We start from the raw sequence: 72,089 nt of genomic DNA, 5'->3' as shown, positions 1-72,089 counted from the left end.
TATATCTCCATTGAACCCTTTGATGATACTAAAGCATTTAGAATGGAAACATTCCTATTATTTTGACATGGACCCATTGATTTATTGGTGTTAATACATTTATAGATTGGTCATTCCTTCTATGCATCATTCCAAATTTAAAAAGATGTGAAGGTCAATATAACATGTTTTCTCTTTGGGCAGGAATATCATGTACCAAATATTACTAATAATTATGAATGTTGAGAATGGCCATCCCATCGATTTCTGATGGTCTTTTTATATGTATAGAAATCAAGCAAGGAGTGAAAATTCTTAAAATTCTTCTTGTATAGTAGGAGGGATGCTTCTATCTAAGTTTCATCAAGATCAAGATGGATCATGAGCCATCAGTTCAAAAACAGCAGCTTTAGTTTTAGAAGGATTTTTTTTCGGTTGGTTTAAAAAAAAATCATTTTACTGTATGAAAAAGGTCACTGATAATAATCCTTCCCTGGAGGTCTCAGTACCAGAAATAGAAGATTTTGTTTTATACTTTAGTCCTTGAGTTTGACTCATTGGATGACTTTGATGTTCGATGACAAATCTGATTATTCTAATTGAACATCTTCTCACTTACCATTCTAAGACTGGATTACAAATAAGTGTACTTGGAAGCTTCCCTATGTTAAAACAATATTGCCTTTGTCCTACCACAGCTCGCAAAGTGAAACACAAAGATCAAGAAAATAAAATCCTGTCCTGTCTTTGTTGAACATGGAATAAACCACGTTACCATGTTAAACAGGATTACATCCTCCATGTTCCCATAAAGAGTAGAGGTGGGCAACTATAGCATCTTTATGATCTGTGGATTTCAACTTCCAGAATGTTGGCTTGCTCAGGAGTTGAAGTCCACAGGTTATAAAGCAGCGGTTCTCAACCTATGGGTCACGACCCTTTTGGGGGTTGAACTACCCTTTCACAGGGGTCGCCTAAGACCATCAGGAAAAACATATTTCTGATGGTCTTAGGAACCGAGACACCGCTCTACATCCGTCTCCGCATGGCCTCCTCCACCATTTGCAGAGAGAGAGAGAGAGAGAGAGAGAGAAAGGGGGGCACTTTTGCTTCCCTTCTCTCTCTCTCTCAGGCGGACTTACCTCCTGCAGGGCTCCTGATTGGCCCTGCATCTGGGTGCCCCACCCCCTAGGAGAAGCGCGGCCAGGGCCTTGTGGCCTTGGAGCCGCCTGGGAAAGCCCCGGGATCCCTGTTGGAAGCGGCCCACTGGAGGCTCCACTGAGCAGGCCAGCCCTCCCACAAGCCGCGGCCCAAGGGAGACCTAGCCAGCCCATTGGACCCGCTGCAATCCCTAGCCAGCCCATTGGACCCGCTGGCCAGGAAGGCCCGCCAGAGTCCAGGCTGCCGCGAAGGAAGGAGATTCAGCAAAGGTAGGAGAGCTGCCTCCTGGGGCCCAGTGCTGGCAGCGGCTTCCTTGCCATCCTCTTCCTCCTCCTTCTTCCTCCTACTGCCCCAAGGCGGCTCAGGCGGGCACTGAGGCAAGAGGGGTGACTGGGGGGAGCAGCCGGGCTGGCGGAGGGGCTGGCAGGCCGCATGGCACCAGCCCCCATCGTGGCTCCATCGGATGGGCGGAGGGCGAGGCTAGGCAGCGCGGGGGCGGCGGGGACAGTGGCAGCAGTTTTCTCACCCTTCTCCTCTCCTTCCTCCTGCTGCCCCCAAAGTGGCTCAGGCGGATGCCGGGAGGAAGAGGGGTACCTGGGGGGGAGCAGACAGGCTGGCGGGCCACGCAGCACCAGTCCCCATTGCGGCTCCATCGATGGACGGAGGACGAGGCAGGGCAGCGTGGGGGCGGCGGGGACCCCCAACGATGCAGCAGCAGCCGCCACTGCCGCTGCCTCCCATCCTGCTCCCCCTCCCCACCCATTCAGCTGAGGACCCGGCAGAGGCCGGGGCGGGGCGGCAGGGACTCCCAACGATGCTGCCATAAGAGAGAGAAAGAGAGAGAAACAGAGGAAAAGAGAGAGAGAAATAGAAAGAGAAGGGAAAGAGAAAGAAAGGGAGGAAACAGAGAAAGAGAGAGAGAGAGGAAAGAGAGAGGAAAGAGAGAGAAACGGGGAAAGAAAAAGAGGAAAGAGGGAAAGAGAGAGGAAAGAGGGAGAGAGAGAAGAGAGGAAAGAGAAAGAGGAAAGAGAAAGAGAGGAAAGAGAGAAAAAGAAAGAGGAAAGAGAGAAAGAAAGAGGAAAAGAGAGGAAAGAGAGAGAAGAGAGAGAGGAAAGAGAAAGAGAGGAAAGAGAGAAAGAGAAAGGAAAGAAAGAGGGAGAGGAATGGCGCTTCTCCAACCAGGCTGGGCAGAGCCAGCGGAGCGACCTTCCTGCCCCCCTCCCCAGCCAGCTGGATGGGGGGTTGGGTGTCAACACAACATGAGGAACTGTATTAAAGGGTCACGGCATTAGGAAGGTTGATAACCACTGTTTTAAAGGAATCAGTTACCTACCCTTGCCATAGAAGAGTATCCGCTGCAGTCATCTCCTTCTTTTTCTTCCTTTTTTAAAAAAAATTCTGTGTAAATCTTTCCATTTACAGGGCTTGTTTTATTTTTATTTTGCATCATCTCAACTACTTTAAAATCTCATAAGGATTTTTTAAAAACAAAACACCCCCTGGAAATCTTGTTTGCACATTATAGCAAAATATGTCTATTACTAAACATCCAAAACAAGGATTAGGAATTTGTGGTCTCCTGGAGATTATTGGACTCCATCTCCTATCAACCTCATCTACTTTGACCAATCATCAGAAATGTCTGAACTTAGAACTCAATATCGGGAAAATCATGGCTTATTTGGTGTTGATGTAAATCCAACTGGAGAACTGTAAATATAAGGGTTAATATACACATATTAGCATGGTATAATGATGAACAAACGAAGAGATGGTAAAATGGGGAAAGGGTTTTTTGCTATATCAAAGTAACAAACAAGTCTCTGTTCAAGATTGTTTTTCTGTATGTGTCTATTAATAGTTTCATCATTAAAAGAAATATTAATAAGGAACAGAAAGTAGAAACTTGGTATCAAATTATAGCATCAGCTAGCATGAATCAAATAACTTAACCATATGGGTAGAAGAATCACTGCAAATTTAATTAAATGCAATAAGCTTACATATTTTTTAAAAATCAACTTCAAACCCATGAGTCTTTTTCCATGGGCCCACATTCTACCTGAATTTTTGTCCTAAATGGATTACTGCTTCCATGGTTTGCATCTGAAAACAAATTTCCAGAACTGAGATAGATAATGTTAGAAGTAATTTGAGAGGCTTCAGAAATAAGTAAGTCCTTTGGAGAACTGATTCATGTTTATGAGTTGCAATGGATTAAATGGAGTAGGCCTTAAAAATAATAGCAAAGTGAATCATAAAACTGAAACATGATTCAGCTGCTACCACATGATTAATTAAGCTACCAGAAACATGGATTCTTTTTCCCCATATTTGTTTAAAAAACAATAAACAAATAGGCCTAAATAGAAAAATTTCCAGCCTGATTAGGCTGAGTGCAATTTTTAAAAGCCAAATTTGAAAGAACTGAGTTTATTTAACCTACTGTTTGTCAATTCCATCAGTTTTTATATGCTACAACAATTTTATACTTTTTCTATAGTGCTTGAGTTTGGATATTTTTGAAATAATGAAAGAACAAGACAAAAAAAATAGAGGAAACACTGTTTAAATATAATTATTTAATAACCCTGGTTTTCATACTCGTACTACTCAGAATGTAATAGGATCAATAAGATTGTTAATTTTCTATGAATGGATTTTTTTATCAAAAAAGGGGAACCCAATGCAAACGTGGCTAATATGGTACCTAGTTTAGGATTATTTTATTTTATTTTATTTGAAATAGCCACCCATTTTCAGCCAACTCTGGGCGGCTCCCAACCAAAAATAAATTAAAAAAAACATTTAAAATTCAGATACAGACCCTCGCCACCAAAGGTCTGTTAATCCAGGGTGAGCAGTCCTTTTTCATCATAATGATGGGATATAAATGTTTTGGTAGAATATGTAAAGATACGCTCTTGTAGAGCAGAAAAATGTTTATCTTCTTTCCATTATATCCCTATAAAATGTTTTTTTTTTCACATGTCAATAAATTCCTTACACAAAATGCAGACTTTCCTTACTAAAACTATAAAAGAACTGAATCTCTTTAAGTCTTAAAAATATGATGGTCTAGATAGAATAGAAACAAACTATATGCAACATGGGCAAGATTTTATTAAGACTATATAAAATTAAAACAATGAGGAGAACATATTAATATGATGATTAATAATTAAACTTTTTTTTAAAGAGAGAGAGGGACATAATCTACTTTTTATCCAAATGAAACACAACTGTTCTAATATTAAATAATTAATGCCAGGGAATATTACTAGAAGATTGACAGAAACTACAAGAGAACTGAAAACTTTTTTATAATAATTAGAGGAAGATTTTTTCTGAGCAATACATACCAAGTTACAGTTCTTCCCTGCTGAAAGAGCTAATGGGCAAGGCAGAGAGAGGGAACTAAGTCAATTGACATTGGCTGATGCTGCAGCCAGAAGGCTATAATGGTTCCAAGCATTATTCACATATTAACAAATATTTTTGAGTAATTATGTACTATTTTGAATAATTATGTATAAATTCATTCTCTTTTGTCAGATTTTTCAAGTAAAAATAATACGTATGAGAAAAAAATACAATCAGCAGAAAGAACAAAACACTAACTCAGCCATAAAAGACTATATTCATAACCAATTATAATAAAAGGAGGTCTACTACCCCATTCCCAAGGCCTGGGTGAATTATATCTTCATTTGAGAAATGTGGGTGTTGACTGGGCGCTGCTATAAACAGAAAAGCAGACTGGACTTTCTGTGATTCATTTTGCAGCTAAAAAAATGAAGAGTCAATGTGACAAATCTTCGAACCAATCTTCTCCAATTGGATGTGTTGGACCATAAATTTTATGGTGGCTGCAAAATGGAATTGCAAACCAATGTCGCTGAAGGATATTATATAGGACAAGGCTACATCAACTGGCTCTATATTTTCCCCTGGTTTTTATATTGTATTTTTTTATGTTTTATGCACTGTTAGGCACAGACAGACAGTAAATTGAGATGGGTGAGTTATGTAAGTTCTTTAAATAAATAAAAGTAAACCTGAGTCTGCTGCAGCACAAAGCATAATTAGCAAATGCTCCTGCTTTGTAGCTTATGACAATTCCTGCAGCACAGGCTTAACTATATTATCTTATGTATGGTTTATTCAGCCCAATTGACAAGTTTGTTTAGGATATTAAACTATCGCAAACTACAAACTAGGTTAAAATGGGACTGGCTAATTTGTGGTTCTGGGAGCTGTGTATATCACATTGAAAACTAAAACGGTTGGAAGCTTGTCAATTCTTCCTCTAAAGCAGGGGTGTCAAACTCTCCACGTCACGTGACGTGTCACGATGTATCACAACTTTTTCCCCATTGCCGGAGCTGGGGTGGGCACAAGAACAAGCATGTGAATATTTAGCATATTCTCACACTAGTAACCCTTGATTTAACTTAGTTTGCCACTGGATTTAAATATTGTGCTAAGCCAAAACAAACAAAACAATAAATGACAGTACAACACATAACTGCAGAATGGTATGTAAAGTCTGGTTTAAACGTAACATATATGAAGAAGGCCACTATAATTTGTGCTAGAAAGAATGATTAAAACAAAGAATAATTTAGCACAATGTGTAAAAACAACTGTCTAAAAATAGAGAGAAAAATATTTAAGATAAATTATACTGCTGTCTTTAATAGCTGCTAAGATTTTTTCTCCCCCTTGCCTGATAAGTCACGTTTCTCATAATTCGGTCTTCTACTCAATTTATTTTAGCATCCTACCTTTCATTTACAAAGTCCAGAGAGCTAAACTGGTTTAAAAATAATTCAAATCCTATTTGGCTATCTGCAGCTTTGTAAATATTTAGTATTTTTATTTGTTCAGGATCAGCACTTTTATGCAACTGAGGTGATAATGCTACTGAGGCATAGATGATACGTTATAATTATTGCTTACTATGTTTTCTATGGTAGAAGTCCCCAACCTTTTGGGCACCAGGGACCAGTTCTGTGGATGGAGGTTTTTCTGCGGACCGGAGGGGCCATGGTTTCATGTACTGCCTGCATCCCGTGGATGGGGCTTTGCTTATTTACGCGCACCGGTATCTGGCATGCTGCGGCCCAGTGCCGGTCCACAAACCAGGGGTTGGGGACCCCTGCTCTATGGGATTGTATTAAGTGCAAAGGGTACATTATATGTTTATTATAACACAGGTCATTTTTGGAATCTGGATTCCTTACATTTTCAGTTGCAAATGTATTAATCAGCAGAGTTTAGGCAGACATTTGATAATAAAATATAGAATGCACTTATAAGCTGTTGTATAGCTGCATAAAATGAATTTGCTATCATATATTGGTGCAGCATTTTATTGTTCGAATTCTACTGGCATAGAATTACTTTACAGAAAATAAGTTTATTTTTAACAATAGATTACTACAGATTTTTGGATAGCAAAATTGAGAGAAAATGCTTATTCATTGTAAATCAAATTTTATCACTAGAGTAAAATGGAGCAATTCAAGAACCATAGCACACAATGTCTAAGCCATAATGTACTAAGCAATATACTAAGCCATAATGTAGTTATTGGTGCTTTCTGAACTTGGTGGTTTTCTTGCATACATTTTATTACCAAACAAGACAACATCAGTGCACATCAGAGCATTAATGTTAATTAGTTTGATAATGAAACATCTTCAAGAAAACCATCAATCTCAGAGAGTACCAAGGACCTCACAATTCAGCCATGAGCTAAAAATATTCTCTTTTATACATGATGAAGTTAATTGGCTAGTAGGATGTTGTGTGAACTGAGCCATGATTCAGAAACTGTAGTCTATAAATTAGTTTATAGATTATGGATTAATCTGGTAATTAATTAATTAGGTAAGCTAAAACAGACTATTACAATATCAGGTGTTCAATGCCAGCTGAAGCAAGTTAAAAAAAGAATAAAAGATTCTGGAATACCAAATTTCCCTTTTTCCCCCTCCCCCAACAATTAAATCCACTAAATTCGCCGTTTTGGAAAATCAAGCTTGGGCAATTAACAGTTAGAAAGCCAATAGATAAGACACTAAAAACTCACTTAATTTTAATCATTCACATAAAATCTTGCCAGTGTAGAATTACCGCATACTGTATTTACATATACAACAAAGTATTTACATATAACATGGAATACTTGAGAACAAAGTTTCTTTCCTATAAATATATATTCGAAGGACCACCATAAATAATACAAATAATCTACAGTAGTCAGAGAACTAGTTAAGTTGTATCTGTAAGCATTTATTTTTTGCTCCAAGTATATGCAAGCATTAGATATAGTACCCTCTAATCGTAGTGGTTTACTCAGTATACTCCTGTTGTGATTTGCTCATTCATATTAGTATTTGTATAAGAGGAAATATGTTGCAAATTGAAGAAAATATAAAAATTCAGCAGTATTGCAGGTTTAAGATTATTTATTCCACTTGTATCATGCACTTGACCACAGAATGGTATCTGACTGGTTTGCAGTGGGCATGGTTGATGCTTGTGCAAAATGGAACATGCAAAATCCAACAGCCCTTAAGTAAATATTCAGATGAGCCAACCCACATTTACTACTAACATCTTAAAAGATATACTTAGCCTCTGAAAACCTCTATATTCAGAATTTTCTCTGAATAGATGTTCTGCAAAATCAAGACTACGCTCTTATTTTAGCCACAGCAGGCATCACATCACAGAACATTTGCTTCTCAGTTTATCCCTCTTTCGCTGCTGCTTCGATTTCTTGCCATCCACCTGCAGACTTACATTCCTTCTCTTTTCCAAATTAAGGAGCTCTTCAAAGAGCTCCTGCACGTTGTAGTTCATTTTGGCTGAGGTCTCCATGAAGGAGCACTTCCATTTTGTGGCGAGGACTTCTCCTTCACCAGTGTCCACTTTTCTCTGAGGGTCATCGCTCTTGTTTCCTACCAGTATAATTGGGACTTTCTGAACGTCTCCTTTGATCTGACAGATCTGCTCATAGATTGCTTGGAGCTCCTCTACGGATTGCCTGCTGGTCACAGAGTACACCAACACGAAGGCATGGCCTTTAGAGATGGAGAGTCTCTGCATGGCAGGGAACTGGTGGCTTCCAGTGGTGTCTGTGATCTGAAGAGTACAGATGCTCTTGTCACAGCTGATCACCTGGCAATACGTATCTTCAACAGTGGGGATGTATGTCTCCCGGAAGGTCCCCTGTATGAAACGAAGTACCAAAGAACTCTTACCAACGCCACCAGCTCCAAACACAACCACTCGGTAATCATTACTTTGCTCCGGCATCTTGCTTGTTCAGCTGGGAAACCAAGGATGAACCCTGAATTTACATGCTCCTTTGGTGAAGAGGCCTGTCAAGGGAAAACAAGTTAGATATCAGCAGCTGAAGTTCCAACTTGTATTTAAACTCAGCAACACCCTCCCCCCCCAAAAAAAAAACATAGCTTCAAGATTTTAAGCAAGGAGTATGGTGCACAGAGATGAGCTTGCCATTAGACAAAAAGAAATGGCAGCTAAAGGGAAGAATCAACAAAATATGAGAGAAAGAAAAAAATCTATTGGTTTAGCCCAGGGGTCTTCAAACTTGGCCCTTTTATGACTTGTGGACTTCAACTCCCAGAATTCCTCAGCTAGGCATGCTGGCTGAGGAATTCTGGGAGTTGACCCCTGGTTTAGCCTTCCACAAAGTTCCAGTTTCTCAGGTGGCCCCCTGGGAAAATTAATTGCCCAACCCTGGTCTAAACTACAGTTTAGCCAGTCTTCACCATCTTGAACATTTGCTGCATGTATTGAATGTAATTTCCAGCTACTGATTCCCAGTTAACATAATTAGAGTAGAGGATTCTAGTAGCCAAAGTCAATGCATTTGGGGGGAGGGGCAACCAAATAGGGAAAGTTTGCAGTTCACAGAGAACTGCCCTGTACTTGTTCAGATTATTTGTTATTCTAGCCCAATTTTTCAATGGGTTTCCAAAGTTTCAGGCACAACGCCTTCCTATAACCAGCTCTGCAGTTACAAAAATAATAATAAAAATTGGACAAACCAGAGATCAAACGTGGAAACTACTGCATGTTCTTAACTTCTTAAGGATATTTGGGCTACAGAGGTTGAGACAACCAAGAATAGCAAAGACTTAGTTTTCCGTCCTTCATTACTGCCTACTAATGGGAGATCCAATTTTTTGCAGGCCTGGATGTTCTTAATGCTAAGCCAAAAGCTGATCTGCAACATCCCAGTTAAAGAATTGCCTACCGGTATATTGTGATATAACAAGAGGACTACTTCACGGCTAGGTAATGTTAAGCAAACCACAATGTGGCTACTTAGTTTAATGTTTCATATGCAAGCCTATCTCCAAACCACATGGTGTCTTTTTCCATGAGCACAGTCTGTGAATGTTCATACCTACCCAGAACTGAGAATTCCCAAATTCCATTCCATTAGCATTACATGAAAATCAGATCTATAAAAGGTAAACCGCATCTTAGAGTCAGTCCAGACTCCGGATGACTCCTTGGATACAATGATGCAGTGATCTTAGTAATATGATCGGGTGTTTTGCTACTCTCACCTTGGGGGACACTAGAGTTGTACGATTCACTTCCTGAAGCTCACTCATCCAAATACTAACTACTTATTACTAACGTAGCCACGTTTAGCTACGTTATCTGATAAACCACCTTTAAAATAAAAAAAAGCATCACGGATCAATTTTTCCAGAAAGTGGTGGAGGAGCCAAAACAACCTCTCATATATGAACACCCCGAATGGGGGGCCAACAACCCCCATTCTCAACCCTCCAGTGCTGAATGTTTATAAGAGTACGTTTCTCAAGATAAAGGGGAATACCCTCCCAAGCAACGGTTAAGTTAGCTCGAGATCAACGGTGTTTATAGACACGTGTGCGTGCCAAGCGTGGATTCCGACCGTGGAAACCCGATCAGATCCCGAGCTCTCTTCCACCCCCACCCCCCCTCCAGCCCAGAAGAAAGGGCACGTGTTCTCAGTCCCAACACCGGGAGAGCCGAGCAGGCCTGCCAACAGTCGGGGGCCCAAAAAGCGAGAGCCCGGCCAAACGCGCACCTCACGGGCAGTCAGGAGAAGGCCGAGCAGCCTCTCGGGCCGAGGAAATCCGGTCCGGCATTGGCTGCCTCCGCGCCTTCCAGAGGCTGGGGAGGCCGGGCGCTCTGCTCACGACCGGACGACACCAGGAGAGCCGGTAGCCCTGAAAACGAGCTACCTCCAAGCCCCGGCCGTGGAGTCGCTTCCCGCCCCGGGAGAGAGTAGCCCTTCCCTGCTCTTTATCTGCCTCCCTGGCGGCGGCTGCAACAGTCTCGCATCTCCCCGCTGGCCCGCCTTTTCCCTGTCTCGGCTCGGTTGGAAAGCGGAGCGAGCGGCCAGGAGAGAGACCAATCTCCAGCGCTGCCGCCGCCTTCCCGTTCGTTCATTCATTCATTCCCCCCACCGGGAACGTCCCACTAGCATGCAGCCAGAGTACGGCGATTGTCATAAACAGCAATAGCAGCATTGGAATTAGCCGTTAAAAGAATCCAAACCTGGAGAGACGAGAATGAAAACCAAAGCGAAACCCAGCTTAGAGAGAGAGAGAGAGAGCGCTTCGGGGGGGAAGCTTTGTTCCGTCCAAAGGGGCCGCGGGTGGTGGTGGTGGTGGGGAAGATGCCTGCCCTTCTTCAGGTGAAGTTCTCAGGGTTGCCGAAGGACGAAGCGGCGGCTGAGCCGGTGGGATGGAGGGAAACGATCCCCGCGGGATCTCGCAGCAGGCGACGCCCCGCTTCCCTTCTCTGTGGAAGCGGGCAGTGTCTCTGGTGCGCCAAGATCAGACTGTGGGAAGTGCTGCACCTGTTGAATTATCTGCTTGGTCATTCTCGGTGACACGTGGTAGTACAATCAGAGGGAATGAAAGGGCAGCAGCCTTATATTATTATTATTTTGAAGCGTTCTTTTTAAATAATAAAAAGGGGGATCTAGAATACTTTCCCCTTCTGAATTCTTGCAGCAGCTGTCCCAGCTGTCCATTATAACACGAAATGCTAATAAATCTAGGAGGTCCTATAGTAAAGCAGCGATAAGCTTGAACCAACAGTATAGTATAGGTCAGGGGTCTTCAAACTTGCCCCTTTTAGGACTCATGGACTTCAACTCCCAGAATTCCTCAGCCAGGCATGCTGGCTGAGGAATTCTGGGAATTGAAGGCCATGAGTCCTAAAAGGGGCAAGTTTGAAGACCCTTGGTATAGGTAATCCTTGACATACAACAGATTCTTTAGTGACTGGAGTCACAACAGTGCTGAAAAAAGTGACTTGTGACTGTTTTTCACACTTAGGATCATTGAAACATTCCCCAAGGTCATATGATCAAAATTCAGGCATTTGGCAACTGGCATGTATTTAGGACAATTGCAGTGTCCCAGGGTCATGTGATCCCCTTTTGTGATCTTCTGACAAGCAAAGTCAATGGGGAAACCAGATTCACTTAACAACCGTGTTACTAACTTAACAACTGCAGTGATTCAATTAATACTGTGGCAAGAAAGGTCATAAAATGGGGCAAGATTCACTTAACTGGCTTGGTAGTCTTTGACTTACGACCACAGCTGAGCCCAGAATTTCTATTGCTATGCAAGACATAGGATGTGACTTTGCTAAACTGATACACTTCTGATTTTTGGCTACCATAGACCAACATAGCTCTCATCTGCAATGGGTGATTATTAACCAAATTTCAGAACTACCCCTATTCCCCATCATGCACCAGCTGGGAATTCTGAAAGTTGTAGGCACAATATATTGGAAAGACACCAGGCTGGAGAAGGGAGAACTTTAGACCTTTCTTTTCTGTCTCCCTTTGTTCTTCACCTATTATTTGCAAATACCAGAATGTCTGTAGCACTTATATTTTGGGGGTCTTTTGAGCAGGAGAGGGAAGGGAAAACCACAGCAGAGTGATAAATGTGGGCAAATGCAGACATGTATATAGAAAGTTTTGAGTATACCTAGAGATAAATTAAAGGCTGGTCAGAAATAATCAGCATGAAGGAATAAGTTCAGTCGCAGGATTGATTGATACATATAACCAGTTGAAATAGCAGCTCTGTTTTCTCAGTGAGAATAAATAATAAAGATTAAAATCGGAGACAATCAATATCTGTAAAAGTGAACAAATATTTGAGGTTCAGCTTTTCCTAGCATGAAGGCGTATGTATTGACCAGAAGAGAAGTATCTGTAGATTTTCTGCTTGTTATGTTGCAAGCAAGCCTATATAGCAGGACCCTCCAGACTTGGCAACTTTAAGACTTGTAGACTTCAACTCCCAGAATTCACAGTCAGCAAGTCTAAAAATCTTAAAAGTTGCCATGTTTGGAGACCCTTGCTTTATATATCATAAACAACCATCTATCTCTCTTCCTCTGAGCGGCTAGGGGAGGACTGCTATTACTAAACAGCATATTTCCCTTTGATTTTTACTCATGGGTTATTTATTTGCATTTAAAAAGCAGACAGATTAATTACAGATCTGTAGCTTGGCTTGATTTTCAAAGGTTTTCTATTATTCAGGGCAGCTGCACTTCATCAGCTACTAAAAGCAACACGTTGTTGAATTTCCCCAGAGTAAAGATGTGCTATATTGTACTGTATACATATTAACCATGCCCAGGCCGGAGAGAGAAAATGTATAATTTCTGACTCTGCTTCCCTTTATGCATTGCAAAACATATACCCAGCTCTAAGCTCTTCATTTAAAGACAGAGGTTAGTAATTTTCTTTATAGGGCACAGCCATTTCTTTTTTTCTAAAAAAAAGGTATTAATCATGCTGCAAGTTGAAATTGCTTGCCTTTCTAACTGGCCCATCTAATCTTCTATGCCTTTAACAGCTGCCTGACGTGCAAACATTATTATACAAGGGAAGAATTGCAGGTTCATATAGGTTGGAAATGATGGGGAGGAATTCTAAACCCAGTTTGTCCTTATGTGCATATCTGCTTGTTAAATTCACAAAAAAAAATGGTTGCCATTATACTAGTACAGGTAGTCTTGACTTATGACCACAATTCAGCTCAAAATTTCCATTGCTGAGTAAGAGAGTTGTTCAGTAGGTTTTGCCCCATTTTGCAACCCTTCTTGCCACTCGTTGTTAAATGAGTCAATGCCGTTTAGCTACACAGTTGTTAAGTGAATCTGGCTTCCCCATTGACTTTGTTTGTTAGAAGGTTGCAAAAGAGGATCACAAATAAATACATGCCAGGTGCCAGGTGTCTGAATTTTGACTACATGACCATGGGGATGCTGCAATAGTCATAAATGAAAAATGGTCATCAGTCACTTTTTTCAGTGCCACTGCAACTTTGAATGGTCACTAAACAAATGGATGTAAGTCAAGGACTACCCATGCATAAAGTTGTTGAGGACTAAGATGGGCTCTCTGGGATATAATCGGAGGGATGCAGTAGCATCTACAGGGAAAATTGAGGAAGCTCTCAGCATAAACAGTAGTGTGAAGGATTCAAATCCAGCACAGGAAAAGTGCATTAGATCAGAATATCCACATCATCTTTACATAGGTTCCCCAATATTTGGGTTGTGGGCATATTTGAGATTTTGAGACATGCCATGGACACTCTGCTAAAGAAGGTTAATTCTGGGCTCAAATCTGTTTCGTAGTTTCCTAATGTTTTCGTCCCCTTTCTATTTTTCTACATGATTTCCCAGGATGAGACTTCCTTTAGATTGGCTGCTTTGTTACAATACAGGTAGTCCTCGACTCACCAACGCAACTGGGCCCAAAATTTCGGTTGCTGAGACATTTGTTAAGTGAGCCTTGCCCCATTTTACAACTTTTCTTGTCACAGTTGTTAAGTGAATCGCTGCAGTTGTTAAATTAGTAACATGGTTTGTAAGACGCTAAGAAAAAGACATAGGCATGTCTTGAGCAGAGATTTGAAGCTGCTGCAGAGTTGCTTGTCACAGCTTGAGACAGCTTGAGAATCTCTGTGTGTTTATTGGTTTTTATATACTTTTTACATACACCAGCTTAACCATTAGATGCTGACATTTGATATACATAAGTTTAACCATTAGATGCTGACAAAAGTTTCTTCAATGGAAAATTCCTTCATATAAGCAACTATTTCCTAGTAACACATTACATGATCAAAGACCAGGTAAAGAACAAATACAGGCAGAACAAACACAGGCAGATCAAAGAAGAAGGAACTAACAAAGACAGGAAAAGATTGGAAGGAACTAAGCATATTATTATTTTTTTAGTAGGTGAGGCATTAAGTCAAAAGGGGATGACCTTCTGGCTGCTTCATTGGGAAAAAGGCTATCAAGAGGTTATGAGGTTTGTGGGAGGGAAAGCACGGCAGTTTGCTGCCCACGCATTTTTCCCCACAACGGTTGTTAAGTGAATCTGGCTTCCCCATTGGCTTTGCTTGTCAGAAGTTTGCAGTCTCCTCGGTTCTTCCGTTTCCTAATCTGAAAAGAACCAAAGGAAAGAAATTCTTGGTTATGTCTTCTTTGGGACTGAATAGAAGCACAACCATCCAGGGAGGCTAAGACTGCTGGAGAGAGGATGGTACAAAGAAACACTTATTTCTTTTTCCTCATCCAATTAAGGAGAATGGAGGGAAACTCTGATAAAATAATGGATACAGCACTGTTGTAGACCTTTCACTTTAGCTCGGAGAGCTATAGATCCCCAGCGTACCTGACTTCAGGATATTTTCGATTGAAGTTTTTTTCTTGCTGCCTTAGAAAGGTTCTTACTGTTACCGAATGAATTTTTTTTTTTTTGCTCCATCCTCATTATCCTATGTTTCTAGTGAGCCTGCATCCACAAACACTGAACCTTTAATACTGTAATAGCCCACCCTTTTTCTATAGGAGGGATTTTTTCAGCTACAGTTTTCAGCTGGCTTGTGCTGGAGGGAAAACACTAACCTTCAATTAACGTTCAGAAAGACAGCACAAATGTTTAGTAAGAAACTGAAAATGGAGACCACTTTAAGTCGATGGGGGAAAAAAATGGAAACTATAATGGGAATTTAACTGGCATTTTAGTTGGAATTCAAAGCCCGTTCAGCCCAATTAAATTCTTGAACTATGCAAAGATAGTACAAAACAATTAAAGGTTCCTAAACAGAATTATTTTTCTTTTGTATACTATAGTCTTTAAAACACCCAAGAGCCGGCAGCATTTACTGAAGGTTGCCTCTTTCTCTGCATGCTCCAACTGCTACTTAATTGGCCTTGGGTGGCTGCATTATCATTAATTTTAAAAGCTAACTTACTTTAAACATTAACCTTTTCAGGGTACTTTATGGAGCTGCAAGACTATGGTTTGAGATGGGAAGACATGATAATGAAAAGTACTGGCTTGGAAACCAGGAGACTGTGAGTTGTAGTCTTGTCTCAGGCATGAAAGCCAGCTGGGTGATCTTGGGCCAGTCACTCTTTCTCAGCCCATCCATCTCACACCTCATCCCTTAAACCAATTTTCACAAAGTTGTTGTTAGGGGAGGGAACAGAAGGAGGAGGAAGTATTAGGTATGTTTGCCGCCTTGTGTTAGTTATAAAAAATAATAAAGGTAGGATAAAAAAAAATCTAATAGAAACACACACTTTGGCAAAAAAGAAAAAGAAAAGACCAAACCAAAACACTGTATACACTCATGCAATACCCAGCCATGGTTTACTTAATCACAATTTATTGATAGACTATACATTAGTTTTCACAAACCATACTAAGCCAGAAATCACAATGGCTGACTTTAATAAACCACTTAGCTAAAACCAAACAAAGCTTTGCGGCCTTGTCTTGGTTCTTGGCATTTTTACTGCCCTTAAGGTACCGTATTTTCCGGCGTATAGGACGACTTGGTGTATAAGACGACCCCCGACTTCGGAGCCGATTTGCATGCTTTAGAAAGTCGTCTTATGCGCCGGAAAATACGGTACTTCTATGACAGCTCTGGAATGCTGGGAGTTGAAGTCTACAGGTTGTAAAATTGCCATAGCTGCCCACCCTTTCTAGAGGCAGCCTTTCACAACCCCCCCCTTTTTTTTGAGAGGAAACCTTAAACCAGTTTTCAGATGTGAGGGAACTCTTGCCTAAAAATAATTATATATCCACAGCTCAGGGTACATTAGCATGATCAATAAGATGAGTTGCAGTGTTCTCAACATAGCATACCACAGTGTGCAAAGATTTTTTTAAAGATTTTTTTAAATTATAATCTCTCATGGAAATTGTAGTGACCTCTTGCAAAACCTGAGGCTCTATGAAACACCACTTGAGAAAGACCTTGCCTTTTCTGGATAAAATCTGAAGCATTTGGAAGTCATTGGACTGCTTCCACTACTAGTAAATGAATTTTATGCCCTGCTTGTAGGATGGAGACCCCATGCCCCCCTTCATCCACACTGGTAGTTTGATACAGATAGTCCTTGACTTATGACTGGTTGTTTATCGACTGTTCAAAGTTATGACAGACCCCAAAAAAGGAACTTGAAGTTCTGATGGTCATCCCTTTTGGGTCACATGACCACATTTTGGGCACTTGGCAACCAAACTGCATTTATGGACATTTGCAGCACCCTGTAGCCATGTGATTGTGATTTATGACTTTTTTTGCCAGCCACTGCCATTTACTCCCAGCAAAAAGCAACCCACGGCGAACAATGTTTAACAGCTGCAATATACACTTTACAATCGCTATGTTCACCTAATGACTGCTGTGAAAAAAGGTGAAATCGGGCATGCTCACTGCTTTATTATACCCTCGCGGCTTATGACTGAAATTGTGAGCTTGATTCTAGTTGTAACTCAAGGACTACCTGTACTTGCTGTCAGCTCCTATGATCCAGCTTGTTTCAGTAGTGTGTGGGCTGAGTGAAGATGGTCACGATAGATGCTGATTAATCTCGCTGCCGGCTTTCTCCCCAGAGAACAGGAGGACATAACCATGGTGACTGAAAGCCTGTCGTGCATGCCCTTTGAACAGAGAGCTTTTCTATGCATTGACTAAAAGCTGCAGGAAAACCTCCTTCCCTCCCCACCAATGCATATAAGCAATCTCTCCCTTATGGCATTACTGATATGCTGCCGTACACACACACACACACACACACACACACACGCGCAATACCACCTTGCTACTTGAATAAGAAAAAAGTCCTCCCTTTTTCGTTAAGTAGAGAATAATAATCCCCCAGTGACATCACTTTTCAAGTGCCCATTATGTATGACATGAAGGTTGGAGTGTCTGCCTGCTGGAGAACAACGTGACAGGAATTTAACAGAGGCAGGGAGGATCATGTCATAAATCAGAAACGTTTCTTTACATTTGTTGGATTAAGTTTTTCCAATCAAGCTAGGATTGGCTTTTCCTGGAATGATTTAACAGTTGCTGCATTGAGAAAGTGCCTCAAGGTTTAGGCAGCTTTTAGCATACAAGCTCTGCCTGATCTCAACATTTCCTAATGGGGAGTATTTTTATCCCGCCGTGCACAGGAAGTGTCAATAAAGTTGGTGTGCCTATTGATTCCTTTTAGATTAGATATGTTAAGTCATACCCAGAAATGGAGGTTGATTAGCAGTTCCAACCAAATTGAGACATTGAATAGTTGCGGCTTTTCTTGTCCCTTTTCCTATTGATCCCTTCTTCTTCTTCCCCTGGCCTACAACTATTATTTCAGATCGGTTATAGACAACATGGAGAAAACAATTAAAAAGACCGGAGAGGGGATAGTTACTGAGTCCAATATTCACTTATAATGCTAACCCCAGTATTCCTTCTCTCTGAAGGCCTTTGGCAGGTAGACTTGAAGATTGGAATTGTCAGAAAGGATAGCACTGTGCAGAAAAGTCAGGGAGCTGAGGTTCTTAGGTTGGGGAACACTGTGATAAGATACCGAGTCACAATTTGTGAGTTCACCAATATAAGAAGACGCCTAACAAGTCACATCACATCTTAGTGTGATGTGTGAACTTAGTTATCACTTAGCTCAACAATTCTAAGGCAAAAATCAATTTCTAGTTTATAGGTTTCCCACTTTATCATGAGGTGTTGAAAATGATTTATTGTATTGTGTTCCCATTCCCACAACACATTTAATTGGATCAATAAGAGTGATGGTTTGTGGGTTGAGAGAACACCAGAAAGGAGTTAGTTGACTTAATTATCTACTTTCCAGGGAATAAATTAAATTCCAGGGGATTAGAACCAGTTATACACAGGATTACTCCTACTTCAACTAGGCAGCCATTTTCTGATAATGCTAAATCCAGTGCTCTCGTTTTGTGTATTTAGTCCTCCAAAAACAATGATAACAACAGCTCAAAAGAAAGTTTATCTGGAAATGCAAACCTCTGTAATGCAGAACTTGGTGCCAAAGTCTGGTAGTCCAGACTGTGCCTACATGATCAAATAAAAATTTGCTGGTCTTTTGGTGCAAAAACTCATGGCTAAAACCAGGCATTTTCTGAAGGACATAAGCAGGGCTTCTATTCCCCAATTGGTGACTTGATTCAATTGGTGTGACAGCATGCTGTCAGAAACCCTGTAAGGATTGACTGCCTGGATTAAGCATGCTGTAGGAACAGACCCTCTGTGACATCACTTTGACAATCCAGGGTGAGATAGCAGACATTGTTTTGACAAGAGGGCTACAAAGCTTGAATCCATGCTGAGTCCCAAAGCTCTCTGATTAGCCTTGTGATCATTCTAGTCTTCTACTTAAGCTATTTTATATCAGTAAAATATAAGCTACCTCCAGGCACATGTCTATCACCATGCTTACTATGGATTATTTGGAAGAGCTCTAGGCAGAGATACAGAATCACCAATCCTAAAATGGCCTGCGCAGTTGTTATCACCCTACTAAAAGGAATGAAGGTCGTTCTGATTAAACTCCTCTCTGTTTCAGATGTCTAGAAGAATTAGAGAAATAATTTATCTTCTGCTATTCTGCTAAGCAGGCCTTCTGCAAAAATTATGGGGAACTCAGTTGAGAGGAATTTAGATGGAGGAGAGCAATGAAGCATGTTTATCCTCTCCTGTAACATTAAAGCATTTTGGCAAAAAACTTGCTGGATCTTTGTTGTTGTTGGGTTTTTTTTTTTTTTTGCTAGTTCTAAAATTATGGTGTATGTGCTTGCTTAGGTTAATCCTAAAAATCAAGCTGAGAGCAGAACAAGGTAAATGAGTTCCTAAAGGAGAGAATGAGAAGACAAGAAAATTTTTAATGGACCTCAAAGGAAGCACATCATACTTTGACCTTCAGATTGCAAGGAAAGGCATCTTAATTTTTACAAGGACAAGCCAGATTTATTTAATCCTGGGGCATCAATGAAAGCATCTAACAGAAGTATTTTGGGGAAAGGTTAGAAAGTAGTTGTCTTGGGCACAAGTGCTATCACCACTGAAAATGGAAAGGAAGGGCTTTAAAATGGGTTTTCAGCACCATCACTATCACCACTATCTTACCCTAGGATCGATTAAATGTACTTTAAGATTATTTTTCCTCTAAGAAAAAGCAGTCTTTACAACTCTTGACAGCTTTTTTTCTATTGCTGTTCTATGTTATGCTCAGGCTGGCCTCCAGCATCAACACAGTTTCACAGAAATATGCCATATAAATGGAATTAAAAGCTTTGTGACAGGAAGATACAGCATTTGCTGCACTCTATTTGTCTCATAGCCCGAAAACCTGAAGATGTTGAGAATCATTCTATCCATCCTCAAAATGTATTGCCAACTTTTAAATAAAGAATTGAAATATCCTATGGGTTCTTCATGTTTTAAAGAAAGTTGGATTTGTGTCTTCCAATATTAAAATATTAATTCATCAAAAGCCTTCATGTTTATTAGCAAATGTTCCAAAAAAACTCCACACTACCTATTATTTAATAAAAATGCTGGTGATCTAATGCAGTGGTGGCGAACCTACGGCACGAGTGCCAGAGGCGGCACTCAGAACCCTCTCTGTGGGCACATGTGCCGTCGCCCCAGTCCTAGGCATTCAGCTGGGTTTTATAAAACCTTTTCGCTTTAAGCCTCCGCCGCCGTATACAAAAAAAAAAAGGTTCAATCAATTTCAACTTCTCGCGGGAAAAAAAAAGATCTTGCAAAGTTGGAATTGATTGATCAAACTTTTTAATCCCATCCAGTCTGCCATTACCACTGCAGCCACGCCCACCCAATGGGCCACACCCACCCAATAGGCCACGCCCACCTGACACTCGACGATGTATAAGTGGGTTTTTGGTTGCAGTTTGGGCACTCAGTCTCAAAAAGTTTTGCCATCACTAATGCATTTAAATAAACTTTAACCGGTATGTTTTGGAGCTGGTCTTTGGTTGTCCAGTGTTAGTTTAAGATTTGTATTTGTATCAAAAAGATTTTAAGATGAGAATAAAGTTTAAACGTGTGAACATAAAGCTCAATTATGTACCAAAATTTTTAAATATGTCAATTTGTAAAGAACTTTGGATATCAGATTTACATATCAGAATGTAGCAAACTAGATAATGTGCAGTTGGGGAAAAAAACTCTACTAGCCCAGATGTAAAACATTGGATTGAGGACAAGTTTTGTTGCTTTCAGCTTTCCAAATGGCCCTTTGTAAATGAAATATAAGTTCGTGTAATTGGCATTTGTTCTAAAAAGGAGTATTTATATTTTGATTTATTTTAGGATTTTTTTCCTCTTTAATTCTGGCAAAGTTTTTTTTTATATTTTGAAACACATGTAAATGCAGGGCCTCTAAGGGTTTTATAACTGTAGGAGAGAAGGTTTGGATCCCAACTTGACAGATCTAAGCGTAAACATACTGGATGCAGGAAGTAGTTTGAACTGATTCAAAGCCTACAGCTTTTAACAAGCAAAAATGACTCAACAGATTTTACAAGGAATCTGAGTTATTTATTCCATAATACTATAGTGTCAAAATTAAAAACCATTTTGAAGGTTCTAATAATCATTGCCCACAAGCAGGATGCTTATGCCCAGTTAATTGGTTCTTACCATAACTCTTCTATACATCCCCAAAGAATGACAATTGCAAATTATTTGCCTTGAAGGTGATGCATTAAAAAGAGAAAAGCATTTATTTAATGAGATTTAACAGGAATTGGATTAGGAATCAATAAAATAATTAAAACAGAGCTATCCCTTATCATACCTTTGCTTTCCAGAGCAAGAAAAAAAAAAACAGATGCCAGCCAATGAAGAAAAGGCAAGGGGGTCATATAATGCAATCAAGGGCCTAGTTAGTCCAGCCTTCTAGTCTGGATAGTCGCTCTGAATTTATAGAGATATCCTGCTTGATGTTCCTGAATGCATGTTATAATAGTGCCTTTATGTATTATATGGAATTTGTAAATAGGTATACAAAACACAGCCGTGGCCAAAGTATGGAAAAGATCAGTTTATGTTCCTCTAGCCTAGCATAAAAGAGCAATGCTCTTGTACAGGCTCTTACATTCTGGTTTTCTGTGCTCATTATCAGTTCCTGATTCAGAATGTTTTTAGAATAGAGATGGAAGAAATGTTCTTCTAGTCCAACCCCCTGCTCAAGTAGGAGACTCTTGTCTATACCATTTCAGACAAATGGCTGTCCAGTTCCTTTTTTAAAGCCTCCCTCCAGTGATTGAGTACCCACAACTTCTGAAGGCAAGCCATTCAATTGGTTTATTGTTGTTAGAGTTTACCCACTGGTTTATTGTTGTTATTGAACTTCAGGTACCTCTAGACCAGTGGTTCTCAACCTGTGGGTCGGGACCCCATTTGGGGTCGAACGACCATTTCACGGGGGTCGCCAAACAATGCAGTCCGCCATTTCCTCCCCCCCCTTTTCCTTAGCTGTGCTACTCCTTTATTCTATTGGCTTTTGAAAGCCAATAGAATAGACCCTCTTGAATAGAGTCTAATTCTATTGGCTTTCAAAAGCCAATAGGAATTGTCCAGGCTGTCTCTGCCCTGCTGAGCCCACCAAAAGTCCCATTCTGCAAACGGTGCTGCACCAGTTGAGTAGTCCTCGACTTACGACCGGTTGGGGGTCACGGCATTAAAAAGGTTGAGAACCACTGCTCTAGACTTCACTTGGTGCTCTTGAATGCCAGAGTAGTCTCTTATAAAACTCTCTCATCCTAGATTTAAGGTTCAGGACTGATTTAGTATATTACGGAGATGTGGCTGGGCCTAGGGAGGGTGCCTTCTGAAAGATACCCATACAGAAGCCACTATGTTTGGCAAAGGCTGGGATCCCACAGCTGGAAGAGGATTGCTGTTTTTCGGGGGGGGGGGGTTGTCAGATATCACTTGCTGGAGTGATATCTTACTTGCCTAGTTGAGCCTTAGGGATCAATTGGATTTGCTGCTAATTCCAGCCTCTGTGCCCATACTGCTTCATGTCATGTCTGGGCTGGTGTTGCAGGTTTACGGTCTTTGGGGTTTCAACTTGCTTTCCTTGGGTGCAGAGTCAGAGGCAGCCAGGAGCTCATGGCCACCACAGCCTTGACCTAGATAACAGGCCTGATCTACACGATGGCCATGTGCTAGATCTGGTCTTTTGTTTTGGAAGGATGAAATGCAGTCGGAGGGATATTACCATCAGTGCCTTGTCATGGACAGATCACTCCATTATCCTAAGAATTACCACACCATCCCCTCTTTGCAAGGAGGCACTTGATCTGCCCCAGGTGTTTAATGGATCCATTTGGATTTCAGGGGAAACTTGTAGCTGGCCCATGGTTTGGCTGACTGCTTGGAATGAGTTGGCAATGGCAGCTTTAGATTAGGCTGTGCCTGTGTAGATGCTTGCTGCCCACACCCTGAGCCCAACATTTGTGTTGCTAAGTGACATGATTGTAAAATGAATTTTGCCCCATTTTATTACCTTTCTCTCCAGTTATTAAGTCAATCATTGCAGTTAAGTTAGTAATATGCAAAGTGAATATGGCTTCCCCATTGACTTTGCTTGTAAGATCGCAAAAGATAATGACATGATGCTAGCACACTGAAACTCTCCTATTATATAAGTCAGTTGCCAAGCATCTGAATTTTGATCACATGACCATAGGGATGCTGCAATGGCTGTAAGTGTGAAAGTTGGTTATAAGTCACTGTTTTCAGTGTTGTTGTAACTTTGAAGAGTCATTAAATTAACTGCTGTAAGTCAAGGACTATTGGTTCCATTAGAGTAGTGGGGTCAAATGGCAAATCCTCCCTCTTTAAATTCTATTCAGTGTTTAGGACTGCTTAGCAACTGCATCACCTTATATTTTTCATTTACAGGTATAAACTATAATCCTAACAAGCATATTAACAGCAACAGGAAAAACTGAATTCTTGGCAATGAAAAAAAAATCTCATTTGTACTTTTAACACTGAACTGTCTTTCAGTAATCATCTGTAAAATACAAACTAAAACCTTAAAGCAGTGGTTCTCAACCTGTGGGTCGCGACCCCATTTGGGGTCAAACGACCATTTCACGGGTGTCGCCAAACAACGCAGTCCGCCATTTTTTCCCCCTTTTCCTTAGCTGTGCTACTCCCTTTTATTCTATTGGCTTTTGAAAGCCAATAGAATAGACTCTCTTGAATAGAGTCTAATTCTATTGGCTTTCAAAAGCCAAGAGGAATTGTCCAGGCTGTCTCTGCCCTGCTGAGTCCGCCAAAAGTCCCATTCTGCAAACGGTGCTGCACCAGTTGAGTAGTCCTCGACTTACGACCGGTTGAGTAGTCCTCGACTTACGACCGGTTGGGGGTCGCGGCATTAAAAAGGTTGAGAACCACTGCCTTAAAGGATTGAATCCTCAAGAAACTTTGGAGTAGATGTATTGTACTGCTGCTCGTTTCAGGGCTGCAGTTGGAAAGTTTAACTTCATGATGTGAATCCTCCTTAACACAACGTTACCTATACCAGGGTGATCAATCTGAAGCTTCTCTGATCTAACAGCTGAATGTTTATAGCAATTTCCCATAAGTTTGATAAGGGAAATGTACAAATACTATCATGCAAACTGTATACCGTATGAGATGGGTGGTCATATAGATTGAATTTAAATATAGAAAATATCACATACACAACTACTCCACATTCCCAGCCTAAAGTCTGAAAATTCAGGCTCCATCCATTTGCATAGAATGAATATATCCAAATCTCCAAAATAATATCAAATCTGGATTATTTCCCTGCCCTCTGCAATTTTGTTAAATGCATTTTTCAGCCAGCAGCTATGAGCCACGTTCTCCAAACTTGATGCCTATAGCTACTCAGCTAAAGATGATGGGGATATATTCCAACAAATCCAGAAGACACTGTGTGGCTCATGGAAGTTCCTAAGCATTATACTATTTTTCATAGATCCATTGATCTCCATGAGAAGACCTTTGCCCACTCAATTTCTATATCCAAGTTTGTTATTGAAGGAGGAACAATGAAAAAGCATCGATCCTCAGACCACTTCTTGAAATTGCTTAAAATGGAAAGCTTTGTGAATAGTTTATATGAAAGCTAGTATCTCTAAGCCAGTGTTTCTCAACCTTGACAATTTTAAGGCATGTGGACTTCAACTCCCAGAATTCCACAGCCAGCATTGCTGGCTGTGGAATTCTGGGAGTTGAAGTCCACGTGCCTTAAAATTGTCAAGGTTGAGAAACACTGCTCTAAGCATTATCTTCCACATGTTCATCATTACATAAACAAGAGCCACAACTACTAATATTGGTTTCCATGTTCCAAATAGAACCCCATTTTCTTTTGGGGCTGATTCTGTACTTGGGAAGCCCCATTTTTTCCAATCTACACAATTTCAACAGCATTGAATTAAGTCTTTGAAGAGGGCTACGTAAAACAGAGGAGAGGAATAGCATCTGTTCAGGCATTCCTTCTTGATTTTTTTCTCTAAATGATACTTATAGGCATGTCATATTTTATTTTGGTTGTTTGGAATATTTTACTACCTTTGTTTCTCAGATATAGATCTTATTCCATTCATTTGCTTATACTAGATTTTCAATGGTTAAGTTAGAGTAATTATGGTTCATGAGAGAGCATTTGATTTCCAATAGATGTCAGCATTATCCCAGTTATGTTTACTATTTCTAAAAAAGCACACTGATGACAGATTAAAATATAGCAGCAATATCTTGGTATTTTTTTTTTTACCAATTTCAGTCAACACAAAAATCATATTTTTATATTTTATTTGTAGTACAAAAAGATGAACTACAGTGGTCCCCAGGGCTACTTAAGAGCATTATAAAAAAAGAAAGAAAATAAGATTTTAAAACATACATACATGCTTGCACTCCCCATTCAGTTCTATGGAATTATATATATATAAGTAAACAAGAATTCTTAAAAGTATATAAAAAGATATCTACATCAAAAAGACTTGTTAAAGAGTTCAGGACACATATTCATACATCAACAGAGGTTTCTAAATGTCCTCTTTTTGTATCAAACTTTAAAAAAGGCAGTGTTACACTAGACTATAAAAAAAAAGTCATGAACACATTCATTAAAGTATGTAAATATTGAACTGGCTACATATGATGCAAGTAACTAAACTGGTTCCAGACATATGCACTGGGAATGATGTATAAAACCTCAACTTAGGAAGCACTTAATGTATTCCAATTAGTTTCCCAAGAACATCCATAGCAGCAGCAGCAGCAGCAGCAGCAGCAGCAGCCAGAGTGTTGATAGGTAGTGAAATGCACCCAAAGGTAAGGAGGAAATATTTATGGAGTAACCACTCCTCCCACCTCATTCCTGGTGCTAATACTCAAGACCAGTCTTTCCCAAACTGGTTAGTCAAGCTGGCTGTGGGAATTATGCACCCAACATATTTTGAGATTGGGGAAGATTGCTCAAGACGAAGAATTAAAAGAATTCAAACTTGACAGAAGATTCTCCCCAAGAAAGATACATGGATATAAGCATCCCATTAGTTCTTGGCAGATAGTCATCATTTTCACCATTTTCTGCAATGCACCCTTCAGACGATTCCAAACAAACCTTGCAGGAAAATACTACCATCATGCTGTGTAATTTGTATTTAGGCACAAGTAAAATTGTGCTGAAGTGATTATTCCTGGGCTTCCTTGCGAGCCAATTTGTAAACCTGGGTTGGTCCGTCCACATGAGTGATAGTAGTAGTGAGCTGAAGTTCTTCTCCAGAATTAACTCCCAAATCACCTGAAAACACAAAACTGCATTTGAGATGAATGCGTTTACCATGATGACAGTTTTATTGCAAAATTACCCCAGCATTTATAAAGAAGTAAGCAATGGGAGAAGTTTCATGAATGGACATGGTTTCCACTAATAAAATGGGGGAATGGGCTATTTCTCCACTTCGTGCATGCATCCATATATTTGTTCAGTAATAGTACCTTCTTTTTAACAACAAGCAGAGCTCTGTATGTGTTTGTGTGTGTGTAAGCACACAAATAGAAATGAAAATAAATATTGTGCAATAGGACCTTTTAAAATTAAAAATAAATATTGTGCAGTAGGACTTGCATTTAATAAGTGTGTATAAATCTCAGGATATAAAGAATCTGAGAATAATCTTTCAATTAATTCAGGATCTAGTACAAGATTTACTTTGATTCAGGATTGTGCAACAAGCTGTTACAGATCGGTTGTACTGTGTATAATCAAAATGGGAAAAAAAATCAATTCTCAGATCCAGAAATTTCTTTTCCATTCCTTCCTTAGTATATATTTTCAGAATCTAAATTTCCTTTAATTTTTTCAGAAAGCCCTTCTTACTGTTCTCTCAGGCCCAAAGGTCAGGAAATTAGCTGAACCTATGAAGTAATCTATGTTACTTTTTGCTTTTTTATGATTACATTTATTATTATATTGTTTGCTGCTCAGACCACGCAAATGGCTGGCTATATCAATCCAATCAAATTAATCACACTAACTTAGGGTATTTATTAGCGGTTAAAACCCATAATCAACAGAACTATGAGTACAAATTGACTGATTCGTTGTACTACAGTACAATTGAATCACAACTGCAGGAAACTGCATCTCACCATTTGACTCATCTTCACCGTACTTTTTATGGGAAGGTGCATACAGGAACATCAGGGCAAAGACATAAAGGTTCCACATTCCATAAATCCCTGTGAAAAAGGCACTGTTCCAATGAAATGTAAAGTCGCCCCATTTCCAGTGACCTTCAGTCACCTAAACAGGATGAAAAGTTGATATATAATCCAGCAATGAAGACATAAGTGTAAAGTTAGCACAGACAGACAATCAATAAAGTCAATGATTTTCATCTCCAATAGAGGGACTTCTTCATCCCCCAAAACATCTATTTCTGACCTTCACTCCACTGCATGGCTTTAACGGGCTGCTCTCCCTATCTGCAGTGAGCCGACAACAAGAAAAGCAGCTGGGTTTAATGTTAAATCAGGGAAAGATCTGATTTAACACTTTCTCTTTTCCCCGTTATGAAATAAAGCTAAGAAAAGATCCTTTGTTGACACATTGCTTCAAGATATAAAAAACAAAATAGCAGAACGCATTACTACTCGATAGTAATAATTGTAGAAATTTTAGATTTCTCACCTGACTGAAAATGAAAAATATTACTGTCATGGCAGCACAAGCTAATGTGATCAGCATCAAGAATTTGAACCGAAAAATCAGTCCCTGTGAGAGAAGCAAATATAATCAGGGGGAGAGAGAAACAACAAAAAATACTGAAATATTCCAAATAGAATATTCTGAAGAAGAAATCCTATATAGTAGGGAAGACGTCCCTGTGGGTTTTACTCTACTTTAGGGGTGGTGCTCATCTCTGTTTCTTTAAGTCACTGAGCCAGAGCTGTCTGGAGACATTTTCAGAGTCACGTGGCCAGCATCACATCATGCGTTACAGTGCAAAATGTATGATAAAACACTGAAAACTGTTACTTTCCCATTAAAGTGGTTCCTATTTATCTACTTGCATTTACATGCTTTCAAACTGTTTAGATTGGCAAGAGCTGGGGGAAGTGACAGGAGCTCACTCTGTCACATAGTGGTAGGACTCAAAACTGACAGAGTAAGGAAAAACAAACAAACCCATCTGCTACTATTCCCTTGGTTGGTTGTGCTATGCAGTTGCAGACATACAAGTGAAGGCCTTGAAATAAAAGGCACAATATTTCACAATATTGGTTATCGATTTGTTATGGAGGGGCCAGACAATCAGAAGGGAATCTGTTTGCTACCTGCTCTAGTCCTTGAGAAAAGCAACTCTCTCTACCCTTCCCTATAGAAAAAGGACTGCTTCTTTTTACACAGTCCTGGGGGTGGGGGAGGGGAATGTGCACAGCTCAAGGGAGGGCTTGAGGGGCAAATTTTCAGTTTACCAAAGCCCTCATTAACATAATGGCCTTGCTGGAATACCAACAGGAACTGGCCTTGTTTTAAAACACAATTACCCCAACATCCTATGGATTCCTTACCTCATAATGAAGCCTGCGGGCTTTATTCATTGCTGGTAGGCTGGATTGTTTGCCACTGATATTCCTGAACACTTGAAATACCATAAAACACAGGAACAAGAAGTAGAGGCAGAGGCAGATTCCGGCAACAATAATAAACGCCATCTTAAGTGGTAAAGTTAAGGGAATCAGTAAAGGCAGAAATAGAAATAGATAGTTCATTTGGCATCTTGTTTGCAGATTCCTCTTCTGCTCTTAAATATAAGCAGTTAAGAAATATTGCATTTGTCACACTTGATATTTGCTAAAATAAACTTGGAGGTTAGCCCGTAAGAAATATGCTGCTGTTCAGCTAGCTCATCATGTTATTAATGCTTCCAATCGTTTCTGCCCACCCAGGATATTCCAGCTGAGTGGGTATGCTCCAGGCCCCCTCCATGAAGCAATGTCTTTTAGGACTTAGCTAGTGCCTGGGACTGATGCTTGTTATTTGCTAAAGGCCATTATTTTGCACTGTGTAGTTTGTTGTTTATTGAGTCATTTTACTCTAGTCGGTTTATCCGATTTTATGTTTTCAGCTGTTTCTATGTTTTTCCCCCCTGATTTTCTACACCCCTCAGAGTTCAGTGGGGTTGGGCAGCCAATAAATTTAAGTAAATACATAGGCTAAAACAAGGAGCCTTAACATCTGCAGGCATCCATTTGTGTTCCATACAAAAACCCTGAGCAAGAAGCAACTCTCTTGAAACCTTAGAAAAAGCTTGTTAGAGGTTTGCGCTGCCATGGCCTTGTAACCTAACATTATTTCATCCCCTTCACATTGAGCATTAAAGGAAAAGAAACTCAGCAGAGGAGATGCGGAATGGAGATCTCAGTCTCTCCTTCACCAGGGTTGACAATGGAGGATTGTAAGAAAGGATCTGGCCAGTTGCAGTGGTAAGATTTGGGGAGGCACTGGTATTGGAAGGGAGAATGGCCAGCTAAGTCCTGATATGTGAGAGGATAGGTCAGACAGGAGGGCCTCCAGGGATGCCAGTGTCCTAACTGAAACAGTTGTATCACTTTGAGAATAAAATCTGTATTTGCATGTACCAGTATGTACCTGGCTTTGGATGGCATTCAGGGTAAAGAGGTGGGGAGCTTGAGGGTGGCCCTGGTTTAAAGTAAAAGAATAAGCCATGCTAGCTGGAGAAAATATTATTCTAAGACTGCAGGTAGTTCCTGTGATTGTTAAGCAGGACATTAAGTGAGACATCACACCACAACTTATGGTTTTTATTGCTGGTTTCTCTGTTGATTTGACCAGTTGTAAAGCATGCCCATGGTGATCACGTAACCATGGGGACATAACACTTGTAAATGCCTGCTGGTTGCAAAGTGCCTGAATGTCAAACACGTGACAATGGGGATGTTGAGACAGTTTTAAGTATGAGGACTTGTCGTAAAGTTACTTTTTCAGCACCATTCTAACTTCAAACGGTTGCTTTAACACGGCAGTTATTAAGCAAGGACTATCTATACCAGTGGTTCTCAACCTGTGGGTCGGGACCCCATTTGGGGTCGAACGACTATTTCACAGGTATCGCCAAACAATGCAGTCCGCCATTTCCCCCCCCTTTCCTTAGCTGTGCTACTCCCTTTTATTCTACTGGCTTTTGAAAGCCAATAGAATAGACTCTCCTGAATAGAGTCTAATTCTATTGGCTTTCAAAAGCCAATAGGAATTGTTCAGGCTGTCTCTGCCCTGCTGAGTCCGCCAAAAGTCCCATTCTGCAAACGGTGCTGCACCAGTTGAGTAGCCCTCGACTTACGACCGGTTGAATAGTCCTCAACGTACGACCGGTTGGGGGTCGCGGCATTAAAAAGGTTGAGAACCACTGATCTATAGTGAGAGAGTACTCAGGGATGGCTCCTGCCACTGTATGAATTTAGGAAACTGATAATGTGATGGATGTGGGAGATAGAAAAGGCTGGTGTGTGCACCTTTATCAGACTGCTGACCATCTGAGCAAGGAGGGGGATGTATTTAAGAGGATAAAAGGGGTTGGGGTTGAACCCGATATCCCATGTTATACTGATATTGATGGGGAAAGGGAGCTTATCAAGTAGTAAAGATCAGGGGATGTGAGGGAGGGCACTGATAAACCATTCCATTAGAAGGGGAAGTGGTAGTTTGGTACCAGTTTCTGCTTCTGCCCTGTGGTCTCATTCCTAATCTGGATCTCTGGTGGCCTCAGGTTGATACAAAAAATTCCAGGTTCATCTATGATAGGATCTTGTTCACTGATGACTTGAAAGTGGACAAAGAGGCAGACCTGGCAACTTACATTACTAAAACCTGGTTGCATAAGGGTGGCAATGTCACCCTCTTAGAATTCCATCCTTCTGGATTTTGTGACTTACAGCAACCTTGATGCCAAACCAGCAGGTGGAAGCACTGATCTATAGAATTGCCTGTGACCCTGACGTCTGCCTGTGAGATATTGGTCTTTAAATGTTTATGTGTTCAGTTGGATCATGGGAATCCTACCCAAGCACTGGAGTTTATCCCTCATTATTTGGTGTTGGGTGATTTCAGCTTCCATATCCTAATGTCTCAATCTAGGAAGGTTTTGGACTTCATGAACAAAAGGTATACCTGACTACGGACAAGTATAAACCCAAGGTTAATCCTATGCTATAGTGGTAAGGGAGGAAAAGTAATGCAGCCTTTGAATCAATGTTATACATACTTGCTCTAATGACATCCACAGAAAGTAAACTTTCAAAAAAGAACACCCCCATGGATATGGACTACTTTAAATTCATGAAACCATTTCAAAGGATGCTTAAACTCTCCACGAAGTTTAAATGAAAAAAAAAAAAAACCCTTCTCAGCTTATTAGCATCACCTTCCCAAATATCAGAGGCTTTGGGACAGAATAAAGAAGATAACCAATGGTTCTGAACGAAGTAAAATGCAAAGGATACAGCCAACTCTGTGCCAACATCTGTAGCCCAGATACTATAGAATGGATTTTTTAATTGTACTCCTCTGGAAAGAAAGTCAGGAGATCAAATTATACATGCAGCATGTGTATAAAAACAAAGCAAGTAAGTATTTGGGAAGTCTAGAGGAACAATGTCTAAAGAACCCTTGGAAGGGGAGGATTGACGCTTACTTAACTGCTTTAAAAAGTATTATTTCACTACACAGAACTAGAAATGCTCAACTGTCTGTTTCCATGCTATTCACATTGCAGATAAAAATAACAGAATAGTTTTATTATTAGCTTGATTCAAATTCTTTTTTTGTTTATATACTACCAGAAACAATGAACCAGAAAAATATAATAACTATAAGTCTCTACCCTTTTTCCTCTCTTCCCTAACTTGCAATAACAAAATGTGTGATGAGATATGATCCAATCATGTGCTTCTCTGCTCTTATTCAAAGCGTATTGGTGTTACATCAGAAGAGAAAGTTACTATGCTGTTTACCTTTACTTATGATAAGGAAAAGATTTTTAGGCTGGGTACTACTCTCTTAAGTACTATCCAACAAGTTTGAAAATATGTTTTCTTTTTTTACAAACATTTTCATTGTATGAAAGAAAAATGTATATTTTATGACTGTAATGGGCAGGCTCCATTATGGTCGTATGTTGAGGACTACAGTGATGGGGAAAAAGTATTTGATCCCCTGCTGCCCGCTGACAAAGAAATGATCTATAATTGTAATGGTTGGTTTAATTTAACAGTGAGAGACAGGATAACAACAACAATGACAACAAAATCCAGAAAAATGCATTTCAAAAAAGTTATAAATTGATTTGCATTTTAATGAGTGAAATAAGTATTTGACGCCTTCGCAAAACATGACTTAGTACTTGGTGGCAAAATCCTTGTTGGCAATCACAAAGGCCAGACATTTCTTGTAGTTAGCCACCAGGTTTGTACACATCTCAGGAGTTGTCCCACTCCTCTTTGCAGATCATTAAGTCATTAAGGTTTTGAGCAGCTCGAACCTTCAGCTCCCTCCACAGATTTTCTATGGGTTTAAGACTGGAGACTGATTAGGCCACTCCAGGACCTTAATGTGTTTCTTGAGCCACTCCTTTGTTGCCTTGGCCATGTGTTTTGGATCATTGTCATGCTAGAATACGCATCCACGACCCATTTCAATGCTCTGAGGGAAGGAGATCCTCACCCAAGATTTGATGGTACATGGCCCCGTCCATTGTCCCTTTAATTAATGCAATGAAGTTGTCCGGTCCCCTTAGCAGAAAAATACCCACAAAATATAAGGTTTCCACCTCCATGTTTGACAGTGGGGATGGTGTTCTTGGGTTCACAAGCAGCATTCCTCCTCCTCCAAACTTGGCAAGTTGAGTTGATGCCAAAGAGCTCGATTTTGGTCTCAGCTGACCACAAAACTTTCACCCAGTTCTCCCCTGAATTATTCAGATGTTCATTGGCAAACTTCAGACGGGCCTGTACATGTGCTTTCTTGAGCAGGCAGATCTTGAGGGCGCTGCAGGATTTCAGTCCTTCACAGCGTAGTGTGTTACCAATTATTTTCTATGGTCCCAGCTGCCTTGAGATCATTGACAAGATCCTCCCGTGTAGTTCTGGGCTGATTTCTCATCGTTCTCATGATCATTGAAACTCCACGAGGCGAGATCTTGCATGGAGCTCCAGACCGAGGAAGACTGACAGTTACAGTATTTTGTGTTTCTTCCATTTGGGAATAATTGCACCAACTGTTGTCCCCTTCTCACCAAGCTGCTTGGCGATCGTTTTGTAGCCCATTGCAGCCTTTTGTAGGTCTACAATCTTGTCCCTGACATCCTTGGACAGCTCTTTGGTTTTGGCCATGGGGGAGAATTTGGAATCTGATTGATTGCTTTATCTTTTATATAGGTAATAAGCTGAGATTAGGAGCACTCCCTTTAAGAGAGTGCTCCTAATCTCAGCTCATTACCTGTATAAAAGACACCTGGGAGCCAGAAATCTTGCTGATTGATAGGGAATCAAATACTTATTTCACTCATTAAAATGCAAATCAATTAATAACTTTTTGAAATGCGCTTTTCTGGAATTTTTTGTTGTTGTCCTGTCTCTCACTGTTAAAATAAACCTACCATTAAAATTATAGACTGATCATTTCTTTGTCAGTGGGCAAATGTACAAAATCAGCAGGAGATCAAATAATTTTTCCCCTCACTGTATCTGTGCAAGTTTTTTTTTTTAAAAATTAACAATATCCACAGTAAAACTAAGTGACAAAAGCTATGAAAAAGGAGGAATTCTAATTACCTCTCGCACATGTCGAAGGCAAATAAACAGAAAGCGCCTACAGCTATTGGCCCAACTTGTTTCCAGTAGGCTGCAAAACGATTTCGTTCATTCTGATCCTAAAACAGATTAAATAAGAAGAGAAGACAATACCCTTATTAGATGAGACAAAAAATAAAATATATTGATTTCGCAGGTATAATTAGAATGGTAGCTGTGGCAAAGGATTTGGTATATCTTATCAATGCTTTAGTAATTGATAAATAAATAAATAAGACTGTGGAGTAGCTTCCCACCCCACAACAACCCTGTACATGTTGATTCCCAAGAAGGAAGTGCAATGATGGAGCTTTTCCGTCAGCTTTAGCCAATTACAGCTCATGTTGATTCAAATAGTATAAAAATTATAGGATCTTGAATCTCATTTTCCAGCACTCTTTTACATAAAATCTTACCACTCATAAATCATTAATTTGGCATACATTTTGATAATAAAGCCCTTCCTATGTTCACAACTTTCGGTTGTAATAGACTACAGTTCTCATAATCTCCAACCGCTCAACTTATGGCTTATTTTCTGAGAGCGATGAGAACGCTAGAAAGTAGGGAATGGCTTTGCAGAATGAAAACAAACCCTAAAATATATAACAATGGACAATGGAGGGGAAATCCTGGAACAGTATATTCACGAACTCATATGAGAGCACCTACCATCATATGCTCTCCACAGAAGATGATCCAAAAAGACAAGAGCATAGCATAGAAGACCCCTTGACGAATATCTCCAAAAAGCAGCATCCAAGTCCAGTCAAAACCAATAGAAAACCACTCTACTGGAATGTTTATGAAAGTCATAGAGATTCCAAGAACAAAGATTATCCTGAAAAAAATAGTAATACTTTCAAAAACTCTTCCATTTTCCTCAGTTGCTCCAATAAGCTTTATGTAATATTCAGGTAAATGCCTCCTAAAATGATCCGTCTCCACCTACTTGACATGCCACAAAGCCCGATACAGACATTGCACTGACGGAAGCTGCACACCATCACCATATATAGAGGTACTAGGGATGGGACAGACGCACAAAATATTCTTCTTGACTCTATATGTTTGTCTGTCTGTCTATCTAGGACAATTCTAGCAATGATATCAAATTGACTCAGTTTTTAAAACATTTCTCTGAATTCACATGAAAAGTTCACTTTAAGTTTAGTTATTAAAGTCTACCTGAAAAAGAATACAGTATGTTGGAAAAACAAGGACGACTCACCAGATTGGGAGAAAGTTGTTTTAGCTGTTCTACGAGATGCAGATACAATAGTGTATCATTAAATTTAGGAAGTGAATACAGGGAGAATATGCTTCAGTACAGGGGTCTTCCAGATACCTTAAGATTACTAGCACCAGAATTTTTTAACATTTAGAATTTAAGACAGCTACAGTCCAAGATATCTAGAGAACACTAGACTATCCCTATCTACTTTATTATGTCAGTGGTTACGCTATAGATCAGACATGTCAAACTTGTGACGTCACGTGACGTATTGGAACTTTTCCCCCATTGCCAGCAATGGGGTGGGCGTGGTTTCCTCATGGCACATCCAACCCACGGGCCGGCAGTTAGACGCTCCCGCTGTAGATTAAGTAATCTTGACTAACAGAGCTGTAGAATAAACTTCTAGCCTGGGCTCCTCAAGGGAGAGCAATGACTGCCATGCGAATAACAAACCACACAAGATTTGGTTTCCTCTTTCAAGAAACAGACAGAACTTTGATGATCATTACTTACTTTTCCAGGAGCACAGGTTGCCGTGTCATCTGCATGATCCGTCTCCAATACCAAATCATGATGATGAAAATGCTGGGTGTAAGGAATGTTTTCATGGCAAACCAGACTTTTGTGAAGCCGCCATTTTGATGGATACCCTGAAAGTGAACTTAAGTTTCAGTGCTGCTTTTCTTCACATTGCTAACACAAATCCTAGTCTTCCAATGCTTCATTTGTTTAAACTACCATAGCCTTTCCATTTATCCTAAAGATCTTTAAAAAAAAAACACAGGTTAAAAGAGCAACAAAGATGATTAGGGGACTGGAGGCTAAAACATATAAGGAACGGTTGCTAGAATTGAGTATGTCTAGTTTAACGAAGAGAAGGACAAGGGGGGACATGATAGTAGTATTCCAATATCTCAGGGGCTGCCATAAAGAAGAGGGAATTAAGCTATTTTCCAAAGCACCTGAAGGCAGGACAAGAAGCAACGGGTGGAAACTAATCAAGGAGAGAAGCAACCTAGAACTCAGGAGAAACTTCCTGACAGTGAGAACAATTAATCAGTGGAACAGCCTGCCTCCAGAAGCAGTAAATGCTCCAGCACTGGAAGTTTTTAAGAAGAGACTGGACAGCCATTTGTCCGAAATGGTGTAGGGTTTCCTGCCTGAGCAGAGGGTTAGACTAGATGACCTTCAAGGTCCCTTCCAACTTTACTACTATTACTATTACTAAAGCCAAATAATATAAATACACAGTTTTAAAATATGCACTATACGATCACTGTAGCAGAGATGAGTTGTACTTGGGAAATATAAGACATGGTAAAGTTGTAAACAGAAGAGTTAAAAAAAAAATCAAACATTTATCTGGTGCCAAAAGCTGGTAATGTTGAAATGTTAAATGGGCCTCAAGGCAAAAGGTCCAACAGCAGGGTGTGAAATCAAGAAAGCTTTCGCCAGAGGTGGGATATTAAGAAGGGCACCCTTAGTGGCTTTTTTAAGTATTAAGCCTTAAGCTGCTAAGTTTGAAATTTGACTTATAATAAATAAATTTCAGTGCAATTCTTTTAGGACTGACATTATTTGGTTTCAGAAGAGTGCTAGTATTCTCCACTAGCTTCTGAATTGTCTTCAAAGAAAGATCCACATAAATTGCTATCTGGATTTAAGTGAGACTAGCTACTCCTAGTAATTTTGTGTAAAGAAAATAAATAAAAATGCAATCTAAGAATGCCCCTTTTATCATGTCCCATATTCTCCTAGTGTAGCTTCTTGGAAGATGAAGAAAAGCAGTATTGCTCAGTGTGCAAAATGTAATTCTTGCTCAGTGTGCAAAATGTAATTCAAAGTCAGGTGACACGATAGGTGCGGATAATCTAGCATAATGGCTGCTTGCTCCTGGAGGTATCAAGGAAGCGATTATCAGCAGAGCTAGTGAAAAAATAGTTAATTTCATGGGTGCAAAGAAGCATAATGGCCGAAGAGGCATCGAAGGGGGAAAATCTGCAAGGAACTGGAAACTGCAGAGAACCTGGAAGCTATATAGCAGGGGTTCTCAACCTTGACAACTTTAAGACTTGTGGACTTTAACTCCCAGAATTCCTCAGCCAGCTTTGCTTTGCTGGCTGAGGAATTCTGGGAGTTGAAGTCCACAAGTCTTAAAGTTGCCAAGGTTGAGAACCCCTGCTGTATAGGGACAACATTCTTTTTCTTTTCCCCCATCCTAAAGATTATGCACTTAATTCTATGCACTCTTATAACAAGTAGTAAGTACCGTATATTCCGGCGTATAAGACAACTTTTGAGAGCGTCGAAACAGCCTCTGAACTCAGGGGTCGTCTTATACGCCGGGTCGCCTTATACGCCGGAATATACAGTAGTAATTATAAGAGTTGGGAGACAACATTTATTTTTGTTTGATTTATAATTAGGACAGTGTTTCAGCTGCATAAGATCCTGTAATCAGTATGAAACATCCCAAATAATTACAAGCCAATTCTGTTCTGACTCTACTTCCCCAGCTACCAAATCTACTAGTCCAATTAGTTAAGAAGATGGAAATTGGATTTCCAAATGCTTCTTTTGAATGGTAAGGAGCAACATATGCTCATTTCCATGCTAACATTGAAACAAATTCTATGTTCATATCTTTAATCTAATTTCTAATGGAATCTAACCACAAAGAATTTAGAATAAAATAGCAAGCACAATTAATTCCATATTCAGAATGTTAGCATATCTCAACAAATATGTGAAATAACTACAGATGTTTGTATTCTGTTAGCCTTGTAGCTTATGTGTATGCTTATAGGGAAAAGGACATTAATATAAAAAAATATTAATGTATACTTACCACTAAACGGATATCCTTTATTTCACCAATTCCTACATTAATACCTGCCTTTTCATTAACAGGAAGACGAATGTTGAGAAGATAGAATTTGTGAGCTACAGTTCCAATCTCCATGAATGGGAGAAAGTCACAATCATAAAACTTCCCTTCATGCTCTACAGTCTATTGAAAAACCAGACAAGAAAACAGAACTATAAAAATTGAACATATCCACTCATAAAACTTGTTCCTTTATGATGTATGAGCATATACACTGTATTTTGGAAACTATAGCTGCTTTCTTGGGATAGGTTCATATTTCACCAAACTAAGGACAAATAAACCACAGTATAGATTATCTTTATGTGTCTTTCAGCTTAATGGATAAATTCATTTTAAAATGCCTACATTTTCTGAAATGGCAAACATTTTCTCCTTTAACCCTAACCCCAACTTACAGTTATATGTTCGCCCAGCAAAATTGGCTGTCAAAGCAGCTAAAGACTATATTTAGTTGTATCATTGTTTAAAGTAAATATAATTAAACATAGCAAAAATTAAAATAAAAAGAATATTGAAACTTATATCTTACTAAAGCCAAACTATAACAACATTTGTTCAGTCAAACCTGGAAGTATGAAATAATTCATAGTGTTAATGCTTTCCACTAGTTATGCCAGTGGTGGCGAACCTATGGCATGGTGTGCCAGAGGCGGCACTCAGAGCTCTCTCTGTGGGCATGCGCTCCATGCCCCGGAGATGGCAACCGTCCCTCTTCAATCAGCCACCCGCTAGCTCGCCGAGGTCCACATGGCTGGATGCATCCCAGCACCCATGCACTCATTGGCCTCTGTGTGCAGGGGCCGATGGTGTCAGGCAGCAGCTGCCCTGGCCCCTGCCTTGCGACAATGGCTTCACCGCCCTGCCTCACCCCGCAAGACAAGCCTCCTGCCCACTGCCCCACCTGCCAGAGACCCCCTGGATTTTCCCCAACTCTGCCCAGCCCTCACAGATGTCCCTCCCCACAAGCAACATCGAGGTGATCACGTCCACCTTGGCCACGTCCACCCAGTCTGCCATGAGCACCACGCCCACGCCCACCCAGTGGGCCACGCCCACCTGGCACCTGGTGATAAATAAGTGGGTTTTGAGTTGCAGTTTGGGCACTCGGTCTCTAAAAGGTTCGCCATCACTGAGCTATGCTATACTGTAGTCCACATACAGAAATACTTTTATAGGCAACGGAGAGGGGAATTTATGAACAAATAAATTGTGGCAAATAATTCTTGGTTGTGATTGTGAAAAACACTTGGTGGAGTAAAAGTTCTATTAGTTTTCCAATGCTGGATTATCAATGAAACCATTACTAATATAAACTTACTAGTCCTAATGGGTTAATAGTAAAGTATAAAGTTTCAGAAACAAACCTTACAATTTATTTACATTTCTGTATAAATTTATATTTATATTTCTTTATCATTTATAGTTCTTAAACTTCTCAAGACATTTTAATTAACATTGGAAATCTTAGGACAGTTATCCAGCTATGCTGTATCCTTGGCAGAATTAATTCAATGCATTTAAAAGCAAACTGTACAAAGGATTTTGCATTTTACTAGGACAAGTGTATTAAAAGCAGAACAGAACCACAAAGAACCTACTTTTGGAGCACCAAAACTACAGTTGAGTTTTCGGGTCTCTACTGCGTGTGCCATTTCTGTCCACTCACTGACTGTATCATCCCGATATCCTAAGTGCACATCAAGACTAACCTTTGCATTTTCTTCTGCGAAAACAACAGGATACAACATGTTAAATGTGTCAAATAATATTTTCATGGCAAAATGAGAACAATTACTTTTGACTGCCCCAAATACTGATTGACTGGTAACTTTCGGGCCATGGCAAAGAGCAGTGTGACGATTCCTTTTGTGCACTGTATTGTAGTTTACATCTTCCTTGGTGTAGCTAAAATCCTACCCCACTCTTTCCACTTACTTTTCAGGTTTTTTTTCCCCACTGGTGGCACATCTTGATGGACACCTGTACTTTGCTTAAAATTACAGTGGGTCACTGACAATGTATATAAAACCAACACTGCTTGGATTTAGGATAATAAAATACATTTTCAAGCAAGACCAATATTACTCCATACCATCAATAATGATCTACATACAATTGTTTTTTAAATGTATATCCTACAGTCTAATCACTCTCAGCGGCTTGCCATAAAGGTTTGACACAACATTTCTAATAGAAAAATCACAATAAATAAAAGAACCTATTGCTACAATTAGATGATTCCACATTACAAATGCCCTTTAACTTCCTATCTTTAACTTCTTCCAGAATGTGTATCATGCCAAGAGTCTATTGAACCTCCAAGAGGAGGGTGATTCTAAAGGCTTGGTTTCCAGGCTTCAACCTGCCCGATCTTCAGAAAATCAGGAATTAGCTGCTTTTTCTAATGTGACTGACTCTATAGGGCTGACTCCAGTGGAGAGATGTGGTCCTGAGGGTGACTTGGAGTAAAGCTATAAAGAGCTTTACAGGTTAAAAATAGAAACATAGAAAACTGAATGCATAAAATGCCTTTGAATTTTTGTTTGTTTGTTTTTTAATTATTTTTTATTTTAATTATGTTTAATATTCATTTTTATTATTTTATATTTTATTTAACTTTTATTTATTTTTTAATTTTTGTCGATGATAGACATTTGGTTATCCTGTGTTTAAACAACACTTTAGTTACAGGGAAAAAAAGTATTAGGCAGCCAACGTAGGGCTTGCAATTCAGATATAATACGATCCCACTGAGAAAACGGCTGCTGAGCACCTAGATCACAGCTATCTGCCCTTCTAGGTGGTCTTTAAACACAGCTCCACATTCAGCACATTGCAGTAAGCGGGGGCATGGGATTTAGTTAATAGTTTTATATCATGATTTTGGATGGAGCTGGAGATACTGTCAGTCTCCTATTGCCTGGAAGCCATGAGGATCTGAGTGGGACACAATAAGCTTCAACTGAATCCCAGCAAGGCAGAACATTAATTTGTACATCAGGGCTCTCCTACGATCCCAGTAATTCCTCTAAATGAAGTTTCATTACTCCCAACAGAAAAGGATGGAATAGGATTGTGGAGGAATTAGAGATGGACGCCAAAGTGCCATTTGCAAATTTATCTGGGATGTGAATACTTTGCTACAATATTCTTATTACCTGCCTAGACTACTGCAATGTCTAATTCCTGAGAGATTATAGGTAAAACAACAAAATTTTCAACAGTGTCCAGTTACTAAAGACACAAGTAGGAGTTGTGGTGGTGCTGTGGTTAGTCTGCAGTATTGCAGACTAATTCAGCTCATTGTCAGGAGGTCAATCCTCACTTGGCTCAAGGTTGGCTCAGTCTTTCATCCTTCCGAGGTTGTAAAATGAGGACTCAGATTGTTGTGGGCAATATACTGACTCTGTAAACTGATTAGAAAGTTTTGTGAAGCACTATGAAGTGGTATATAAGTTTAAATGCTACTGCTATTGCTAAGTAGAATCAAGATTCATGTTAAGTGGCTTTTATTGGCAAAATGTAGTACTACCATGTTTTCCAGAAAGTAAGAACTACCCTGAAAATAAGCCCTAGTTTTGGGGTGAGGCAACACACCTAAAAATCAAGCTAGGGTGGAGGTGGAGCTGCCCCACACGACCCACACCCACTTACCTGGCAGCCAGGCCTCTCCTTGCCAGCCCACTTCTTCTGCGGCGTCCACAGGCTTTCATTTTACAATCAGAGGCCTTTCCAGAAGGCCACTGCAGTCGAGAACTGAGTTATGATTCAATCCATAGCTCAGTTCTGCAAGGACTCTGCAGTGGAGAACCGAGTTATGGACTGAATCCATAGCTCGGTTCTTGGCTGCAGTGGCCTTCTGGAAAGGCCTTTGACTGCAAAATGCAGGCCGGAGCTCCATTCTCAGCTGCAGAATGAAGTTGCTTCTTTGGCTGCAGATGTGGGCTGGCTGGGCAGAATGTCAGTGCCAGAGGTGAATGGAAGACACCCCACCCCTTGAAAATAAGACCTGGTGCTTCTATTGGAGGCCAAAAAAAAAAAAAAAAGTCCGGGTCTTATTTTCGGGGAAACATGGTAACTGGTCACAGCAACCAGATGGTAATGCTACAGGATGGTTCTTCCCAAAAAAGGAATTAGTCACCCCACAGTAGTCTGCTGGGCAATTACTGTCAACATAGCAAGGGAAGAGAATGCTCCACCTTTTTTATTGACAGCAACAGTGCTTGAGCAAATTGTTCTGTAGATGATGGGGTGCTCAAGAATCTGATGTCATCTCCATGATCAAAGGCAAGGGTTAATGCCTCTCTAAATAAAGAATAAATTGATGTGAGCCCTTCAAGATAGGCTTGGACAGGAATTGGACACCACAAAAACCACTGGAACTCTATTGTTGAAGGGTGTAGTATCAGAGTTTGAAAGCCTGGTATTTTTTTTTCTCCCCCTCTTATATCAAAGAGAGTTTGATATAAGAGCTAGTTTCATTTTCATTCCCTTCTCTCTTCCAGGCTAAGCTTTATGGTGGATGAATTTCTTCAAGGTTATCTCTGTATTCCTCTGTACTTACTGAAAATCTCAGCTCCACTTAGGTACTTTTATGCACTAAACACAGCATAAAAAAAAGTGTCATATCATTCACAATGTTTACTTCCAGTCTGTATTTGAGTAAGAACTTCTCTGAAGCTCTTCTTTTCTACACATCTGTTACCGTTTCAGTTATAATTTTATTGGGATTACATGGAGAGACGTTCATCTAGAATGCTGGGAATGGGTGTGGAAGGGCTTTGTGGTTCAGGCCAGCTATTTATAAAGTACTTGAACGTGTTTCTTTTTTCTATGGGTGCACCACCCTTTTCCAGTTACTTTTCTATTTTGCAATAAGCACAAACTGAATATTTCAGGTTTAAATGTAAGTTTTTACATTGAAATCCATGCATTTTGTTTTATTTTGCACATTTTTAGTGGTGGGTAAAAGTATGTAAACCCTTTTGAATTTTCAATATAAATACAAGGAAAACTTACCAATCAGTACAGAACAAACAGATCTGGATGGTATCTGAAACATCACCTGATCATTCCCCTGCCCAGAAAATCTAACCCTCTTTCTGGGATGTAGCCATCCAGACACATCTTCAACCTGAGTTAAGAAGCTATCTCTTCTGTTAGAAGTGAAAATATTTGTGTTGTCAGGAATCTCTTCCTATATTTGCTTTTAAATGATTTTGCTGATAATTTGAACATCCTGACATCTTATCCTCTGATGTTACAAAATAAGTAATAGTCTCTAGAACACGTATGTATGTACAGTATATATATTTATATGTATCCATCAATATTCTTTTTTTAAAACTGGATGCCAGAACAGATTAGTCTTACAACAGAATAGATAGGTAACTAACACTTATCATTAGTTGAATACTCTGCTTTGGTAGAGAAGGCTACACGTCTTTCATAATTTGATTATTTATTTATTTATGAGACTTATATACCGCTTTAAGTGCAAGCACTCTCTAAGCGGTGTACACCAGTAAGCAATATATATATAATAATATATATATATTATATATATATATAATATATAATATATATATATATTATATATATATATATTTTTTTTTTTTCTTTTTTTTTATATATATATATATTTACATTGCCCCCAACAATCTGGGTCCTCATTTTACCTACCTCGGAAGGATGGAAGGCTGAGTCAACTTGAGCCGGTGAGATTTGAACCGCTGACCTGCTGAACACAGTCAGCTAAAGTGGCCTGCAGTACTGCACTTTAACTGCTGCGCCACCTCGGCTCATTATAATTTTCCAGTTCCCATCCCTTTGCTTCTTTTTTCAAAGAGTAAATGAAGGACATGAATGCGCAAGCCCTGTAGTGTGATTTTGTTGTTTTTGTTCTTAGCATCAACAGTATTTGCGAGAATGTAATAGAAATCTGGAATGCTAGATTAAATAAGCAACAGAAGGTAACTGCAATTGCAGACATGTAATCAGTACAGTCAATTCTCACAAAGCAATTGCCATGTTACTAAAGTAAAATAGCAAAGTGCCCTCTGAATTTAATCTAAATCAGAGATCTTCAAACTTGGCCCTTTTATGACTTGTGGACTTCAACTCCCAGAATTCCTCAGCAAGGCACAGCTGGCTGAGGAATTTTGGGAGTTGAAGTCCACAAGTCATAAAAGGGCCAGGTCTGAAGACCCCTGATCTAAATTATTGAAGCAAGTAAAATAGGAACTACTGAAAATATAATTACAGAAACAATGAATAAAAGAATGCTAAAGTCTTTATTCCTTAAAAAGATAACTTTCCAAACATTTTACAATCTTGTTTTGGAATTATTCTTTTTGAGCCATGCCCAAATAAGAAACTTCTTTTGTACAAAATTGGGATTCTCCCTTTAGTCTCTCCAGCACTTCTCACCACTTTAGTTCTGCTTCATGGTCCCACTAGTCAAATGTCAGGTTCCTGCATACAAGTGTTTCCTTTCAGAATCCCATCCACTGCCTGGATGACTAAGCTCTTTCAGCAGCTGTGTTATTGCTGGAAGAGAGTCAATATTTTTCACACAGACTATTTTGTTTCATGGGACTTGTGCAAAATGTGACTTGGTGCTGCATCAGAACAAAAACTGAAATCAATTTGGCAATCTCAAAATAAGAAAATAAAAGAGGCCCCAAATGGTCAACCGTTACCACTATTTAAAATTAGATGTTAGTCACTTCTATCCATATTTTTTTTAAAAAAGTATTGTATTGACAAAAAAAACTGCAAAGAGATAATGAAGTATGACAAGGAATATAATTTTTCCCTATGCAGAAATTCCATCTGTACTTTCTTCAGACAATGAAAGATTGAATCCAAATATTTTAAATAATAGTAAGAATTATTCTGTGCTTGTACACAAATAATTCCAGTACCTACTGTTCTATTTTCTACTACAGAAAGACTGACTTGCCTTCAGCCTCAAGTCTTGGTTGCAACCATCTTCTTCCATCTTCTGCTTGGTCATCAAGATCTTCCAAGCTGTCCTCTAGATACTGCTACCACCAAAATAGATGGTGACCACTAGATGGGGGCCTATCAGAAATAGCATCATTTTTCCTCATAAAGTTTAGCCTAGCATATGTTATGATCTTTTTGCGATTTCCTGTAGCTGCATTGTCTGATGTTCTCTATTACCTGATCCTTTTATGAAATGGTGAAAACTATTTTGCCTCTTGTTCTATAATCTTTCTGGTAATTTGCCCTGGAAATCTTCTGTTGCTAAATGAGTATTTTAAAAATGTGTGTGTGTGTGTGTGTGTGTGTGAGAGAGAGAGAGAGAGAGAGAGAGAGAGAGAAAGAGAGAGAGGTATTTTATCATCCCAAATAAGTCATTCCATAATCACTGTCAGGTTTTTCTTGACTGATACTAAAATTGGAGATCAGACGGCCAGTGATAAGTTATTATTAGAATCAGGAAAACTGATATATGGACTGGAACCAGGTTATTTGAAGGACCGTCTTTTCCCAATTATATCTATCTCACCCATCAGAGCGGGGAGGCAGAGAATGTTATGGATGCCACTAGATCCATCTAGTGGGACCAAGAAGGGCCTTCTCCATGGTGGCTCAACCTTGTAGAACATTATCTCTGTGGAAATAAGATGGACTCTCACTCTGACACTCTTTTGAAAGGTCCAGAAGACATGGTTCTGATAATGGGCCTGGAGACACCAGGGTAATATGAAGCCCATTAATTGGTTGGTCTAATCACTGTCACCAGAGGGCTAGGGATTTATTGTTTTTGTACTGGATTTTTTTTTTTTTTTGTAAGTTGCTTGGAGTCAGAGAATGAGTTGGGCGAAGGAAGGAAGGAAGGAAGGAATTTTAATGATTGCCAAATGTAAAACACAATGTTTATTTATAATAAAATCAAGGTTCAATTTTAGTGCCTGTTTCTCCTGCCCATGAGGTATAGCTTGCCACTTTGGAGCAGTAGGAACAATTTCTATTTATGTCTTATTACAGTACTGTAACAAACTACCTGGGTCTTAAGCAATTTGCTTCTGACCTTGCCAGAACAAGCTCTCACAATTATCTGGCTTCATTTCAAGAAGTTGCTCATTCTTCTGCTTAATACTTAAAAAGGAGCAAAAAAAATTCTGCTGAACAATCTTTCTTTGTGTCAATCTAATGCTTGCACAAAGATAATTGATTCATTTAAATATTACGCTAGTTTTATTCATAGCAGTAGTTAAGTGAAATACAATATTTAGCCAGAAGAAAGACCTAATTTCCATAAGCCTGCATAATAAATAATATCCAGGGGAAAGAAAAACACAGCACTCTTCAAGGTCACAAACAGTTTGTAAGATGTATTTTAGAATTTGTATTATCTGGAACATACACACACACACGCACACAGGCACACAATGATATTTTTGAAGAAATCTTATCAAGATTTGGATTTTAGGTCACCTTCAAAAAAGTCTGCTCATTAGAGGATGATTTTATAAGGACTCAACATTATTACTCACATCATTGCTGAATTTCAGCACCATGCAAAATAAACAAATTAAATTTAGGTAGATTGGTAACTGTAGTTTCCCATCATGTTCATTTTGTGACTCAAATCAGCCCAGGGGTACTGGCCAAAGGAAGCAAGTGGACTGAGTCACGTAAGTGAGTCAGTGAACCCATTTTTATTCCATTGTATCCCCCAGGAATGTTATATGTTCCTATATACACCCTCTCCAAATCTTAATGTCAAATGCCAAAATAACTCTGCCCACCAGGAAACAATTGGAAGCAAAAAATTATGGCAGATATTTTAGGACTAGGTTTCTGATTGCATGCCTAAGAATAGGAAAAAAAAAATGAGAGAATGTACTGAAAGCCAAGTTAGTAAATGATTGGGGAGAAAAGGCAGATACAGGAATGCAAAGAATGTTGTACAGCCTTATAGATAACAAAATCTGTATGAATCCTATGGCTCCTCTTGAATCTTACTAAAATTAGAAGACTACTGAATTATGTAAAAAAAAAGTGAACTCGCATATTCCTAATATAACAATCCCGGGTCAAAAATTTCAATCTTATTAGAGAAAAGTATTGTATTTAATATTTATTTCCTAAAAGCATGCCAGTAGATGGTACGTCTAAAAAAAAGCTCATTTAACTTTGGTTATCATAGTCAAATGGTCAAAATTAGCCTATATACATGACTGGCGTGTTTACATAAATACGCATAATTTCCTTTTATATTTTTTTAAAACGAATTCCAGGCCAATTCACAGCACAGTAACAAAAGTAAAACAGAAATATAAAACTAACAATTGGAACCACTTAAAATCTATGACAAATCCAAATAAAATTCTGCTTTGGAAGTCTGTCAACTTTCAACTTGACCATACATTAACATATTTAAGTTAGAATTATAAAGAATTTACAGATACAACATACGAAGTGCTGTAATAGTCTACCTCTCTTGACCAATTTTGTTTGTATTGTGCATAACACTTCTTCACTTGCTGGCAACTGTGATCATCATTCCCATGTGCTTTCACATTACTTTGTTCGTTCCAGGCTTGCCTCCCTGGCTGTACCTGTACTGCTGCTCTCTTTCCTGGCCACAATTCATCCACCTGAGACCAATAATTCCTTCAGGCTTTGACCACTTGCTTACTCTTAGTGTGCTCTGCTCTTCCTCCTTCACCTTCCACTGTCCATTTGTTCATGTGCTTGCCTTCTTGGTCAGTTCTCTGCTCTTTCTTTTATCCCTCCCCATTTCCCATGGAAAGTACCTCCACGCTTTCCCACACAATGTGCTACATCGCAACAGAAGTCAAGAGAAAAGAAGGTAATGTGAATACTCGGTGAAGAGGACTAAATCTGGGTCCTACATGGCTGACCTAGCCATATGGCAAACCCAGGCTTAAGGTGCTTTGACTAAAATGTAAATGGAACTGAAGAAAACCATGATGGAATAGCCTGAGCTCATAAATGAATACCCCAGTCAATTGTCCCACATAATGTTCTTAGCAGCAATGCTGCTCTTCTTGAGGCTACTCCTATTATTTCTCTCTGGTTGGGCAGAAGGTTTGAAGTGCAAGGGCAATCACCCCACTCCTTTTGCCCCAAATAAAGCAGTCTGTGGGATCAACTACAGCAGCCATGCAGGACCGCATTCTCCTTTGGAGACTCTTATAATAAATGAAGCAAATCTTAAATGGCCCATTAAGCCCTTTAATTGGACCTGATAAAACGCAGAAGACTTTCTAGTCTTTTAGAATTGCTATTGCTTTACAAAGGTTTTTTTCCCCTCTTCCAGAGCTGAACCTGAATGAGATGGGAGTGTGACAAAAGAGGGAAACATCTTATGGAGTATATACATTCAGTGGCTGTAGAAGAAATGGCAGAACCTGGGGGCAGAGTGAAAAGGAAAATCAGCCTAGAATCCCTACATAGCCACAAACAAACTAGGTCCAACCCTCCTTTGAGTGCCATTGACCCTTATCTAACTCTATCCAAGTACTGATTGTTAGTTTAGAAGATTCCTATGCATAGACTTTTAGTAATGTATCCGTTTAATTGAACCTTCACATGAGGACCTTTCGTGCCTGACAGTTGCGTAGCATTAATACCTATAAGGGATACTCGCACTATCTTCATTCATCTACGAAGCTCACTTACTTGATATGACTTTGGGGAAAAAAATATCGCTTGGAATTTCACAGAGGTTTTTTTTTTAAAATAACTACAATTCTAAAGTCCAACTCTGGTTAGAACTTGCATAGGGAATTACAAGGGAATTCTATAGTTATAGGTTAAATTGGGTAGTTGAACGAAACTTCCTGGAGAAACACAATGGCAAAACATTACCAATGCCAAGAACACTGAAGCATTAGGAATTAAGATTTACTCTACCAAAGCTCTATACAATACTAGTATTTGTCAGCTGATGAACAGAACTGAAGCAGGAGGAAAGGTAGGTACATGTATATTATGAAGTGCTTCAGAACTCGATCCCTTCATTCTATTTAGTATTTTTATGAAACTGCTGGAGGAGGGGGCAGGGTGGAGTGTGTACAGTGCCAATTAAAGATGTGGTATCATCAATATGCTGATGAAACCTAGTTCTGTATTTCCAGTCCAGGCCATGTGGTACAACTCCTGTCCTGAAAGCTGTCAGGATCTAGAAGTGGAGAAACAAGGTCAAATGAAGCAAGATTCAGAAGCCTTCTGATTCTGGGATGATATGATCTTTGGATTTTAAATGGGTTGTATTCTCCAACCAAGAATAGATGCACAATTTGGATATCCTCCTTGATTCATAGCTCTTGGTGAAAAAGCAGATGGAGTCATAGCCAAGAGGGACTGATGTAATTTCTTAGTTCTTTTGCATTTTATATTATTTACATTGGTTATGCCAGTTGTCTCTTGTGTACCACTTATAAAGCAGCATATAAATTTCACAAAGAAATACAATTTCTGTTCCTGTCACAACTTGGTATCCTCTTAAATCTTCCAAATGACGTATGTCCTTACAGAGCTCCTATGATGGGGAAGCTTGACCTAAGAGAATATCTCTATGGGAGTTTTGCAAGCACAACCAGCAGTGGGGATTTTTTTTTCAATTGGGCTAGTTGAGAATGCAGGATCCAAATTTTACATTAAGTCCAAATCCCTTTTCTACTATAGCTCTATAGATGTGCTGGTGAATGCCTGTAAAGGACTACAGTACATCTTCCAGAATAGAAATTACATAATATCCAAGCATTTCCTGACCAATGCTGTCCTCGACTTAAAACATTTTATTCAGTGACCATTCAAAGTTACAATGGCACTGAAAAAAAAAGTGACTTGTGACGATTTTTCACACTTACAACCTTTGCAGCATCTCCTTGGTCACCTGATCAAAATTCAGATGCTCGGCAACTGACTCGTATTTATGACGGTTGTCCCAGGGTCATGTGATCACCTTTTGTGACCTTCTGACAAGCAAAGTCAACCGGGAAGCCGGATCCACTTAACAACGTTACTGACTTAACATCTGCAATGATTTGCTTAACAAGTGTTAAGTGAAAGATCATAAAATGGGACAAAACTCCCTTAACAAATACCTCACTTAGGAACATAAATTTTGGGCACAACTGTGGTCAGAAGTTGAGGACTACCTGTACAGGCAATGTTAAATTTCTGTAGTTAAGATAAAAAGCTAAAGCTAATCACTGCCAACTATTACCTAATGTGAATGCAAATTAGTAAGGGATAACGATTTAGGAAAAGCAGCATACTGGATGATGATTAGAGCCTACAAAATAATAAAGCTGTTAAGAATAAATTCTGGCCTGGAATCAAGGCAGCTGATACTTTTATTCGCCATCTAGAAATGGCGAAGACAAGGCAGAACTACATTTGCTCAAATTAGAGAGGAAAGCAAGCCAAGAATGATCTCAAATGACATTCACCTTCATGGCAATTGACTGTAAGAACAAAATCAGCCAGAAAGGAAAACTTTTTATGTCAGATGAATTTGGAAGGAACGATGAATTTGGTCAGCATTAGTTGCAAATGATCAATTTTTAAACAATTATTATCCTAATTAATCTCTCTGGCACCCAGATATTCCTTGCAAATTTTAAAAAGTAATCCCACTAGAATCTCAGCGCTTGTTGAACTGACTTAATTTGAAATTAAAGTAGCTGTTGAATTTTAACCTAAATTATCACATGCAGTTCTGTCACATTTCATATATTCCTGGAAAAATATGCAGGTTAGACAAAGGTGGTGTGTGTGTGTGTGTGTGTGTGTGTGTGTGTGTGTGTGTGTGTGTATGTGAATCTTAAATTAAATCACTAGGCATATTGTTTTACTGGTACCAAATCTTGAAAGGCTTCATTTACTATAAACTCTACTTGGAATATTTATATATTTAATTAATTGGGCAGAATATTAGCTTTTATCCATTTGCTGATGTTAAACTGATATTAAGGGATAAAATTCATTAAAAGTCTGTTTTTGGGATCACTTGAATTGATACTGTGATTTATTGAATGATAATGACATTTTATTACTCCAACTGAAGAGAATATACATACATAGTTCAAGGTTGAACTGTGAGGCCCTTGATGCTGATGATGTTACCGAGTCAGGTAATAAAACGTCTGCAAACAACCAAGCTCAGAGAGCATCAAGGACTTGACAGTTTTCATTATATTCTATGTTATACAGAAAATACCATTTTTTTAAACTGTCAATATTTTACAATTTCTGTCACATATTGATTTGAATCAATGGCATTGCTGCTGCAGAGATGCCTTATAGATAGTTCTTGGCCCACAACAGTGTATTTAGTGACCATTAAAAGTTACAATTGCACTGAAAAGTGACTTATGACTGTTTTTCACACTTACAACTGTTGCAGCATCCCTATGGTCACATGATCAAAATTCAGGTGCTTGGCAACTGATTCATATTTATGACGGTTGCAGTGTCCTAAGGTCATGTGATCATCTTTTGTGACCACCTGTCAAGCAAATTCAATGGGGAAGCCAGAGTCACTTAACAAGTGTGTTACTAACTTAACAACTGCAGTGATTTACTTAACAACTGTGGAAAGAAACGTAGTAAAATGAGGCAGAATTCACTTTAACAAATATCTCGCTTAGCAACAGAAAGTTAGTGCTCAATTGTGGTCGTAAGTCCAGGTCATAAATACCTGTATTTATTAGAATGATCACTAAATGACTAAAAACCCACCATTTTTCTTTATAAACACTTGTTGTCCATAACATTATTTAATATGAAAGTATTAAATATTGGCTGGATCTTCATTTTATCTGAACAATGCAATAGAGTCTTAACATATGAAAACAAATTCAATAGATTTAAACTATGACTTACTAAAATGTATTTCAAATTTACATATATTAATCTCATTTGGAGAAAGATTTTAATATTATCAGATACCCATGTTACTTTGAACTATATACTGATAGTCGGATAGTAGGAATGAATTCTCCATATTCTCATTTCTAGGAGATTAAAAAGGCAGATTATATATGGACTATTATAATGAAACTGTAGATAACCAGGCTGAGCCCAAGGGAGGGGTCAAGCACATCATCAGTCTCAAGTGCCTTCGCATCCTCAAGAGACACAAGTCCAGCCCACCTTGAATTCCATTGGCTCTTATCTACTGCCAATATATTTTGACCATTAGTAGTTCAGATTTTTATAGAGAATGACTTAGCATGCAATAAACATGTATTCATTTGAACCACTTTGGCTCCTGATTTCCTAGGCTTAAAGAAATATAGTCATTCTTCACTGAAATTTTGGACATTAACCAATTTCCAATTCCATTTATTTTACAGTTATTCTATTAACTTTCATTAACTTAGAAACGCCTTTAGATACTTACTAATTTGGTTGTTAGTCTTGAAAGCAATGTCCATGTGCAAAATGCAGAGAATAAATTGGAACCAGGGGCTCATCTCATTCTTGGGAAGGGGTATGTGAATGGCAAACACAATGTTATTAGCTTCTATTTGTCTGTTCACAGCTTCATCGAAATCTCTGAGTTTATTACACTGGTCAGGTCCCCAAGGTATAAACCATTTGGTCTTGTGATGATCTTTCTGCAAGTCTATGCACTTTGCGGCCATATAAGGCACAGCAGCAGTAGGGTCTGGAGCTGAAAAATAAACAAACAAACAAAATTCATACATAGTCATTTTAGCATTCACAAAATACACAGAAAAAAAGCTAACTGGATGAATTTGACCAATCACTGTCTCTCAGCCCAGCCCAACTTACAGGGTTATTGTAGGGGGAAAACAGAATGAAGGAGCACCATGAAAATTGCCTTGAGATCTTGAATGAAACAAGAAATAAATAAATCTGGCCAGCCACAAAATAACATTACTGAAGTATCAATTTGCAAAACTTGTTTCATATAAAACATTAATGTTATATGATGAGAAAAGCAAACTATTCACTGACTGAAATTTCACACTGATCTAGATAGATTTCTTGCCCTTTCTTATTTCTGTGAGTAGTATCATACGCTGTACAAAGCAAAGATTTTGCTGAATAAGATAGCTCAATACACACGAAGTATTAAGCCCCTCCCCCCATAGTACCTTGATTTAGTGCAAACTCAGCTCAAGAAGCTGGACTGGTAGGCTACAAAAAATGTTGAAGGCAAGTCTCTTGCTCTTAGAAAAAGGTTCTAAAAAGGCAAAAGGGAATTGTAAATACTTACTGTATTTTCCCGAAAGTAAGACCTACCCCCAAAATAAGCCCCAGCTTGATTTGGGGGGTGGGTGGGTCAAATATAAGCCCCACCCCAAAACAAGCCCTAGTTTTGGGACAAGGCACATGCCTAAAAATCAAGCTAGGGTGGGGGTGGGGGAGTGGAGCTGCCCCACACCAGCTTACCTTACCCCTAGGATCTCTGCAGCCAAGCCTCCCACACTCTGACACCTGTCGCGCTGCGTGGCTCATCAAGTCTGTGCCGCCGCTCGTGGCAGGAGGCCGCACAGTGCTTTGGGCCATTCCCGCTGCTCATGGCAATAGGCCACATGATGCTTCACGCCAGTGCCGCCATTCGTGGGAGGAGTCTGCAGTGTTTCAGCCCGTTGCCGCTGCTTGTGGCAGGACGCTGCGCAGCGTTTCAGCCGGTTACTGCCACTCGCAGCAGAAAACCACATGGTGCTTCACACTGATGCTGCCGCTCACGGCAGGAAGCTACATGGTACTTTGGGCCATTCCTGTCACTTCTTGGAAAAGGCCGCACAGCACTTTGGGATGTTGCTACTGCTTGCAGCAGGAAGCCGCGCGATGCTTTGAGCCTTTGCCGCATGGTGCTTCACGGTGGTGCCTCTGCTTGCGGCAGGATGCTGCATAGCACTTTCGGCCATTGCTAAAGGCCTGATGCACCACGTGGCCTCCTGCTGTGAACAGTGGCAACAGCCCAAAGCACCGTGCAACTTCCTGCCAAATGACCTCTGGCCATAAGTGGCTGCTGAAGAAGTCAAGCAGAGGCGTAACAGGTGTTGGGGCATTGAAGCCTGGCTGTAGTGGTGCTAAGACAAGACATCCCCTGAAAATATGATATAGTGCCTCTTTTGGAGGCCAAAAAAAAAAAAAAAGACCGGGTCTTATTTCGGGGAAACACAGTATCACCTATAATTAGTCAGCAAGCTTAGCCAGAAACTGTAAACCACTCAAAGCTTTTTTTAAAATATAAAAGCTCCATCTTTTTCCATTTATTATTCCTTTTGGTGTCCATGAAAGTTTCTAGTGCAATAATAATAGATTAATAAAGCAATATTTATTAAAATGTTAAATTATAATATGCATGCAAATATATTTACGAGTGTATTATCACACATATCTAATTCAACACTATGCAAGCCAAAGCATAGAGGTAACCTGCAATCCTACAATTTACAAGAAAAAAGTTAAGGAAATGATTGGTCCATTAGTGGGAGAAAGTGGCAAGAAGGTGACAAGCAACAGGGAGAAAGCAGAATTACTTAACTCATTTTTTGTATCCATCTTTATACAAAGGGAAAAAACAGTCCAACCTATCAAAAACAGTACCGTAAAAAACAGATTATACCAGAGGACTGAAAAAGAGCTGATGTAGTTCCCATCTTCAAAAAGGGAAAAAAATGGATCCAGGAAACTACAGACCTATCAGCCGTCCTCAATACCTGGGAAGATTCTGGAAAAGATAATCAAGCAACGAATCAGCGAAAACCTAGAGGCAAACAAAATAATTACCAAAAGCCAACATGGGTTTGTCAAAAACAGATCATGCTAGACAAATCTTATTGCATTCTTTGACCAGGTGACAAAATTAGTGGACCAGAAGAATGCTATGGATATAGTTTACTTGGACTTCAGTAAGGCATTTGATAAAGTAGACCATAACCTACTACTTGAGAAGATAGAAAAAATGTGGGTTAGACAGCATCACCACCAGATGGATCAGTAGCTGGCTGACCGGCCGTACTCAGCATGTGGTCCTCAATAGAACTGCATCTACACGGAGGGTAGTGGGGTGCCCCAGGGCTCTGTTCTGGACCCAGTGCTCTTCAACAACTTCATCAATGATTTGGATGAGGGGATAGATGGGGAAGTCATCAGATTTGCAGATGACACTAAGCAGAAATAGCCAACACTCCAGAAGATAGGCTTAAAATACAGGAGGATCTTGACAGACTTGTACATTGGGCGCTATCTAACAAAATGAAATTCAATGGTGAAAAAAGTAAGGTTCTACATTTAGGCAAGAAAAACCAAATGCACAGGTATAGTATAGGTGGTACCTTGCTCAATAGTAGTAACTGTGAGAGGGATTTCAGAGTCCTAGTTGACAAACACTTAAATATGAGTCAGCAGTATGCTGCAGCTGCCAAAAAAGCCAACACAATGCTAGGCTGCATTAACAGAGGGATAGAATCAAGATCATGTGAAGTGTTAATACCACTTTACAATGCCTTGGTAAGGCCACACTTGGAATACTGCATCCAGTTTTGGTCACCATGATGTAAAAAAGACGTTGAGATTCTAGAAAGAGTACAGAGAAAAGCAACAAAGATGATTAGGGGACTGCAGGCTAAAACATATAAGGAATGGTTGCTGGAATTGGTATGTCTAATTTAATGAAGAGAAGGACGAGGGGTGATATGATAGCAGTGTTCTAATATCTCAGGGGTTGCCACAAAGAAGAGGGAGTTAAGCTATTCTCCAAAGCACCTGAAAGCAAGACAAGAAGCAATGGATGGAAATTAATCAAAGAGAGAAGCAACCTAGAACTAAGGAGAAATTTCCTGACAGTTAGAACAATTAATTAGTGGAACAACCTGCCTCCAGAAGCTGTGAATGTTCCAACACTGGAAGCTTTTAAGAAGAGACTGGACAGCCATTTGTCTGTTCAGACTGGATTTGGCATTTTGTCTACCTATCGAGTCCTTACCCAGGACCTGGGATAGGCAGATGTGGATGTTTGATGGTATTACAGATATCGTCGCAGGATGGAACCAGTTGTTGTTATTAATTATACCAGTTTCAATCCTAGGAAGTAAAAGTTTTCATGAACTACTACAGTTCTCTACTTTGGTCTTTTTTTTTTTTTTTTTTTTTTTTTATTAAAAGTTTTATAAATTTTACAAAAAAGAAAAAAGAATACAAAACAAGAGACAACATATACAAAAAAATAAAACTAAACAATACATATATATAAAAAAAAAACCCCCACCCCTCCCAAAACCCCCCCCTCCCTTCCCCCCCCCCTGAGCGTCCCAGAGCAGAATATAGGCTTAAGAAGTAAAAATAAAAATTAAATTAAGAACTTTATATTTATATATATATAAAGATTATCTATAATATATATAAAAATAAAACTTATGAAAAAACTATATAATATTTTTGTATACCCAATCTAAATTGTATAAATTTTATCCATTTATCCCAAACAGCAAGAAACTTCTCTTGCGTTTGTTGCTTTAAGAAAGCGGATGACTTGGTTGTTACTTTGTCGCAACCTGATTATTCTGTAGTAAACTTATTACAGTTGATTCATCATTATGGCTTGGTCTCGGGTTTTAAGATTAATGTAAATAAGACCAAAATTTTACCTAAAAATATGTCTAGTCAGGAGAAGCAGATTTTGACTAACCTGACGGGTTTTGAGATTGTTAATAAGGTAAAATATTTGGGGGTGATGTTGTCTGTTTCTAATGTAAAATTATTTAAAAATAATTATGAAAGGTTGTGGGTCAGGGTACAGAAGGACTTGAAGAACTGGGAAAAGTTGCAATTATCCCTCATGGGAAGAATTGCAGTGATAAAAATGAATATTTTACCCAAGTTTCTTTTTCTGTTTCAAATGTTACCAATTTTGAAAAATGAGATTAATTTAAATGAGTGGCAGAAGGGTCTTAATAAATTTATCTGGGCAGGGAAAAAGCCAAGGGTTAAGTTTAAAATTATGCAAGACTTCCGTGAGAGGGGTGGACTTAAGGTACCAAATTTGAAATTATATTATGATGCGGTGGTTTTAACACTAATCAGTGATTGGGTAAATTTGACAAATTCTGAGATACTTTATCTAGAGGGATGGGATTTACTTTATGGGTGGCATGCCTATTTAATATTCAATAAAAAAATGGATTGGGCTTTTAAATCTCATATCTTAAGAATTTCTTTACTTAGGATTTGGAGAAAATATTATAAAAGTGATTTCAAAGTACCATTATGGGCTATACCTTGGCATGCGATAGAAGCAATAAAAAGAGGGGTTAAAATGGATATGGTGTCTTACAGACAGTTACTTAAATGGGATGGACAAAACTGGCAATTAAAATCACGGGAAGAGTTAGCGCAAGAAAACTTTATTTATTCTTGGTTCCAATATAGGCAATTATTAGACAGATGGAAGATGGATTGTAAGGTGGGTTTTCTTAGAGAAGATGAAAATCTTATCAAGCAAGTGAAGGATTCAAGACAAACCCACATTAAGAGAATTTATGCGGTTTTAGTTGAATTGGATTCAGAAACGGAACTAATTAAAGATTGTATGATAAGATGGGCGCAGAATTTTGGTGAGCCAGTCTCATTGGACACCTGGGAAAAAATTTGGGTGAGAAATGTCAAATTTACACAAGCACAGAACTTAAGGGAGAATTTTTATAAAATGTTTTATAGATGGCACCTTGATCCACAAAAAATGTCTTATATGTACCCTGACGTGCAACCCAAATGTTGGAGATGTGGTTATAAGGAGGCTTCCTATTATCATATTTGGTGGTCATGCAGAGAGATAAAAGCATTTTGGATCAAATATGGTGGAATATCCAGAGAATTTTTAGAAGGAGGGTAAAATTTACTCCGCAATTATTTTTGTTAGGTATTGTTACAGATTGTGATACAAAGGAGGTTGTTTGATGTTAAATTTGATTACAGCCGCTAGGCTGTTAGTAGGACAATATTGGAAGAAGGAATCTTTGCCTACATTGCAGGAATGGTTTCTTAAAGTAGCTTATCTGGCGGAAATGGCAAAGATTTCGGCTTTCTACTTTGGTCTTAAAATCACCCTTTCAATATTCTACGAATGGAATTTTCCCATGTTTTTCAAAATAATCTTTTAGCAAAGTATCATTTCAGGAGAAAAAAAATATTATTCAGAAATTGTTTTCCAAGGCATAGGAAAAACTAAACAAAACTTCCTTTCCTATGAAATCAAAGAACGGGCAGATTGATTGCAATTTTCTGAAGTTTATACCTTGCTTGTTCTGAATCTAATCATATGTACTTTAGCAGACAGGTAGCTCTCAATTTACTATCACAGTTGGATTGAAATTTTGTCATGTCATTGCACTTGCAAGTTGAGGCACTATATCAGTGGTTCTCAACCTGTGGGTTGGGACCCCATTTGGGGTCAAACGACCATTTCACGGGGGTCGCCAAACAACACAGTCCGCCATTTTTTTCCCCTTTTCCTTAGTTGTGCTACTCCCTTTTATTCTATTGGCTTTCAAAAGCCAATAGGAATTGTCCAGGCTGTCTCTGCCCTGCTGAGCCCGCTAAAAATCCCATTCTGCAAATGGTGCTGCACCAGATGAGTAGTCCTCGATTTACGACCAGTTGAGTAGTCCTCGACTTATGACTGGTTGGGGGTCGCGGCATTAAAAAGGTTGAAAACCACTGCACTATATAATCAGACCCAATTTTTATGGTGGTCATTAAGCAAATCATATACTTATTAAGCAAACCAGACAGTAATAAGTCTGAATCCACTCTCCTGAATGAGCATTTTTTTGCTGGAATATTAGTTTTAAACAATTTATAGTTGTGAAAGGTCAGCTAAACTGAAGTTTGTTTCATAAGGGAGAATAAGAGTGAATGAGTTGATGTTCTCTGTAGGACAGGATTTGTTAAATTATAAACTGTCTCCTTCAAAATATTACAAAAACTCAGAGATCTGAAAAGCGTGTCTGGAATGTCTGGGTATTCTTTAGGAATATTGTTTTAATTATTTAGTGCCAGCTGCAAGCTGCCTGTTCAGATGTTGTGAGATTTGCTTGACAGCAAAATTAAAATTTATCCTATAGAACCTGTTTACATTAGAAGCAGTTATCTTTATAGTCCATATAAGGTAACTACCCATACACGGAAGAAAAGCAAAACACAAAAAATGTGGCAGTTTTGAGTATAAAATCACTTTTTTCTATGCTAACTTGAATGTTATTTTTGTTATAATCCATATTAAGGACTATTATCCAATTGTATGCGGTCGGTTGTTTTTGAGGAATTTGTAGCTGATCAATGCTTTTCTTTCGTTCTGACTTATTTCACCTTGATAAAAGAAGCTAACTCAATGGACTCACAGAATGAAAATTGCATCTACCCGAATTTTCCCGAAAATAAGACCAGATCTAATTTTTTTTTTTTTGGCTTCCAAACGAGGCACCAGGTCTTATTTTCAGGGGATGTCTTTTATACTCACTCTGCCACCGACAGCCCCACCCAGCCAGTCCATTTCTTCTGTGGCCGAAGGAGCAGCTTCATTCTGTTCTCAGCTGCAGAGGTTTTGCAGAACTGAGCTATGGATTGAATCCATAGCTTGGTTCTTGGCTGCAGTGGCCTTCCACAAAGGCCTCTGACTGCAAAATGCAGGCCTGGCTGCAGAAGATACCAGAGAAGTGGGCTGGTGAGGAGAGGCCTGGCTGCAAGTTAAGTAGGTGCGGGGTATGTGGGGCAGCTCCAATCCCCACTCCAGCTTGATTTTTAGATGTGTGCCTCACCCCAAAACTAGGGCTTATTTTGGGGTAGGGCTTATATTAGGCCCTCCCCCAAAATCAAGCTAGGGCTTATTTTTGGGGTAGGCCTTACTTTTGGGGAAATACAGTATGATGTAGTCCCAAAAATTTTAAGAAAGGCAATGGTACATCAAAGATGCACACGATATTTCCCCAGCTATTTTAAACCCATTAATATATCTTTTTGAACTAAGGAGGTTAAGGGAACATTATCTACACAACTGCAAACTTTGCAAGCTACTAATTTTTCAACTTTTTTCAGCATGAATACAGGCAAGCTCTTGGGATGGAGTTAGTACTGAATTGACAGCCAATGTTGCCTTAGAAACTGGGGTGACTTAGACCCTTCCTTCCCACTCTCATCCAGTTTAGAAGTGGTTGGGTTCTGGTGTGTGTGTGTGGGGGGCTTTTCCTTGAAAGAGAGTTGTTCTGCAGGGTCTTAAAAGAGGCAGAGTGATTCACCCCCTCCTCTTGAAGCCATCGGTGAATCCAACTGTAGCAGACATTTTTTGTTTAACTTCCAACCTTCTGTTTCTGGGTAAAGTTATAGAGAAGGTGGTCACATAACAGCTTCAGGGAACCCTGGATCAGTTTCAATTAAGATTCAGCCCTGGGTATGGGATCAAAACCTTATTGATCACACCTATAGATCTCTGGCAGGGATTGAATGGAGTTAGTGCATTCATTCTTGTTTTTCTTGGCAACTTTTGATACCACCTATTATGCTATCTTCTGGACTGGCTCTAACATTTGTAAGTGGGTGGTAACGTGTTGTGCTATTTTCCTTCCTTCCTCAAGGCCAGTTCCAGTTGGTTTTGATGGGAAGAGGGGCTCCAGCCCACAGGACCTGCTTTGCAGGGTCCTATAGGGCTTAGTGCTCTCTCCACTCATGAAGCCTCTCTCAGTGAGATCATCTGATGACCTGGAGTGAGGTATCATCAATATGCTACAGAATGCAGTAGTATACGTTTCTCGATCAATGTGTGTTACACCTCTGCTCTGCAAACTGCACTGTACTTCTTCTGAGATTAATTCAAAGTGCTGGTTGTTATGCATTTATAGAATGGATCTGGGTTATTTGAAGGACTGTTGGGGATTCTCTCTGATTATGTCTATCCATCCATTTGGTCTGACTGAAATTACACCTTTTGGTGGGGGCCAGGAAGGAAGTATTTTTTGTTGTGGGGGATTATCTGGATTTTTGGATTATTATGCTAGTTATTCATTTAAAATTATTATAGCTGTCCAGTCCCATAGAATATTATTCACTGAGATAAGACTAGTCTTGGCCATACTGATTTCAAGGCCTTAAAGATATGGTTCTGGCTGATTCCTTGCAATTGTCTACTTGTTATTGGTAAATTGAGTTTTTATTCCAGCTGTGGATCATCACATGCATGCTGTTTGTTTTTTTATACTGTTTTAATTATTGTTAGCCACTCTGAGTTATGAACCTGAGGTAGGTGGCCATGTAAATTGAGATAATATAAATATGCGAAAGTAAGGGGGAGGAAACCTTCTACAGGGAAGTGGGGAAGACTTATGGAGCTTTCTTGAATGGATTCAAAGGAGGTTCTTCTGAATAGCCTTCTTCAAGCAGAGTTTATTCCAAAATTCAAAATGCAGCAATAGACCTTAGTATCAATCATCATTCCTCACATTAACTCACAACTAGTAGTTAGTCGGAAACCATGGGGGACACAACTGCTGTGATCTAATTAAGCACCAGAGGAGCTAAACATAGCCAGGATCTCATTTCAACATTTATGCGATATCCAACCTGATATTAAAACGTATCTATAGAAGGAGTTTTGCCCATTATTTTCTATGGCTCCTTCAGTGTTATTTTCTGACCCTTTTTCACACTCCTACAAATCCTTTAGAAAAATCTCAATTGCATGGTGTCTACACTGATTAAAGTCTGAAGCCCAGTGACCTCATGTGATGTTAACTGCTCCCATGCTCCAACAGCATTCTCTTTTTCTGTTCAATTACCCCCTTCTGAGCAGAGGCTATCACTACCAAATGAGCGCATACAAAGGCCTTCTGCTTCATTACATTAACTCAACAGCAGGATAGGAATAAACAAGCTAATTTATCATCCTTACCTCTCTCATCTTACAAGCCTAGCATCTTTTTTTTCCTTCTTGGTTTTAATTATCCAGTAACATCAAGTTAGCATTTAAACTAACCCAGGGCCCTCCAGACTGGCCCTCCAACCTTTCTCATTTTTACTGGCTAACCAGTTTTATTTATTCTGAAAGTTAGCAGATACTTTTTGCCAGCTTTTGTATAATTAAAAGCTTCAAACCCATATACTCTTTTGTATAAATGTCACTGAAATTAAAAGATCTGAGTAAACCTGTTTAGGATTGTAATTTCATGCCTATGTAATGGATTTTAAAGATATGGGATATTAAGATTGTAACTAAAATAAAGTAGATATCAAATTGTGGTCCAAATTAATATGCTTCTTGTTATCAAATGGTTTATTTTTCTCAGATGTTCAGAAACAAAGACAAAAATCTCCAGGTAATAAGGGCAGAAGATTTCAACTAAGCGAAGTCAGCAGCATAATTAGGGGCTTTATTTTCTTAAGGCAGAAGAGCAACCATCTTCTTTATTGCTTTAGGACTAGAGGTGCTAAAATCATGGCCTCGAGGTTTATGAAGCATCCCAAAAAGAGAAAATTCTGTTAATGAATGTTGAAGGCTGTCTGTTCTATCTCAGGTTCTATAAAATGCAGAAAGACCAGGAGAGTGGAGATAGAGCCATTAAGGTCTGATTTGATTACTATTTCTTCTGTGCTACCTTTTAATTTTATTTTCCCTCCTATTGCTCATGCTAAGGCTGCTGCAAAATGGAACAGGCTATAAACAGAAGCAAATAAACACACACCCAAGGGAACTAGGCATTAATACAAGAAATGAGACAAGTTGAAATGAATTATTTCTTAGTAATGGTGAGTTTGTACACTTCGATTTAGAAGTGTGATTGCACAGAACTTAGGCAGGAGCATGTAAGATTAATAAAATTGAGACACAGAAGAATCAATTCCTATTTCTCTAAGCAAGACAAACATACAGTGGGGCAAAAAAGTATTTAGTCAGCCACCAATTGTGCAAGTTCTCCCACTTAAAAAGATGAGAGAGGCCTGTAACTGTCATCATAGGTAGACCTCAACTATGAGAGACAAAATGAGAAAACAAATCCAGTCAATCACATTGTCTGATTTGGAAAGAATTTATTTGCAAATTATGATGGAAAATAAGTATTTGGTCAATATCAAAAGTTCATCTCAATACTTTGTTATATATCCTTTGTTGGCAATGACAGAGGTCAAACGTTTTCTGTAAGTCTTCACAAGGTTGGCACACACTGTTGCTGGTATGTTGGCCCATTCCTCCATGCAGATCTCCTCTAGAGCAGTGATGTTTTGGGGCTGTCGCTAGGCAACATGGACTTTCAACTCCCTCCAAAGGTTTTCTATGGGGTTGAGATCTGGAGACTGGCTAGGCCACTCCAGGACCTTGAAATGCTTCTTACGAAGCCACTCCTTTGTTGCCCGGGCGGTGTGTTTGGGATCATTGTCATGCTAAAAGACCCAGCTACGTTTCATCTTCAATGCCCTTGCTGATGGAAGGAGGTTTGCACTTAAAATCTCACGATACATGGCCCCATTCATTTTTTCCTGTACACGGATCAGTTGTCCTGGTCCCTTTGCAGAGAAACAGCCCCAAAGCATGATGTTGCCACTCCCATGCTTCACAGTAGGTGTGGTGTTCTTTGGATGCAACTCAGCATTCTCTCTCCTCCAAACACGACGAGTTGTGTTTCTACCAAACAGTTCTACTTTGGTTTCATCTGACCATAGGACATTCTCCCAATCCTCTTCTGGATCATCCAAATGCTCTCTAGCAAACTTCAGACGGGCCAGACATCTACTGGGGGACATGTCTGGCATGCAGGATCTGAGTCCCTGGCGGCGTAGCGTGTTACTGATGGTTGCCTTTGTTACATTGGCCCCAGCTCTCTGCAGGTCATTCACTGGGTCCCCCCGTGTGGTTCTGGGATTTTTGCTCACCGTTCTTGTGATCATGTTGACCCCACAGGGTGAGATCTTGCGTGGAGCCCCAGATCGAGGGAGATTATCAGTGGTCTTGTATGTCTTCCATTTTCTAATTATTGCTCCCACAGTTGATTTCTTCACACCAAGCTGCTTGCCTATTGCAGATTCAGTCTTCCCAGCCTGGTGCAGGTCTACAATTTTGTTTCTGGTGTCCTTCGACAGCTCTTTGGTCTTCACCGTAGTGGAGTTTGGAGTGTGACTGTTTGAGGTTGTGGACAGGTGTCTTTTATACTGATAACAAGTTCAAACAGGTGCCATTAATACAGGTAATGAGTGGAGGACAGAGGAGCCTCTTAAAGAAGAAGTTACAGGTCTGTGAGAGCCAGAAATCTTGCTTGTTTGTAGGTGACCAAATACTTATTTTCCACCATAATTTGCAAATAAATTCTTTCCAAATCAGACAATGTGATTGTCTGGATTTGTTTTCTCATTTTGTCTCTCATAGTTGAGGTCTACCTATGATGACAATTACAGGCCTCTCTCATCTTTTTACGTGGGAGAACTTGCACAATTGGTGGCTGACTAAATAATTTTTTGCCCCACTCTAGCTTGGAGTAGATAAATACACAAAAAAGAGAGAGAGAACAGCAGTCTGCTTATTTCTGGCCAGCAAATAAATAAAAATTTAGCATGCATAAATGATGAAATTCAAAAGACTATCAGCTGTGATCTTTGGGAGAACTGGTAATTGAATTCAAATTTGCATTCTCACCTTTGTTTCCTTTAATACAGCGGTTCTCAACCTGTGGGTTGCGACCCCATTTGGGGTCGAACGACCATTTCACAGGGGTCGCCAAACAACGCGATCTGCCATTTTTTTTGTCAGCCGGCGCAGGGGGCGGCACATGGGGGCGCCGCCGCGCATGCGCGCCGCACAGGGGGCGGTGCAGGAGGCGCCGCCACGCATGTGTGCTGCGCAGGGGGTGGCACCACGCATGCGCGCCCCCTGCTTATGACCGGGGTCACCGTATAAAAAGGTTGAGAACCACTGCTTTAATATAACATACCCACCTGCAACATATATATTTTTGCTGACTTTTTATCACTTTTAGAAATATGGTACTGCTAAGGAACAGTTTCATTCTTAACTGTAGATTTTTAAAAATTCTTGCTGGGCATTTCAGATATGCTGTATCTTGGGTTTGTCAGCAGCAAAATCAATACCAGAAACAAAGTAAGTATTCTTCAAATTACTTATGCCAAGAGATACAGAACTCGAGAAGCTTTTTTTTTTTAAAAAAAATACTTAACTAGGAGGATCAAAAGAGGGTCAGTATTTTCTCATTTTTGCATCTTTACAATATACTACAAACTCTTTCAGTGATCTTTTCCCTGGATCATGAGGTAGCACAATTTCTTTAAAACCCTAATAAGGATAAAGTCATTCTGAAAGAGCACAAAAGAAGTGCTACTAATCAGTCTGTGTCACAAATATGATTAGGTATCAAGTTTACCATGCCTAACTGCTCCAGTGACTATAGTTGAAAACCAATTATTTAAATTTCAGTGTAACTATCCCACCTTTAAAAGGGGGAACATTTGTTTGCTAATTGGCTTATTGCAGCCAAACATGCTTGAGCCTTGCCTAAGCCTTTCTTTTGTCAATTTTTACTTTTGAAAAGACATGTCTCTTCCTACTGCAGCCAAGCTATTAAATCAGTTACAAATAGATCTAAATAAAAATGATGAGCCCAAAGTATTTGAAGTGAAGAGAGCCCAGCTCTGAAATAGTAGCCAATTTTTGTAGCTGAGCTTAAAATGTTTGATTTTCAGGTAGCAACTGGTGCATTGAAACTCTTTCTATAGATAGTAAGCATTTCTGATTTCAGAGGCAGATTTCTGCACATTTATATGCCTTGAAGGAATGCTAAAGCATCTCTGGTATGTGCATGTAAGCTTTCATCTCATTTGAGGCAGCACAAAAATTAGATTTTTAGTTTCAGACAAGCTCAAAGGAATTCTTTGATAAGTTATTTCTCTCCTAAATGAGCCATAGTCCTTAATCTAGGCAAAGAACTTTAATTTAAATAAAGTAATTGTTTTCAATATTTACATTTGCTTTAGATTTATTTTCCAATTTGGATATCATTATTTTGGCAGCACTTCCTAGCCTCATTTATCATGACAATTACTTATTTGAGATTAATCAGTTAATGAAGCTGCCATGTAAAAGGCCTTATAGCTGCAAAAGTTTTTAATCTAAATTTGCAAGCTGTTTCTGAACATTCAGCATTTGCAAGTGAGATCTTAATCTACATCTTCATAGCAGGAAATCTTTTTTAAAAAAACAAGCAGCATTACCATTTTACGTTTAAATTCAGGAATCTTTTTTGTAATCTTTATGCAAATTTCTAGACAATTACAAAGGGAAGGATTGTACATAAAAATTAAGCAATAAAGCAGTTCACTGCAGAAAGTGCGCCCTTTCGGTCTGTAAATAAAAAGACAAGAACAAATTCTAATAATATGGGTTATGGGCTTAATGCAATCTATGTTCTATCCCACATCTTATATTGCATTTGCCTTCATGATGAATTAGAATTTAATACCAGCGAGTGAATCTCTTGGGCCTTCCCAACCACAGAATTGGTTAAATAATTATAGACATTCTTTTCATAGTATTTTTACTATGATACTTCTCCCAAAGAAGTCAGAAATAAGATGCCAAGCTCCCAGCTGCATCTTAGTACAAATGGAATAAAGCAAGAATGTTGGAGGGTCATAAAAAACACACATATATATATATATATAGGTCTTTGGTTGTTCGGGTTTTCTCCCGCGTAAAATTGGAAGTGTCTTGGCGACGTTTCGAGATAGAAAAACGCCCACACAGCATGAACAAGCGAGATGATACCTCCCGCCTACCAGCCATTTGGAAACCCGCCCTTATTGACAAACGACTCCCTAACACAAAAAATGATACCAGACCCACACTCACAAAAACCACACAGGATGTCACCACCACACATCCACGCAAAAAACAAACCCAAAGCCACACGATGATGAGGCACGACCACAAACCAGAAGCCAGACCACAGCTGCATCATTAGCCACTTTAAACCCCCTCCAATCCATACATGAAGCAAACTGACACCCTCCATGAAGAGGAAGCACGACCACGAACGCGAAGCCAAAAAATAGCAAGGCAGCCCAAAATCTCAAAACCCCTCTGCAACTCAGACTAACCTGAGCACAACCAAACAGAACACTCCCCCAGCCAATCAGAGCACAGCTAAGCCCCTAACCATTCAGAACACACCTCCACCCAATCAGAACACAGCCAAGCTCCCACCCAATTAGTTCATACCCCCACTGGCAGTTAAAAGGAAGAAACAGCTAAGACCACACATTGCTGCTCAAAGCACGAAGCTGAAAACACCAGCCTGAAGATGACGAATGGGACTTCGTCGAAACGTCGCCAAGACACTTCCAATTTTACGCGGGAGAAAACCCGAACAACCAAAGACCTACATACAAATACCCGCGAAAACCTCAGAAAACAAATATATATATATATATTTGTTTGTTTTCTGAGGTTTTCGCGGGTGTTTGTATGTAGGAGAAAACCCGAACCAAAGACCTACATATATATATATATATATATATATATATATATATATATATATATATATATATATATATATATATATATAACCACCAAATTTTCAGATCTGAAATGTATTACATTCCTGTTTGCCACTACAGCTTAAACACATTCGTGGCATGTTTCACAATAAGTTATTCCACAGTAGACCAATTTTGTTACATTAAATTATGAGCAAACCACAAATCTAATATTGATAATCATCCAGAGTTATCTGGTGGTACGATGGGGGAATCAATAAATTTAACAAAATAACCATTGGATAATAAGCTCATCAATAAGTTATAGAAGTATCACTAAATATCCCATACCTGCAAATTCTAAAAAGTATCCCTAGGGAAAGATTAATAAAGAAATACTTTTGTGTCCATTCATGTAAGGATGCATCATGAATTGCATTTATTGCAAATTGGCAGTATGAATTAAAATACGTCACTCATTTCAAATATTCCACATAGCTGGCTCAGTAACTATATTTCTTGTCCAAGGTAGACTTATTGGACTAAGAATGTGCTAGGTAATAATTGTATGTCCTTCTCCCTCTGCAACTACTATGAGATTTCCTAGCTTCTTTGAATTCTCCTTCAAGTTGAGCTCAACTACCGATGTCTTCATGGGCACTGTGATATCCAAATAGTTAACTGTGGTTTGAGCATTCCCTGAAAATAAGCATTAACGGATCATAATAATAAGTTTGCAATTTAAAAGTGAGGGAATCTCACATTACATGGGAAATATATGGATACCATGTGCATGCCAGATCTTTAAAAAAGAAACTGGATTAAAAATGGAATGTCTGAATTAGGGTTTAGATGCATGTTAAGCAGACAAAAGCAAGACCAACTATTTTTGATGTTCTGGAAATAACATCAAAAGAGTGGCATCCGTTACTTCAAAATATAGATTACAAAACAAACAAACAAACAAACATAGTCCTCCATACCACATCACATTTACAACATTGGCCAGCAACACAAATTCCCAATGGCTACCGTACTTTGGGATATTTATATCCTGGTCTATAAGTAATACGCTTAGGTAATTTGATCATTGACAGATTTGATTAATAGGTTACCTTTTTCCACAGAGTTGCAAAAATAATAAATCTTCATATTGATGACCATTATGAATATGGATTTTTCAGTAATGGAAGCCTCACGTACAATTTCTTGCTAGGAAGGCTTATGAAACCTGCTCACTTATCTTCTTTAGAAAACAGATCAACACTGTTTTTCTTTTATTTGCAAAGATCTGGGACGGGATGGATAAGTGCTTTTTCATTTATCAACTGCCAATTTTTGTAAACTTAATTGCAAAAAAAAATGTTTTCCTGACACACTGTTCACTGTCTTTAAATTCGACTAAATTGTCTTGAAAACCTGCTTAGTATGAAAGTAAACAGAACTTTTAAAAAGCCTATTTCATCTATTTAAAATGCTTAATTGAACCAAGCTTGTCTTTGAAAAAAGATGATGTAATAACAGGAACACATTCTTTGGATGACTCCATATACCACAGAAAAGACAGCTATTGTTTTTTCAAGCTTCAGCTATGACTGTGTTATAGCTGTATATAGTAGAAGCTTCTGATTTGGATATAACACTCAATGCAGATTTTGCGGTGCATTATGGGACAACACAGCAGGAAGTCTGGATACCATATGATTTTGAGTTTATTTATACCATGGGAAAAGAAAAAGGCATGCACACCTGCACATTAAAACACACACACACACACACACACACACACAAAGTCACTACTGGAAGTTCTTTCAAAAATACCCAACCATTATATTTACAAAAGTATGTGCATATCCACACACAAATCAACACAAGGAATCTCTTTAAGACACTGTACTGTATTCCCCAAAATTAAATTCAGTTGTATAAAACAAAGTGATTTAAAAGTGTCTTATAACTTAATATATCAAAACATTTTATCTGCTAAGCTCAGTATTCAAAAGAACCATAGACATGCAGATGAATAAATGTATCTATGTACTTCAGAAAAATGCTGAACCACTGAATGGCATCAAAACGACAGTCTTGCTTCAAAGTAACACAATGCATTAGAATACAGTCCGATTTTCCCCTACCCCTAAATTATACCTACGTAAAATGACTGCACAATCAAATGAACCATACAAGCATGCTGTTTTGAGACATAAAGCTGGCTGAAATGTGTTGCAACATGCCTCAGATTTGTCCATTACAGCTGGTGTCTGGCAGGCTCACATTGTCTTGGAAAAATCTTAGCAGTATGCAAAGACCTTGCAGCATGCAAAGAATTTCACACTGATAAAGAACAATACCAAAACAAATTTAAGTCAACCTTAACATTTACATCACAAAACCTTTTAACTGAAGGCCATGTATTTAAATGTAATGTTTCCAATAAAATAGAATGCTTCCCACTTTTCCTGAGGATATTCTTCCAAGATCACCTTTCAAAAGAAATCTGAAAGGTGAAATTTGAGCATCTGGAGGGCTGGCTTTTTAAAAGTTCTCGTTCCTCTCTTCCCCCCCCCCCAATAATGTGTGAGACTGTTCCTTATTTTGTTTCTTAAACAAAAACAGATTTTCTGGAGAAGCTATTTCTCCTTTACTTTTCCCTTGAACTGGCACTGTTTCTCCAGAGAATCAACAATTTGGCTAATGGTTTTTAATTTAAAATCAATACAGAGCAATTATTTGTGGAACAAAATAAAGGGATAAGCCCTTCCAGCATATATGTGCTACAGCTGTTTTTTTTCTATGATCCAATGTCATACCAAATTGCATGATTCAAGTCTAAGACTAGAAAGCGGCTCTGTGTCCAAATTGCAAAATAAGGATTAACAAGTTAACATTGTGGATATACATAAATTTAAGTCTTTTTAGTACTTCCATAGAGGAATTTTAAGACCTGCCTGGGCCTTGACACTGGGACAATAAAGGTTTTAAGTTTGAAGGAAAAGAATCAAGGTACCCTTTCCTGTATCCTTAGGTAGTGTTCTCATGTGCCTCATTCTGGTGAGGCAATCTATTAAGACCTTTTATTTTCGTTTAAGGCAGCCAGCAGCATAGGTTATGTCGCTGGGAGGGAGAAAGAAATAATCCTCAAAATCAAAATGTACATTTCTGAAGCTTTTCCCTCAATGGCATCTCAGGGAGGAAGTCCAGGCAACATCAAAAGAAGCCACAAGACTTTCAGTGGGAAGGGATGGGGAATTAAAAAGTCAAAAGCAAAACTCTTCTCTCTCCCCGGAGGGGGAAAGGCATCCCTGGCTTTTTCCTCCCGCGCTTCCTCCTCCCACTTTGCTAAACCCTTCCCCGCCCTTAAAGGAGTCTAAAATCCAATCTAAAGAGAGGCTGCCTAGGCAAAATCTCGCAGTGCTCCAGAGGAAAAGGGAAAAAGCAAAGCCCCATTAAGTGAGATACAATGCCGGAACATGCCTTTCGTGGGCTGCAGCGAGTCTTCTTTTTCTTTGAAGATTAGGGCCCTTCTTGCAACCGAGTTGGAGGAAAGGCGGGTAGGGTGGGAGCGAGAGCAATAAAGAGACTGATCAACTTTTCTACCCCAAGGGGCTTTGCACCAATTGAGTCGCCATGCTTAGAGTTTCATCCTGCCGTTTGTTTTCGTGAAGCAGATCTTAGAGCCGTGGCAAACCTCCCTCTGCCCTAAACTTTTTCGACGCCTCCCTGCTTTCCTTTGCTTGCAGCCCTAGACCGTAGTGGGCACAAAGAGGCCCGTGGCGCGCTGTTTTCTTAACTACAATAGCAGGGCAAATGAGATCATAGAAGCAACAGTAACAAGTACCCAAACAGACAAGGGGTGAAGTCCGAGTCGGAGAAAGACGAGGAAGAAGAGAAAAAGTTTGCTTCTGGAACACTTACCGATCATACCCCCCACCAGAAAGGCGATGACTTGGAAAATCAGCAAGATCCCGCCAACAATGCAGAGCTTTTTAGTGCTCATGTTCTCGATAATTGCCCCAGCCATTTTTGCAGTGCTTTCTCTCCTACACTCTCTGCGACGGTGGCGGCGGTTGTAAAAGTTAAAGCTGCAAAGGGATGGGAAGGAAGAGGGAACCTCAGCATCGATTGCCCGGGAAAGCCCGGACCTGGCTTCCTTCGTACCGAGAGCTGTGATTGTAGCCGGCCCTCGAGTGCATGTGGCTGCTTTAAAGGAGCAGGAAAGCGAATCACATGATACCCACCTCCCTCCTCCTCCTCTCTCCCCGAGCTATTCAGCAGCAATTGGTGTCAGTCTCACATAGCAGTGGGGGAAAGCCGGAGAAAGGCTGATTAAATTAACAACTTGAAGAGAGATGGATGGATTCCCACAACTCGAGATCTCGAAATGCGTTTCTCAGGACCTCATCTAGTGAATTCTGGAATGATAGTCACAGCACAACATGTTGAAAAGATCTAACAT

General features: G+C 39.4%; 2 protein-coding genes across 4 annotated transcripts; both read right to left on the bottom strand.

Annotated features, from left to right (window-relative positions):
• Positions 1-6,512: 6,512 nt before the first annotated feature.
• Positions 6,513-11,033, bottom strand: DIRAS3 (DIRAS family GTPase 3). 2 transcript variants are annotated; one of them, XM_039329092.1, is made up of 2 exons: positions 10,741-11,033; positions 6,513-8,534 (listed from the first exon to the last, which is right to left on the bottom strand). In XM_039329092.1, the coding sequence occupies exon 2, from the start codon at positions 8,467-8,469 to the stop codon at positions 7,873-7,875; it is 597 nt and encodes a 198-aa protein (XP_039185026.1). In that variant the 5' UTR covers positions 8,470-8,534; positions 10,741-11,033; the 3' UTR covers positions 6,513-7,872. The 2 variants fall into 2 exon arrangements, with proteins under 2 accessions (XP_039185026.1, XP_039185027.1); XM_039329093.1 differs by lacking the exon at positions 10,741-11,033 and adding an exon at positions 10,268-10,617.
• Positions 11,034-25,401: 14,368 nt separating this feature from the next.
• WLS (Wnt ligand secretion mediator) lies at positions 25,402-71,872 on the bottom strand. 2 transcript variants are annotated; one of them, XM_039329095.1, is made up of 12 exons: positions 71,549-71,872; positions 52,530-52,802; positions 39,712-39,836; positions 38,072-38,233; positions 35,737-35,873; positions 34,659-34,827; positions 33,969-34,066; positions 31,641-31,704; positions 28,692-28,835; positions 27,808-27,891; positions 27,290-27,420; positions 25,402-26,415 (listed from the first exon to the last, which is right to left on the bottom strand). In XM_039329095.1, exons 1-12 carry the CDS (start codon positions 71,652-71,654, stop codon positions 26,412-26,414), a joined length of 1,497 nt encoding a protein of 498 aa, XP_039185029.1. In that variant the 5' UTR covers positions 71,655-71,872; the 3' UTR covers positions 25,402-26,411. The 2 variants fall into 2 exon arrangements, with proteins under 2 accessions (XP_039185029.1, XP_039185028.1); XM_039329094.1 differs by having other exon boundaries at positions 27,267-27,420; positions 71,549-71,871.
• Between the last annotated feature and the right edge of the window lie 217 nt (positions 71,873-72,089).

This window comes from Crotalus tigris, unplaced genomic scaffold (genome assembly GCF_016545835.1).
Source record: "Crotalus tigris isolate CLP2741 ecotype Arizona unplaced genomic scaffold, ASM1654583v1 scf7180000024387.2241675, whole genome shotgun sequence".
NCBI classification, from domain to species: domain Eukaryota; kingdom Metazoa; phylum Chordata; class Lepidosauria; order Squamata; family Viperidae; genus Crotalus; species Crotalus tigris.
This window is presented reverse-complemented; position numbering and strand designations above follow the sequence as displayed.

Coding starts and splice junctions, on each gene's coding strand:
- DIRAS3 (XM_039329092.1), bottom strand. CDS start 8,469: ATGCCGGAGCAAAGTAATGATTACCGAGTGGTTGTGTTTGGAGCTGGT.
- WLS (XM_039329094.1), bottom strand. CDS start 71,654: ATGGCTGGGGCAATTATCGAGAACATGAGCACTAAAAAGCTCTGCATT. Junction 38,234..39,711: donor GTAGTTTTGGTGCTCCAAAA/GTAGGTTCTTTG, acceptor GTTTTTCAATAG/ACTGTAGAGCATGAAGGGAA. Junction 26,416..27,266: donor CGGTGAAGATGAGTCAAATG/GTGAGATGCAGT, acceptor TTGTGTTTTCAG/GTGATTTGGGAGTTAATTCT.